The sequence below is a fragment of the Strigops habroptila genome, chromosome 12 (assembly GCF_004027225.2).
Source record: "Strigops habroptila isolate Jane chromosome 12, bStrHab1.2.pri, whole genome shotgun sequence".
NCBI classification, from domain to species: Eukaryota; Metazoa; Chordata; class Aves; order Psittaciformes; family Psittacidae; genus Strigops; species Strigops habroptila.
In genome coordinates, this window is record NC_044288.2 from 4,776,622 (window position 1) to 4,845,213 (window position 68,592).

General features: G+C 46.1%; 6 protein-coding genes and 1 long non-coding RNA gene across 12 annotated transcripts in view; 4 read left to right on the forward strand and 3 right to left on the reverse strand.

Annotated features, from left to right (window-relative positions):
• The window catches only part of LOC115615479, a 2,081-nt gene extending 1,649 nt beyond the window's left edge, over positions 1–432 (reverse strand). The window contains exon 1 of the long non-coding RNA XR_003994067.1: positions 239–432. This is a non-coding gene — a long non-coding RNA (uncharacterized LOC115615479). The remainder of the gene's footprint in view (positions 1–238) is intronic.
• A 1,329-nt stretch (positions 433–1,761) lies between these two features.
• On the forward strand, positions 1,762–13,828 carry UBXN11 (UBX domain protein 11). Its single transcript, XM_030504851.1, has 14 exons — positions 1,762–1,771; positions 2,217–2,243; positions 2,858–2,950; positions 3,207–3,307; positions 4,060–4,114; positions 5,270–5,346; positions 5,828–5,942; positions 7,313–7,530; positions 7,867–7,944; positions 9,270–9,390; positions 10,142–10,245; positions 10,472–10,545; positions 11,213–11,359; positions 12,154–13,828. The coding sequence occupies exons 1-14, from the start codon at positions 1,762–1,764 to the stop codon at positions 12,320–12,322; spliced, it is 1,389 nt and encodes a 462-aa protein (XP_030360711.1). The 3' UTR covers positions 12,323–13,828.
• Positions 13,829–13,854: 26 nt separating this feature from the next.
• SH3BGRL3 (SH3 domain binding glutamate rich protein like 3) lies at positions 13,855–15,800 on the reverse strand. Its single transcript, XM_030503614.1, is given in 4 exon segments — positions 13,855–14,774; positions 15,137–15,304; positions 15,628–15,707; positions 15,710–15,800. Coding segments are annotated over 4 exon segments (405 nt in total). The 3' UTR covers positions 13,855–14,708.
• A 77-nt stretch (positions 15,801–15,877) lies between these two features.
• CEP85 (centrosomal protein 85) lies at positions 15,878–37,291 on the reverse strand. Of its 5 annotated transcripts, none has more exons than XM_030503617.1 (17): positions 37,030–37,291; positions 36,511–36,679; positions 28,637–29,046; positions 28,383–28,449; positions 27,217–27,288; positions 26,466–26,618; positions 23,596–24,323; positions 22,831–22,964; positions 22,117–22,234; positions 21,622–21,807; positions 21,104–21,256; positions 20,692–20,846; positions 20,104–20,224; positions 19,613–19,663; positions 19,419–19,526; positions 18,329–18,557; positions 15,878–18,044 (listed from the first exon to the last, which is right to left on the reverse strand). In XM_030503617.1, the coding sequence occupies exons 5-17, from the start codon at positions 27,269–27,271 to the stop codon at positions 17,881–17,883; spliced, it is 2,355 nt and encodes a 784-aa protein (XP_030359477.1). In that variant the 5' UTR covers positions 27,272–27,288; positions 28,383–28,449; positions 28,637–29,046; positions 36,511–36,679; positions 37,030–37,291; the 3' UTR covers positions 15,878–17,880. The 5 variants fall into 5 exon arrangements, with proteins under 5 accessions (XP_030359477.1, XP_030359476.1, XP_030359478.1 ...); XM_030503616.1 differs by having other exon boundaries at positions 28,383–28,543; XM_030503618.1 differs by lacking the exon at positions 28,383–28,449.
• Positions 31,734–35,972, forward strand: GJA9 (gap junction protein alpha 9). The gene is made up of 2 exons (XM_030503620.1): positions 31,734–31,821; positions 32,601–35,972. The coding sequence occupies exon 2, from the start codon at positions 32,622–32,624 to the stop codon at positions 34,182–34,184; it is 1,563 nt and encodes a 520-aa protein (XP_030359480.1). The 5' UTR covers positions 31,734–31,821; positions 32,601–32,621; the 3' UTR covers positions 34,185–35,972.
• On the forward strand, positions 37,147–43,199 carry MYCBP (MYC binding protein). Of its 2 annotated transcripts, XR_003994068.1 has the most exons (6): positions 37,234–37,337; positions 37,553–37,625; positions 39,201–39,249; positions 40,599–40,728; positions 41,620–41,703; positions 42,913–43,199. XR_003994068.1 is itself a non-coding variant. In XM_030503623.1 (5 exons), the coding sequence occupies exons 1-5, from the start codon at positions 37,323–37,325 to the stop codon at positions 42,955–42,957; spliced, it is 312 nt and encodes a 103-aa protein (XP_030359483.1). In that variant the 5' UTR covers positions 37,147–37,322; the 3' UTR covers positions 42,958–43,009. The 2 variants fall into 2 exon arrangements, 1 of the variants encoding a protein (XP_030359483.1); XM_030503623.1 differs by lacking the exon at positions 41,620–41,703 and having other exon boundaries at positions 37,147–37,337; positions 42,913–43,009.
• A 1,574-nt stretch (positions 43,200–44,773) lies between these two features.
• On the forward strand, positions 44,774–55,575 carry RRAGC (Ras related GTP binding C). The gene is made up of 7 exons (XM_030503621.1): positions 44,774–45,073; positions 47,470–47,673; positions 48,369–48,568; positions 49,429–49,543; positions 51,050–51,192; positions 52,563–52,711; positions 53,513–55,575. The coding sequence occupies exons 1-7, from the start codon at positions 44,807–44,809 to the stop codon at positions 53,662–53,664; spliced, it is 1,230 nt and encodes a 409-aa protein (XP_030359481.1). The 5' UTR covers positions 44,774–44,806; the 3' UTR covers positions 53,665–55,575.
• The last annotated feature ends 13,017 nt before the right edge of the window (positions 55,576–68,592 follow it).

A 68,592-nucleotide genomic window follows, 5' to 3' on the forward strand; every position in this document is an offset into this window, starting at 1 on the left:
CACAGCACAAAGCTTTTGGCAAGACAGCGAGACTTAAATAGAATCACAGAATGGTTTGGGTTGGAAGAGACCTTAAAGATCATCTCGTTCCCACCCCAAATGTTCAGGTTTCCAGCTGAAGGCAGAAATTCCCCCCCCGGTTGAACCCTACAGCCCCCAACTGCCATCGCAGCCCTGGGACAGAGCCAGCTGGACCCTGCAGCCTCCGTGTGGCCCCACACCATAGGGTTTCTCTTACCACGCAGAGGAACAGCAGGGCGAGCAGGAGAGCGCGCTGGAGGGGCTGCATGGTCGGGGCACACAGCTCACCGTGTGCTGACACCTCCTCCTCTGCTCGCAGTGATGGCAGTCGGAAGCTTTAAGCACAGTGGTGGCCCCATCTCACCAATCGCACCTCCTTCCCTGTACCAGCCCCACCACCTCAAAGGGCTGTTTGAAACCAGGGCGAATTGGGAAGTTACATCTGCTGCCAGCGCTGCGAGGAAGAAGGTGCGAGACAGAAGGGGGGATGTCCAGCCAGGAACACCCCTGTACAGCCCTTTCAGCCTCAGTTCTCCATCACCCAGCACCAGAGCAGCTCCTGCTCCACACCATGGCCACACAGCCACCAACTCCAGCACAAGCAGCGAGCCTCTGGCCCTGCCTTTTCCCACATCACAAAATACCACCTGCAGCATGAAACCCTCTGGCTGAGCTCTGCTTCTTCCCAGGGCCTCCCTGTCCTGCGCCCTACACCCATGAAGGACTCATAGTGGATATGGGTTAAACCCCTCCCTGATTCAGTGGGAGGGTTTTGCAAATTGTGGCCAGAGTTTCAACCAAGGAACAAAGCTCTTTCCACGCAACTCTGGCAGGAGCCGGGTCCGAGCTGTCCCTCTGAATTTCAGTTACACACCTGGAGTGGTCTGATCCAGATAACAAATAGGGAAACACTCCATTCCAGCCCCCCCAGCATCCATCTCCTCACGAGCAGATCTTGGAGCTCTCTCACCCACTCAACTGCAGCAGCAGGAATCAGAAGGGATTTGGTTATTTTAAGATGGTTAGAAATAAGCTACTGCAATGTGCCAAGCTCATCCAGCTGCTGTCTGGTTCTGTGTTGGTGAAGCACATCACAGTGCAGAGGGGAAGGCTTCTCTGCTGCAAAGCTTCACCCAATTTAGTTGGGTTTTTGCACTTCATGAACACTTCAAAACGAGTCTCAGGAACAGCCAACATCCCATCAACGTGCTAAAATGAGCCGGTTCCCTCCAACCGGCGCGGCTGAGCGCTCTGGAGCAGCATGGAGGTGGTGGGCAGGATGCGCTGGGCTGGACTCTGGGTGGCGGCAGGCGCTGGATGGAGTTGAGAGCACCAGCGAGGCCAAACCAGCGTGCGGTGAGCACACAGCGCCCGAGGCAGCGGCTGGGGGGACCAGAGCGTGTCCCCCGAGCGGTGCCGCGGGTCGGGCTGTGCCGCACAGCGCGGCTGCGAGCTGAGGGCGTGCGGAGGTGGCTGAGGGAGGGCAGCGCGGCTCCTGCCCCGGCGCTGGGGCACGTTTGGGGCGCTGCGGGACCCGCTTCCCCCTCCCGGCTTATCCCCGCTCCAGGCGCGGGTTCGGCGCTGGCGAAGGGGTCCCCGCAGAGCACCGGGCACGGCCGAGTGGAGACAGAGCGGTGCATGCTGGGATTTGTAGTCCCCGTGCTGCCTCGCCCTCCACGTCCCCAAGGCTGAGCCAATCGCAGCGGCCCTCCGTCGCCGTGGCAACCGCCTGTAAACAAGATGGCGGCGGGTGAGTGCTGCGGCAGCGCGGGGGGACCCCCGAGGTTTGGGGAGCCCCCAGCACACACACACACACGGAGGCACCGCCGGGCGGTACCCGGTTCCCCCCATCCTTTTGAGCCCCTTTGTGCCAACGATCCCTCGAAAAGAGGATCGCTCCCGGCCTTGTGGGACCCGCCGGGCTGCACACAGCGGTGACAGGATCAGAAGCAACACCGGCTCGAACAGAACTCCCCCAATTCCTTACCGGCATCGGTCCCCAGCAGGTACCGGGGATACAGACCAGTCACGTCTCACAGCACGTTTGTGTTTCCTCAGGTTCAAGCAGAGAAAAGCTGCTCTCTGCAGCTGCAACAGCACCTTTTCATCTCCATTTAAAAAGTTACCCCATCGAGCAAATCCTCACGAAGTTCATGAATCTGTGCTTTATTTTTACATGTTATCCCCTCATACAGAGCTGCCCAAGTTCATTGCCTCCACTGGTGAGGCTTTTCTTGCCATCCTACGTGTTTTGCAATGGTTGTAGCTCTTTTCCTCCTACATGTGTCCAAAATCAGATAAGAAACAAAAGGTTTCCATATCTTCAGCAAGACCTAGAGCACATTAAAGCTCTGGTACAAAATAGAAATCATCTATTAGAAAATTAGAATCATCTATTTTTACATCTCCATTTTAGGTCACACCCTTCCTACTGCATCTTACAGCAAAATCTCCCTTTCCACTGCAAGTGAAGCTTCTGTTAATCCCAGGGTGTTGGGCTTTTTGTTCAAATAGCTCAATATTACCACTTTCTGCCTCTCTGTGCAGTGCAGGATGCTCTCTACTGGTGTCACAGTCTCTTTCTGCAAGCCCCATTTCGTGTTCACTCTTCCCAGCTGCTGAGATTGCACCTTCCCTTGAGTCCTGGCTCATAACAAGCTCCCACATACACTCATTAGGCTGGGAGTGCCTATGGGATTGAATGGGCCACCCTCCTTTCTCCTGCCCTCTCCTCCCCTCAGCATAACCCCAGTATTCCTTTACCTGCTTTTGAAGAAGTTGCAGCTAAAACACTGACCTGTTTTCTTTCTTTCATGCTCTTTGTGCCTCTCCTCAGAGGATGCCAGCCTGTCTCCTAGGACGGAGAATCCAGAGCAAGGCAGTCTCCCCTCGTGCTCGAAGGAGACAACACTGGAAAAGAACACGCAGGGTAAAAGTCCCTCAATGATTGGGGGTTTCTGGGCCATCACAGTCTCTCAGTGACAGTCTGGTGGGCTCAATACCCCAGGCCAGGGGTAATTCCCCTCTCACATACACTGTATCAGTAATACAGCCATCTCCCTAAGGAATTCCTACCCAGTACCCTGCAAACGGACCCTTGTCCTACCTGTTCTGGTAGAACAGGAATCATTGCATGGGGTCCCCTGTGGTGCAGAGGATTAAATAACACAGGTTTGTGCTTTCAGACACAGCTCACACTGACACGGAGCTCGAATCCTCCATGATGCAAAAAATCACCCTGTTGGAACAAAAAATAGCAGAACAAGCAGAAGAAATCCAACTGAAGGTAAAAATCCTGCCCTTATCGAACCTGTTCTGTGCCCTGCTTTGATGGTAAAGCCACAGTAGCATTACACGTAGACACCTACACATCAGACCTAGTTTGCATAAACCAAGTTCATCTGCAGCCCGCTCTGTTGCACAAACAAGCCTTTTCAGAGCACCAGAGCAATCGTATTGGTCCTTGGGGTGGGAGAGTGAACAGTCCCTGCTGTAAGTGATGGCTCGGAGCATCCTGTCACTGATATGAGCTGTTTGACTTCAGCCCTGGGTTTTCCTTTTGCTTTCTGAGACAACAACTGCTCACACAGCAGAGTCAGCCTGGAGCTGGCCTCTTTGCATGGCTGCAGCTTGCAATAAATACTCTTTTGTGTTTGGTTTTAAAGAGGTGGCTAGGGAGATGCTGGTTTCATTTCTAGATTAGCTACTTCCTATAAGTCAGAGCATGAGCTGTGCCTGAGCTGGAAGCACAAGGGCAGGAGTCTGGGTGTTCCCCTACAGCTCTTGTGCAAATGAAGGAGGGGGAGACAGGTCAGTGTTCCCTCACCTATTCTTGGAGCAGTGTATTTATATCCCACCCCTCATTTGAGTCTAATTTGTGAGGTGATACAGCCTTTCTGACTTATTCTGCCTCTCTCGGAACGGGGTGAGAGGACGTGCACCACTGACTCACCTAGCCAGGACTAATTGTGAAACTGTGCCTCAAGGTCCTGAAGGCCAAGGAACTAAATAAGGTCATTGTTTGTTCTGGTCCTGAAGGATAGGAGGATTGCTGAGCTTGAAGAGAAGATGAAGACTCTTCAGAAAGAAGAAGGTAAAAATTATTCTACCCTTGGTGCCTTGCTACCTGCAGGAGAGCTACAGAGCTCCTGGTACTGCAGCAGAGCAGGCTTGGAGGCCTCCTCTCTGAGCCATCCTTACCTTAAAAGCCCAAAAGCCTCTTCAGTGAGTATCAGTTACACAGACGTGGAGCCTTCTGCCAAAGCAGATCCACACTTTATACTCACATCAAGGCCAGGTTGGACACAGGGGCTTGGAGCAACCTGCTCTAGTGGAAGGTGTCCCTGCCCATGGCAGGGGTTGGAACTGGATGAGCTTTAAGGTCCCTTCCAACCCAAACCATTCTATTGCTCACCTTTTCCGGTGCAGTGAAAAACATTACTTCCTGACCTATTTTCTGTGGGTTGCTAAGTTTCCATGAGTATAAACCAACTACACAGGAAAACAACCAAAACAAACCAGTAAATACTGCAGAGTTCAAACAAGCTGGAAAACCAGAGCTACTCACAGCTGAGCAAACCCAAAACTCTGCTTGGGATCTCAAAGAAGATTCCAGGCCCAGGCTCACTTGTCCCGGGAGGCAGCCTAACTTTAAATTGAGCCCAACTGTGAGTGACTCACTGAAGGTCTTTTCCCCCATTACGCTCCTTGGAATCCAGCAGCTTCTCCAGCTGAGCCCAAACATGTTTCCTACAATGGCCGAACTGCCTTGTAAGCACAAGGCTGTAGTAAGCTCTCAATTTCCTGAGCAGAGAACACAAATATGCCTGTCAAACCACAGGCATGTGTTTTGTACCTCATTGTGCATTGTCCTAGCCATTCAGCCCAGGTTTCTCAACCCAGCTTTAGTGGACACCTGCTAATTTTTTTAATAGGTCCCTTAAGACTGAGTAAGCTAAGCAATTCTCATCGTTTAATTGCCAACAGCACCACTCAGAGCAGCTTCCTGCAGCAGAAAACTCCACCAGTATCATCCACAACTACCTTTTGGTCTGGCGGCATCTTTATCAAACTGCTGCAGGTTGAATTGTCAGGGACCAGCAAGCAGAGTTCATGTTCAGCTCCTGTGTCTGGTGGACTGGAGCTCACTAGGGCACAGCCAGGTACTGCTGCAGCATCTGTGCTGGGTGACACAGGTTATCTATAGCTCTTAAGGCTGTACAAAGGAAAAACAAGTCTTCCTTTTCAGATGCTCCTGACTCATGCACAACAGAGGAACTGGAAATTAGGTGCCTTCAGCTGCAGCTCCAGGTCTGGGAGATGGAGGTGAGACACCTGCTTCACTTGCCCTAAGCCATCTGCACCTTTGGTTTGAGATCATTGCAGTCCCAGGCTGCTCAGTCTTTTTCAAGCTGCCACTTTGATGATCATAATTCACCACCTCACCCCTCTGAAAACAAAGAACGAGTTCGATGGGAGCTACAGGGCAGCAGGAAAAGATACACAAACATCTGTGCCTCCTGCAAGCCTCTTCATTTTGACATCTAGGACTGTAGAAATATTCTTTGCAGCTACTACAGCCCTGGGAGACTACTGCATCACTACCAATACTTTCATTCTCCCTTTTGCCTACTACTAGTAGAGCAGCTGCTACTACCACCCTGCCAGGGCCAAAGAAGCCCAAGACAAACCTTCTCTTTCACCTCTCCTTCTGCTCCTCATGATCACAGCTGACCACTCTCAGGCTTCTATTTCTAGTTCTCCGAAGCTCTGGTCTACAACACTGACTTGTGCTTTCCTCTCCCAGCGGTTTCTGAACGACTATGGTCTGATTTGGGTTGGAGAGAGACATGAAGAACTGGAAGATGTAGAATTGCTCAAGGATGAAGAAGAGCTGCCTGGAAGGAGCTTCTGGAAGCCAGGTAAAGCACCAGCACTCCTTGCTGAAGCAGCTATCCTAACTCTCATTGCATGCTTAGAGAAGGTGTGATACTCCCCAGAGTAGGTAAGCAGCAAAGACCCAGAATTTGCATCTTCAGAATTTGTGATCCTGTGCTGAGGTCTTCACCTCAGCCCATCTCAGGGACATGAAGCAATTGAACAGGAGCTAAGCCAGGCAGAACGTTGGTATTTTATACATCTATATTTTGTAAGCCCCATTTAGGGGATGAGGAGAGAACCCAATGGCTGAGCCACATGGAAGGAGACCCTCAAAGCAGCTGCTCCCTGCAGAGTTCACATACCCTGAACGTTTGAAGCTTGATTTCTCTAATAACACTGACAAAAGTGGGTGGAAAATGGAATCAGACGCTTTGTGTATATAGTAGCTGTAGTAACTTACCCATATTGTCTGGCTCCTTCAGAGAGTATTGTTTGCCTTTCCTCCCAGCCACCACGTGAGTGGTTTAATTGAGACCTGATTGTGCAGGATGGGGTCCAAGCATATTTGGCAACGGCTTCTTAGGAAGTGGTAACAGAAGGGAGGGAAAAAAAAGGATACTTGGGCTGTAGAGCCAATGATACTTCCTGACTGCTATGCAAATATTAGCGAACTAGTCCTTCCCTCCCTCAGATACAGGAGGGGAGAAAACTGGGGAAGCAGTAGAGACTTTCACTGTTTTCAGCACATCCTTTTTAAGGACTATGTCCTAGCCCTCCTTTATCAACTCATAAAAAAGCAGAACAGAAACCATCAGAGTCTTTACCCTCTCTCATTTCCTCTTCTGATGCTATTCTTCTGTCCCATCACCTCTCACTTCTCCACCCTCCCCAAGCACCCACAGAAACATCCTCAGCAGCGCCCCAGCAAGAGAGAGCAACCTGCTGGTGGCAAGCAGCAGGCACCTGCCCCTCTTTACACCGGCATTTCCTCAGTGAGTCTGCCCTGATCCATTTATCCAACCTACTTCATCCAACTAGTTCTTTTCTTCACTGTGCATTTTACAGCACCACATTAAGGGACAACAAAACACTTCTGAAATTACAACCAAAGACAATGAGCTGAGCGTGGTCTCTAAAGAGCTGGCTGCATCTGGAGTTATATTAGCTGGTAGCAAAGGTCTCTTTCCCTGCTGCCCTGCCCCTGTGGTTTTGCACACACACCCATGTAAACCTGGCACTGTTGCACCACAGCAGCTCAGCGTTGCACCATGCTTTGTGAAAACAGGAAAGGCAAAGCATGGAGAGGCAGCCCCACAGCATCAGGGCTCAAATGCACCTCAAATTCACAGAGAGCTGAAAGCTGCTGAGCTGGTGTCCCCTTCCCCCTGTAACTCTGGTCCCTGTGCCACAGGTGAAGCAGTTGTTCCCCAACACCACATTGATTTTGATTTAATCTTGGAGAAGGTGAAGGATCTGAACTTGCTGGCTGGAGAGGGCATTTCTCACATCGAGCACACGCCTGGGGGGGCTCGGCTGAGACAGCGGGAACCCCTCCCTCTCACACTGTATCAGAATGGGATTGTCATGTTCAACAGAGCCTTCCGGCCCTATGAGGACCCATCCACACAGGTATGGAAAGGTTCGTAGAGGAATTAGGCTTAGAGCCATCCTGCTACAGCATTCACTAAGCCCCAGGAGAGGGAATGGAAAGGAGTAAGGCTTGTGAGCTCATCTCAATCCTAAAAAGGAGCATCTAACAGAGAGCTCCAGCTTCTCACCTGCATCCCTTTAAAGCCTAGTATGTCTTTGTAGGGTAATTTTTAAGAGATGGAGATTCTGGGTCTTTCATGCAGACTTTTCTGCACAGCAATAACACTGCAAATAGGAGCAGCCCGGAGGGAATGGATCAGTCATGAGATAAATAGAAAGTCTGAGGTATGCCCACAAGCTCTTGTTTTGTTTCAGCAATGCCTACAGGATATTATGGATGGCTATTTCCCTTCGGAGTTGCAGATGCATTACCCTGATGGCATCCCATTGCAGGTAAAGCAGCGCAAAGCTTGTTCAGGTTTTTTTCAGCAGTCTGCCAGATGCTCCCCACAACAACTTCAGTTTGAGGTTTCTGAAGGCAGGGTACATCAAGATTAACTCTGTGCATGTGTGTCTCAGGAAAAGGGTGGCTGGGAACACACCTGCTAGAGCCGTTACAGGAAGTGAGTGTTTCTGCATCAAGACTCAATGGTTTCTCTCCCTCAGTGAATCTTGGCTCAGCACAAGACTTCTGAGAGCACAGCAGGCTTTGTAGTAGAGAAGCAGCACATGCAGCATGTGAAGAGCTGTGTAATGAAGAAGAGGAAAAAAGTTCTCAACTCGCATGGAAAAGCTTTTTAAAACAGATTGAACAAGTATCTCTCAAGGAGGATGTTGTGAGAGTTCATTTTGCCACAATTTAAATGGATTTTGCCACCTGATGAGTTCTTCTAGGCTCCACGTTTTGATTTCTCAGAAATGGCAAAAAGCCAAGGCCACCTTTTCAGGCAGGAAGCAGGCAGAGAGCCTCAGAGGACTCTAATCTAGGTCTTCATGTGCATCCAACCAGAGGGGTGCACCTCCCCACTGCCACAAAGAAAGCAGGGCAAGGATGAGGTCAGGACAGCCAGAGTGAGCTGTAGGTGCGGTAGTTAGAAAGTCAGCTGGAGTCAGGATTGTGCAAAGCTCATGGGCCTGTGGTTCCCTATAATCCATGCATAGCTGGCTGCATCTGGAAGCCCCAGGACACTACAGTAATCAGGGATAAATACAGACACAGAGTGCACCCACTGTTTTGGACAGCCAGAATAAGAGGAACATAAGGGGAACCTAGAGAGACAGACAGACATTGCTGGTATTTACACAGCCTGCCCCGCTGCTGGGTGCATCCTGCCTGCCTTGGTTCCTTAGAGCCACCTGACAGTCCCCACTGCAGCCTCTCACTGCCAGATCCCTCTCCAACCCCAACCTGCTGCTTCCACATCACTTTCCACCTGCAGAGCCTTTGCAAGTAGGAAAAGATGAGGTCCAAGCACATTCCTTGTAAGTGCTGTAAGTGCCTGTGGAGATGGACAAACAAACTACCCTGCAGTCTATGTGGGCCATCCCGGGAACTTGAGGGATACGCAAGGATGTGCTTTGTTAGAGAGCCTATACGAGCTGAAAATGCATTTCATTTGGTCAGCTGGAGCAGCTTCCAAGGAAGCAGCTTTCATGGTTTCATCTGGGGTTTACAACCCTTGGTTGTCATTGCTGTGGTTTATTGTGCTTTGACGCAGTGAGAACAAATGTGTCCAACTGTTAAGATTTGCTTATGGCAGCTGCCCTTAATTCAACAGGTCACTGACAGAAGGGACGTGGTGTTTCAGGAGAGACACCTTCCAGGGAGTTTCCCCGGTCATGGCCAAGTGGTTGGCCACTCAAAATCAAGTGAGGTGCAGGAAACCACCGAGATCCCAGGTAAATTCTTAAACCTCTCGTTCTCCCACAAGCTCATCCTGTAAGGGTGGGCATCTTCAAGCCAGACTGATCTTTAACTGCACCAAATATGGGATGATTTCTCTTCAGGCTTTCATAAAAGAATATGGGACATAAGGTTCCTCATTTTGCTTCTAGACTGCAGAAGTCTGAAAGCAATACCTGGCAGGGCTTACGTCAAATGCAGTCAGTTGTATAGACAGAAAATAGTGCGTTTGTGCACGTGTAACTAAATAACTTTGCCCATCAGCAACATCTTCCTGTTTATATGAAACTGTACTACTTGCTTGTTCATCTCAAGGCACTCACAGACAGAAGCTGTGCTAAATGTTTCCTTTATCCAAGTAGTAAAGACAAAATAACTGCCCATTGCCACCACAGAAAAAGGAAGAGACACCAACAAATACACCCTCACAAGATGGAATGATTTCTTAGGCTAAAACCTGACATAGTTTCAGTTTTCCCTGTTCACAGCAGGACTAACCAGGTTTCAACCTGCTGTGCATCCCAGCTGTGTGCTGCACAGTTGCTCACTGCTGAGGTTGACAGTGGAACATTTAATGGGCCAGAAGGCAGGACAAGCTTCAATGGGGGAGACTGAGAGCCAGCCCCAGGCTGGCTAAGGGAGGTCAGAGCTCTCCCTGTCGTGCTCTCTCATCTCAAACCAGCCTATTCTGAGGGCAAATTGTTTGTCAAAAAGGTCACACATGGACACATCTCTCTGCTTCAGCAGGTCCTAAAGTCTCCCTGGAGCAGCTTCTCAATGAGCTTTCCAAACCCTTGAAACATGGAGGAGAAGCAATTGGTGCCCACAACTCAGCCAGAGCAGCACAGCAGGTATGAGTGGACCCCCCAAACACCTAGAGAAGGTGCCAGCAGCGATTCCCTGGGCTCATCACCCCACACAGCGCCAGCACCCCTTCCTTGGGCCTCTGAGCTCTGCATAACCTCCTCCTCCCAGAGAGGCTCCACCAGAGCACACGTGGCACCCTGGCACCTTCTCCTGGCGCTGGCTGCTCTCTGCAGAGCAGGCAGCAGTGACACTCACCTGCTTTGGTTTCAGGGCTCTGACCGGGTGCGGAGCAGCAAAGAGATCCTGGTGGAGACACCCAGGCTGCCTGCCCTGGAGAGGTACAGGCACAGCCCCTGCCCTGTCAGGCTCTCGTCTTCCTCCTATTTCAACACTGTGGGTTTCAGTTAAGGAAGTAAATGGACTTGTCCCTTTTACACCTTAGAAATACAGAAAAAGGCCAAGGTTGGTCTACTTGTTCATGGTAAACTTGCCATCTTTTACAGCTCTAACAAAAAGCTTCTGTCGTTCAAACTGCTACTTATTGCTGTGAACTAGCTTTCCCATCAGCAAGCCAAGGCCTAAGAGTTTGAAACCACCTAAGAAGCTGTTTGTGATCAAGTTAAATGGGAGAATCCCACCAGGAAAGTGATGCCCGAGTAGGAGGTCACACAAACAGCACTTTTCCACTCACTCTTCTGGTGAGACAAGACCCAAATAGCAAATGAAAAAAAAACCCAAGCAGATTATTTTTAATCAAAGAAGTAGGGCAAGGAACTTATCAGACAGCCTGATCTGAAATGAAAAAGCTAAAAAAGGTCAACAACCTTCTTCTCAAGGCACCTTTAGGCAGGAAAGCAAAGCAGTGGTTTGCTCTGTTTTCACACAGTCAGATGGGGCCTTGTTCATCTCAAGGACGTTCCCAGATGTGAAACACCTTCTCGCTGTTCAGGTCACCCAGGCTCTGCCTCCAGCACAGCACTTCCTCAACTGATGAGGTTCTCTCACCCCCAGGGTGAAGGTGGCTGAAGAGGCTGAGGCTCCTGCCCCTGGTGTCTGCGCTCTCCGCATCAAATCAGAGAGCGGGGAGCAGACATACACGGTCAAGATGCTGTTCACAGAGACCATCGGGGACCTGCGCCAGCACCTCGGCCGGGCCAGGTAGGCCTAGGGCTTGCTCCCCTCCTTACCCAGCTCCATAGACCCCGGGGAAGGTTTCCCAGCTGCTGCTGAAGGCCCTGGAGCTCTGCTTCAAAGAGATCAGCCCTAGCTGAGCAGGGCTGAGGCTTACAGCCCCAGGAGCTGCTGGCACCCCTAGAGATGCTCTCTAGGCAGCACTGCCAGGGTCACACTTAACTCAGAGCATTTAACACCCACCTTTGCCAAAAAGCTGACACAGCCACAGATAAGCCTCTTCCGTTCTCTCAGAATTGCCACCCAGCCCAGGTCCATCCCTGCCTTTGCCTGCTTTCAGCCGACTATGCCACCATTCCCAAGGTATTGGTGCTACCTGGAAGCTGAGCTGCAGCCTTCAGCGTGGCCAATGGACCCCTGCTGCTGGATAAACACCCCACTTTGCTCAGCCAGCTCTATATCCTAATGGATTTAAAATGCTGTCCAAGGGCTCTCACACTCCTTTGGGGACAGTTCCAGATGGTTTTTGTTCTCTCCTGCTCCCACTCGTGTTGCAGGCCATAGCCCTGGCCTCAGCCTGAGCCCAGGATGAGCTCACTGCTGTTGGGACACAAGAGCCTCCGTCCCACCGCAGCTGTGCAGCCTGGAACAGCCACCCTCACTCTGGCTGGTTGCATTTGGGCAGGAAGCTCCTTTTTCTGCTCAGCTTGTGCTTGTGAATCAGTCTCTCCTCCCTTCATAACCACAGCTGGATCAGCCAGAGCATCCCTCAAAACCTTTGGGATGGTGCCTGTAGGAAAGACTGTGCTGTTCTTTCCTAGGGGTGGAGACTCCAACTCCTATGAGATCATCAGTACCTTTCCCCAGAGGGTGTACACAGACAACTCACGGAGCCTGCAGGAATGTGGCCTGACCCCCAACGCCTGCTTACTGCTGCAGAGAAGAGACCCTCACCAGCAAGAGGGCTGCAAGCAGCTTAACAACTCCTAGCAAGAGCTGCTCACCCAAATTCTGCAAGAGGAAGGAGCTGCCTTGCACTGTTAGCTCTGTTATAACCTCCCCTAGCTGGGAAAAGAGGAGAGGGGTGACTTTCCAGACTTAGTTTCATTGTGCCATTACCTGGGACAGATTGAAGTGCTCAGAGGCAGCGCGTGGATGCTCTTCTCCAAGGCCACTGGGCTCCTAATGCAGGGGCATTTCTGTCAGCTCAGACCCAAGCCCAGTTTCCTCATCTCTGCTGAAGGTTACACAGGTTGACCCCAGCCCAGGGAAGGCCACCAGCTTTACACACTGGGGTCCTGGCCAGTGGCTTAGCTCAGGGATTCTCTACAGCAGCAGGACAGACAAACAGCCAGGGTCAGTTTGCTTTCCACGCACAGCTGCTCCCCAGCGATTTCACCTGCACTTACACCACGAGATAAACAGGCTCAGTTATACGGTCCCTGGTGAGGCTAAACCAAGAGGCCTTGAGCCGTAGCAAGGTTGGGACTGAGCCAGGCTCGGCTCAGCCAGGAGATCCTGCTGCTGGGTTTCCTGTGCGTGAACAACTCCTTCCCTTGGACAGCCCCCAGCTGCGGCGGGGCCCAGGCTCGCAGCCACAGCGAGCTGCCAGCCCGGCTCCCTCCCTCCCTGCTGCAGCCAGGGGCTGGATGCTGCAACAGGACACCGTGTCATTGGAGAAGAGCATAATCCCTCTGATGCTTCCCTGCTGAAGCCTGAATAAAGCATCTTCCTCCCTCTCCCGTGGGCTGGGGCTGTGCTCTGCAGGCCCCTTTCCAGGCACATTCTTGCCTTTGCAGCTGTGACAAGCTCCCACTTGACTCTCAGCTGACAACACTCCCACTTGTGTGAGGCAGCATCTCCTGGCTGGTTCCCTTTCAGCAGAGACCCAGCTCTCATTCAAAGCTCCCACAAACCCACCGATTTAAGTTGCAGTTTCCAGTTCCATTAGATTTCAAGGGTGCAGTTGCTGCGGGAGGGGGCAGGATACCCAGAGCTCTTCCCAGATCACTCCAACCAGAGCCAGACCCTGCACAACCCAAGCACAGGAAGCTCCACTCCTCCAAACCAGCCACTTCCACAGGCTCCCCATGACTCAATCCCCACAGCTCCAAGCTAGTTTCCTTCCTTTCCCACCTATAGCAGTCATAGGAGCGTATGGGACCCTCCTATAGGGCAGCCTTTTCCACTGCCTCTCTACACCCTGGTCTGTAACCAACCAGGTCATCTTTGTGCCTGGCTGAAGCTGTTCTCCCCTGGGCTGCTGCTCTTACCACATAGAAAAGAACACTTGAGAGAGGTACCTGTCACTACCGAGCTGTAGGATATTCAGACAAGTCCTGTGAGCCTTTGATAAGCAGCAGACATCTAAGGTGTTAAGATGTTTGTGTCAGGCTGCATCAGTGAGTACAACAACTCGGCTTCTCTGAGCTGGAAATGGCTCAGAATCATTATGTAGGGCGATGTTTAACCTGTAGTCAAAATAAAACCAGATTTAAAAGAAACCCGCCGGTACCACCATGAAAGGTACAGTAACATTTAATAGCATCTCGGAAGACAACACTGGTTATAAACTTCCTTTTTGGCAGGAAAACAAAATGCACTTGGTCCGGGTTGCAATAAAAGCCAACTTAAAGAGGAAAGATAAGACAGCCCGAGCATCAGCTGTGCTGGAGCAGCCCTGAGCCATTAACGCTCACCAGGGAGCCCTGGCACCAGAGCAGCACAGGTCCCACCTCTAGGCCCATCCATCCCCCCAGGCAGCCTGCTGAGCACCAGCATTCACCCCCAGCCCTGGGCTTCCCTGGTGGGTGGTCAGGCCCCAGCTCTGTGCAGTATTTTTGCATTAAATTAAGACAAACCAGAAAAAAAAAAAAAGGACTTGGTTGCCGTAATCTGTGCAGTTGAGATGAATTAAACAAAAGTAAAATAAAAAAAGGGAAGTGAGGCAGCAGGGTTTACAATTTTAACAGCAACTGGGAGAAGTGGGAAGTAACATCAACCCTAAGCCCTTCCCTCCTGAAGCAGAAGCTCTCCCTGCAGAGGCGAGGGCTGACAGACGGCTGCACTTCACGCAGCCCCAGAGGCTTTGCTGTGTACGGAGGCACTGGAAGCTGCCGTGAGCCAGGCCCAGCTTTGCTCAAAGGCCATGCGCAGCGAGCGTCAGACTTTCTTTGGATCCCTTTGAGATGATATCAGGGTTAGGCAGGAGGGAATCGTAGGCAGCTGCAATGAGTAGTTTTGGTCATGGGTTTCCCTGTGCTGGGATATAGGTCGTGGTGCCAGGACAGTGCTGACAACCTGGAAGTGAAGGTGGTCGGAGATGAGGGTGCTCAGGAATGCAGGTAGAGTCCAGGACGAAGGGGGAGCCCGGGGCTCAGGCCAACTTCAGGAACTCCTGCAGGGTGTTTTGCTCCACTGCTTCCACAAAGAGCTCATAATCCTGCAGGGAAAAGCCACAAGTCACTCACAAGGCAAGAGCAAGCAGGCTGCTCGCACCAGTCCCCTGAGCATGCAGCACAAACCAGCTCATGGCACAGCTGCCAGTCAGTTGTGTGGAGAATGACAGGGTGACATGAGGATGGCCCCACACAGCACAGCCCCGCTGCCCACCCGTACCCCAAGTCCCCTGCCCGGATCCCCTTTTTCACAAGCCACTGTGCTCCGTCCCCCCTGGCAGCACCTTGTCCGTGTGCCTCACAAGAAATGCTTTTTAAAAGGCATCTTGACACCATTCGTAGCAAAAAGAAGGGGACGGGACTGTGCCCACCACCCAGCCTCCACGGTGCTGAGCACAAGCCTCACCCCGCAGTAGTGGTCTCCGTTGACGATCTGGGGTGGGATGGCTTTGGGGTTACCGGCCTTCGCCCTCATCTCCTCCCGCAGAGCGTTGTCCTGGGAGATATCCACCAGCTCGTACTTGATGTTTTTCCCATCGAGGATTCTGGTTACTTCGCTCTGTTGGGATTTGATCTGGAAGCCGGGCAGGAAAGGCGGGTTATGGGGAGCTGGAGAGGAGCCCGAAGGGCGGGCACGCACCCCAGCGTGCCAGCCACACTCTGCAAGCGCTCCTGGAGCCACTGCTCCGTACGGGCCATGATCCACATCCCACCCGGACACGGGGCTCGGCCCTGCGCGGGGCGGAGGGGGACACCCAGCGCGGAGGGATGGATCCAGCGCAGCGTGAGCAGGGGAGGGGACTCCAGGGATGGGTTAGAGACGCCCACCCCAGGGAAGAGGGGCCCCGGGACACGCAGCCCTGCCCCAGCGGAACCCGGGGCGCCGCCGCCGCTCACCTCCCGGGAGCCGGTCACCGAGGTGCTGTAAACCTTGAGGGTGCTCATGCTGCGATCGCGGCCGCTCCCTGCGCTCAGCCCGGCGGAGGGAGGGACGGAGGAAGGGAACGGGCGGCCCCGCCGCCGCCCGGCATGTGACTGCGGGGACCAATGGGGCCGGCGGGTCCGGGCATGCGGCGTCGGCGGGGCCCGGCCCCGGGGAGCCACCGCCGCACCCCCCCTTCCCCGCAGCGGGAGCGCTTGGCACGGGTGGAGCAGAGCAGCTTTATTTTATACTCAAAACACTCAGTACAAACAAGTGGGTGAGACAAAGGCCGGTAGAAATACACAGCGCCCGACGCGACGGGGGGATACGCAGGAAAACAGGCAAACAGGGTGAGAACGTGGTCCTGCTGCCCCTGTCTGGGGTGCTCTGTAAAGAGGAGGCCCCGAATTACCCCTGCACGGAGAGCAGCAGGCGTGTACAGCAGATAGAATCACTGTCTTAGCCAAATGGGTCCAGTTTTGCAGGAAGAAGAGAGAGGAACACACAAGCCAGGGTCCCCCCAGCTGCTGGGACAGGGCCAGGCGTGAGGCTCTGAGCATCAACTGAGCTGGTTTCAGCCACGACAGAGGGCAAACGTGTCCCTGCACAGCACCTGGGAATTAGATCTTGCACCCTAAAGTGGGGAAAGGGGATGGTGCCAAACAGCACCCTACCGAGAGAGCAACTCAGACTGGTGCTGCTCTGCACCCCAGTGCCTAGAGGGCTCCCAGCAGCCAGGACAAACGACTGCAGGAAATAGCCTTGGCCCACATTTAGCTCAGTACCTGGCAGCAGCAGCCTGGGAACAGACACAGCCTGAAATGTAATACACCAGATGCAGGAAGAACAGGGCAGATGCTGCTGTGCTCTCTCCCTGTGCCATGCAGGGGGTAGCTCAGGACAGCAAACTAACCACTTCTCTGCCACCATCACCCGTGGTGGCCAAACACTAAGAACAAAACAAATTTGGTCTTAAGAAAAAAGGAACAACAAAAACCTTTCTCCCAAACCTCGGGCTTGCAGCCCCAAAGTGAACCAAGAAACATGCAACCAACAGAAGTTTAGCAGTATTTTCTCTCCTGTAGTACAACTGACTGACTATCCTGCTCTTAAGCTGAAAACAAAAAAAATTCCACCCTCAGCACCACAGCATTGAGACAAGCAAGTGCTGTAGAGCTGTCACTAGGTTAAGGAGGGTTGTGATAAAGCAAATCACATCCCATACAGATTTATTTAGAAATCCCATCATTTAGCAGAGGAGCAGGAAGTTCCCAGAGATCAAGGGGCATGGCTACAACAAAGCCCCAGTAGTCACTGCCTTGCAGGCAGCAGGAAGAGCTCTCAGATCCAGCCGTGCCATCCTGCCATGGTAGGACCGGAATGGCTTTGTCCCTAGCAAGCTGAGGGCCAAGCAGAGGTGCATCTCCCCACTGCCCTGGGCAGCTCCCCTGGAGTGCAGAGCCTCTGGATGGTTCTAGAGGCTGCTACAAGGAACAGCAGTTTCTCCCCCTGCCAGCAGATACATTAGCGTGGGGATAGGAGGTTTCTCTAGAACATTAAGGCACTTCAGCATCAATCTGCTTCCTCTGCAGCCTGAATCATACCCACAAACAGAGTGCTATTTTGGGGGATAAAAGGCTTAAGGCTTCAGGGGTAGCAGTGCCCAAGGGGAGCATTTTCAGAGTCTTCTTTTAGTGTTGCTTTATTCCCCAACTCCTCTTGGCTACTGAAAGACTCTAGATGCGTTTACCTGAGGAAAGCAGGTCCTGCTCCACAGATAGTCCCTGAACACTCCAATAATCCTCTGGTCTTACTAGTGACACAGGATCTGCACAGAGAATTTATCAGAAAGACCAGGGCATATGTTTCCTTTCAGTGATGATTTTAACTGTCACATTTGCATGTTCAGCATTTGACATGCCTGGAAGGCAATTCAGAATTCATCTCCCAGCATCAGAGACCACACCAGCTCCAGCAAACACAGCATAAACACATTCCACAAGATCAAAGCTACTGCAAAGCCTGACACCAAAGCCCTGAATGATTCCAGTTCGGCAGCTAAACACTTCTGGCAACAAGCCCCCTGGATTCTCATGGATTGGATAAGTCACACATCTTGTACCCGAGCAAAGGGATGGTAAAGTGCTGAATAGGTTTTGAGTTGTAGGAGCTCTAGACTCCTGAGAGTTTCAAGTCTTCATTTCCTGTCTTACTTTGGGGAGTATTCTTTACTGGGTGATGCAGTTGTCTCCCATGTCCTGAGCATATCTGTCAGATATTGCCATCCTTAAGTCCTCCACCTCTTTGTGAAGCTGTTTTACCTCCACCAGTTTCTTTGCAAGTCCATCAGGGCTCAGTAAGTCATCCTTCTCCTTAGCAGAGTACTGCACAGCTGTGGAGTCAGAGAAGGGAGTCACCTCAACATGTAGTTCTGACCAAGATTCACACATTTGCAAATGAAGCAGAAAAACCCATGCATGTTTGCAAAGGAGGTGCTACTTAACATTTAGTTCTTACAGCACGCACCTTCAGAGCTGGCTAACCACAGAAAGAAGTTTCAGAATCCGAGAAAGATGAGAACTTCTATATTATAGAAGTGCTATATTATACTTGAGTTTCATTCCACCACAGCACAGGAACTGAGGGGTTTGCTCTATCATCACTCCACCTACTTACAGCGAATTCCCAGGAGCAGAGAGAGGTTGGGATCCTTGCCCTGAGCCCTCTGAGTGACAATGCTGTAGACAGACTGCAAATCCTGCAGACAACTGGCCAGCTCGCTGTGCAGGTCCTGGGCCAGGCGGGCTGTCTCAGCTGGCAGTGGCTGGGTTGTTAGCTCTGCCTGACGGAGCCGCTCCTGAAGGGTCAGGTTCTTCTCAATGAGATCCTGGTTCTGCACTGAGAGCTGAACAAATGGGCACAGCAGGTTAGTGGTCACCTGGTTTGGAACTAGCACACTTAGAACAACTTAACACAACTGCTCGGTGATGGCGGGAGGAGCTGGTTTATATCAAGCCCTCCAGACTATTGCCAGATAAGCAAGAGTCAGTTCTACAAGGATTAGGAAAAAATTCTCCACCTAGACGGTGATCAGGCATTGGAACAGGCTTCCTAGGGAAGTGGTGGAATCACCATCCCTGGAAGTGTTAAGAAAACTCCCAACATATAGATGAGGCACTTAGTGACATGGTTCAGTGGTGGCCTTGGCAGTGCTGGGTTAATGGTTGGACTTGATGATCTTAAAGGTCTTTTTCCAACCGAGTTGATTCTATGATTCTGTTCTAAGGTCTGAGAATTTGGCTTCCCTGGCTCAGACAGGAAGCACCCCATGACACTGCACTATCCCTGCTGAGGCACGATGCAACAAAATAAGCTTCCAGGAGGTTGTGCATCAGCTGCTCACTCCAACACCGGCCATGCCTTCCCTCAACGGCTGCCATCGTGCTTGGCTTCCTTCAGGCTGGAGAGTGGGGCTCAGCCCTGCCCTTCAACCAGGGCTGTGAGGCCCGGTTGGAGCCCCGCTCGCTGCCGTGCTGCCCCCAGCTGGCAAACTCAGCGTCCTCCACCACAGCCCCGGCTGAAGTTCCCAAGGCAGGAACTGCCTTTCTCCTCCTGCTTTGGAACACAGAAGAGCTCCTTTCAGAGCAACTGACTAGCAGGAAGCAGGAGAGGTTGTGTTGCTGACTGCAAATTAAGGGCCTAGCTAAAAGACAATTTCTCGTTCATTCAGCTGCTATGCTCAGGCACTCAACACTCCTGCTCTGACCTCTTTCACAGCGGCCCGGAGCTGCTGCAGGGCATTTTCTCTTCTCACCGCCTCCTCTTTCAGAGCTTGGCTTGTCCCCTCTTCCTGGGTCACCTGTTCTTCCAGGTTCTGGAACAGACCATGGGTAAGTAGTCAGTCTGACTCACATCACAGCAGGTTCTCAAGTTCTAGGTCCCTCCACAGTCACCTCTCACCTTTACTTGCAAGGACAACTGCTCTGCCGCCTTCTGCTGTTTGTCCACAATCTGGAATCAAAAGCAGAGGCATCAGAACTGGCCACACAAACAGTAATTCCACCAGGATTTCTCCTTCAGTAGGACAGCACCTCCTCCCTTTTCCTGTCCATTTACTGCTTTTATCACTGCTCCTGTTAGTAGTGGATTCCCTGATGAAAGGCACCTGATAAAAGGTGCCATTAGAAGTATCAGCTAAATAGAGACAGGACAAGTTGCATCCACATGGTTTGCTTCTCCCCTCTTCTGCATTCTGCAACTTCTCTCCAGTGTTAACTGCAGGAAAGCATAGTTATCACACCAAGAACAGCTTCTAAAACCCCTCAGTCTGGAATTCCAGGAACTGCTTCTGCAGTACAACAGTGACTGCAAAAGTCCCTGATTTCATTTTTAGTGCCTGGTGTGACTCAGTGGAAGGAAAAATGTGTGATTCCCAGTTGGGGCACGGTTACCTTCCTGAGGCGGTCACATTCTTTCTTCAGAGAGTCATTTTCTATCTTCTGTCTCTCCCCATCCTGGGCAGGGGCTCCTCTCTCTGCATTCTTCACACACTGCTGCACCTTGTCCTGCAAGCTGCAATTGGCAGAACACCATGGGAAAACCAGCTTTATTTAGGGTGGTTCCCTCACTATGAGGGGGCAAATGATTTTGATCTCAGGTGTCAGTGTTGCCAGGGCTATGACAGAAGTCTCCCTCCTTGGACACAGCCCTACCCATGATATTGGCACATTTGCAGAGACAACAATTGCAGATTAAGTAGGTCCATTTTGCAAGGAGTTATGGTTGATAAGAGCAATAACCTGAGGACACAGACAAACCCAAGTAACAGAACAGGGGCCCCCTTTCTTTCAGCATGTGGTTCTGCTCCCACCCTCCACTGCTGGTGCGTGGTTTTGGCAAGCACTCACACAATCATCACAAATCCATGGTAACCAGGTTCTGACAGGAGGGGCAGTGGCTGTGCTGAATCATCACTGCTCTTGTGCAGCAATTACTTCAGTGCTAAGAGGAAGCTTGTTCTAATCCTCCTGATTTTTTACCTGCGCACAGTGGAAAGAAGCTCCAGCTCCTTGTGTTTTTGGGTTTCTAGCTGCACCTCTTGCTCCCTGAAAGCAGCCCGGACATCTCCAAGCTCAGTTTCCAGTGCCAGCACTGTTTCTTGCATAGCAGTACTCTTCAGTTCAGATTCCTTCAGCTGCAACAAAGACCATCATAACATTCTAGAGACCTCCCAGGGGTTTTACCACACGGAGCATGTTTCAACTACATTTGCAATGTCAATTTTTAGTACCTATGTGATAATTCTCAGCTATAGCTCAGAACATTCCTCCTCCAAAAAAGCCAGACCACAACTTTACTTAAGCAGCTGCACAGGGGATAAACTGCAGCTGTAGAAAAGTCACCTGAGCAAGTATATGAAGAGCTATCATCACAACTCAACAGAAGTTTTACCTTCTGACTCTGTTTCTGGTGGTCCTCAAGGGTTGGTAGATCAGCCAGGTATCGTTCCAGGGTCTCAATTCTCTGTTGTCTCTCTCTGTTTTGTTCAGATTCCTTCTGGCATTTCTTTTTAAGGTTATTAATGTGTTTGTCTCTTCCTTTTACCTGCAGGGACAGTTATAAACAAGTTTAGTTTATATAATGTCTTGTCCATTCTTCAGTCCTGTGTAAGCCTCATTTACCTTTTTGTACAGCACTCAACACCAAAACACAAGATCACCTTAACCCAGCAGCATTTCTGCTCATTTAGCTAAAGATAGGCTTCCTCTCTGGTTAAAAAGAGGAGGTACTGAAATACTTCTAACTGCAGGAGGAAGGGCTTTTGCTTATAATCCAAAGTACTCTACAAGGAGACCAGAAAATACCTCCAATGACACATGGCCACAAAAAGCTTTCATCTCGGCACTACATGGATGTTTAGGTTCTCAAAGCAAAACCACCTTCCCATCTCTAGAGCAATGGGATCATACCCTTTCTTCCTGTTTTTTTAACTCCTCTGCATGTTTCTGCATAGTTTCTTTCAGTGACTCCCGGATCAGCTTTGCATCCACCTCTGCAGCAGCCAGTTTTCTCTCCAATTCAATCTTTTCCTTACTGAGGGATTCAGTCTTCTCTGTGAACTGTGCTCGAAGAAATGTGTTCTCGCGCTGCAGCTCCTGCAAACAGAGACAAGCTGGCACTAAGCAGCTGTGCTGCCTCAGAGCTGTGTTCTCAGCCCCCCTCATACACTGCAGTATCTGAAACAGCATTCATCAGTGCTGTCAGGCGTTCGCCTCACTAGCACAGCTTCTAAACAAACCATAGTACTTCAGGGCTTGAAATCTCAAAAACAGGTAATAGGGATCCCATACAAAGGATCACTTGACTCTGCTTAGCCCTCCTACTCAGGGAGCATCTAATAAGAAGTGATAAGGCCACTGGATTCAATACCTATTTCTTACTGACACCCTGCTGCATGCAATTACCTGCATTCTCAACATGTAGACGTCTCCACAGGTTGCTGGACAGCCAAGCAGGGCACTGTGAACCTGTAGTTCACTTTCCCTGACCTTCTGCTCCAACTGTGATATGTGTTGTCTTTGCCTGTAAAAAAAAACCAACTGATAACACATTGTCCTCAAACGCACAGCAGAGAGCAATACAGCATGAACAGTGCCACCACAACTCTAATGCTCCATACAGGGATGAGCAGACCAGAAAGACAACTCTGCAACTCAGAAGTGACCTGCAGAGAAATTATCTGGAAGATTCCATGATATCCATTTCAAAGTTTTTTAGAATTGGTATTAACTTTTCTTCCCTCCCTTCAAAGCCACCCCCCCAGCAATGATTATAGACAAAACACAGAAGCCTTCCATGCTTTGGAGGATCTGGCTTGGTTCTGGAGCTTGTGTGAGTGACAGAGAACTCCAAATGAGCAACCAGAAACAGTATTTACAGCCCAAATGCTGAAGATCCCTTCAGGATCATCATCCTAATTCCAAAAGGAAGGGGAGGAGAGCTCATGAAAAATATATGTTCTTCTCAAAGGTCATCATATTGCTCTTTGCAACAAAAGAAGCTCAGTTGGGCAAGAGGGAACCTGAGCTATGACCTTTCCTTGGTGCTCTTAAACCCCTCACTTTCCAAAAGGAAATGCACTGGAGCCCTTACACCACCTGTCAGTAGCAAACTCTCACCTATCAATGAGGAGCTCTTTCTCCTTGAGCAGGTTTTCATTGGAGTTCAGGATATTGATCCACTGAGCTGGATCAGGAGTAGGCAGTGAAGGAGAATACATGGAGGGATGGTGGCAGGCGCCTCCATTTTGTAACTGAAAGAGGAGACAAGATGAGGAAGGAGAGGTTTGTGCTCCACAGAGGTAACTGCAACACTGCTAGAGCTATTTTGCACCCTGTGTGCTCATCTGCATGCCAGGACGGAGCTATTTCAGGCTCCGTCGATGTCCAAGAACAAGTAACTTTGCCCAAGCACAACTGGAGATTAACAAATAATTTTAGCTCGCTGGAAACAATTTGTCTCCATTCGGGTACAGCTGGTGGGATAAACAAACTGGTTCCATCTCATAAACTGCTTAGTTTTAGGCAGCTTTTTTAAACAAAATAAGTGTTTCCCAACTCTAGATAAGGAACACAGTTATTGTAGAAGTGAAGAACTTCTCAGCATGCTTTTTCTTCACAGTTCCTAGCAGACAGGATATTTCCCTCTTGATCTGAACCGTTGTGCAGTGCTGTAACATAATACAGAGCTGCTCTCCGTAAGCAGCACGTCAAATGATACCTGTGACACCACATGCTGTAAAAACAGATCATTAACAGACTTTCGGTGTAAGACAGGGAGAAGCAGGAGACATTTTCCCTTCTTGCTTTGTAAGTCTGGAACAACAATTCATGACTAAACACGAAGGGTTCCAAGCTCCTACATTCACACAAGCAGCTCCTTACCTGCATTTGCTCTACTTGCAATCGCACTTTGTCCAGCTGCTGTTTCCAAGCACTGAGCTCACAGACCCTCTCATGTGGGTGCAGTGTGCAGGCTTCCTGCATCCATGCTCGAGATGGAGGGCTTACAGGCTTTGAATAGAAATTGTTGGCCTGGAGTCCTGTTGGCATCAGTCTGTTCCCGCTCGGCCACGTTCCATCCTGGGGCTCACAGACACCGTTAGCCCCCGTCGCCTGCTTACTCTCTGGCAGCACCTTATAATGGTCCTTTCCTGCCTCAGCTGCCCCAGAGTTTGGATTGAACTTCTGGAACCTGTGCAGAGGGTCAGTGCACAAATTATCCAGAAAGAGAGACTGGTTAAGGGTGCGCTCAATGGCAGGGGTGTCAAACTTCCAAGTATCTTCTGTTCTCATGTGATCAGAAACAGGATGCCAGGATTGCTCAAACCCATTTTCCCCTGAAGTCCTGTAGAGGTGCAAGAGATCCCTGGGTGGCACCTGAGAAGACTTCCCAGAATTAAAATCTCCATTTCTCGTGAGCCCTGTGTGTTCAGAACCAGCAGATCCTGGCATAGCAGGTTTTGATGGATTCTGTAAACAGCTCTGGTCTCCTGAAGGACACAGCTTGGAGGGTGAGGCACCCAATGTAGAAGGCATGACATGGGCTGTTGGGATGGCCACTTGGGCTTTGATGGGCTGGAATGAGGAACCGTTACTGGAATTGCCAAAGTCTGGGGAAAGAAGAACGATGCTCTGATTAGAATCCTGAAAATAGTCCAACATGAACAGCCACTCCTCTGCTGAACTTCCCAGAAGAACTTAAAAACCTGACTCTTTTCCCCCTGAACACATCCTCCTAAGCAGCAGCAGCGAGACTAAGGCACACCAATGTTCCCCCTCATTACAAGTTTCAGGAGCCTGCTGACATTTTCCTACCACCGTACTGCAGGGAGAATCCAAGTTTAATTCAGCACACGTTTTTAATCCCCTGTTATTAAGCTACTCTAGTATAACCTTAAGTCAATAAGGTTATCTTTCTATAGGTTTAGAAATCAAGTCCTTTAAATTGAATAAAAAGGCTGGAACTTACTCAGCTGAACACTGAGACCTTGATTCTGTTCTGCCCGTCCCACAGCTCAGCGACTCTGAACCGTAACCAAAGCTAACTGGAGCCTTCACTAAGCCCATGATGAGCTTCAGACATAGCTGAACGCTGGATCACCAGCAGTTGACTTTCAAACTCCTCCAGGACACTGCAGCAAAAGAGCTTTTGCTAGAGCAATGGCTCTGCCTTATTGCCACAGGAAACGAGACCGAGTTCGGCACACGCACCCCAACGTGAGCCCGTCGTGTCAGACGGGCACCAAACCTGGCCACGGGGAAGTGCAGGGTTATTCTTAGCAACTCTCAGATTTCAATACAGCAACAGCAAGAACTGAGAAAGGCAAACAGCAAAGTGCCTGTTCCCACTCCTGGTCCCCAGACGTTGTGTACTGCACTAATTCCAGGCTTCTCCCAGCTACACGAGCTTGTTTTCTTCATGCGTTTGGCTAAAGGCCCACCCCCTATGATGTTTCTTTAATCCAACCTCAAGACTGCAACACCAACCCTCCACCTGTTTGTAACCTCAAAGCACTGCTACAAGGAATAAAAGGTTACGAGTTGAATAGGACTGAAACCAGATTCTGCAAAGACCAAACTGCAGGAAAACTGTCACAGTAAAGGCACAAGATACTCCCCTCATAAAATGAGCAGGAGGGGGGAAATCTCTCAGACATTACTTGGCTGTGTCTAGAACTCCAGAGAACACCCTGCTACCAAGCAGTCACAAGCACATTCACCTCAGCAAACAGAAGGGACAGGACAATTTCCTTTTACAGCCCCTGGATTTGTATCCCAGTATCACTGTCGGGAACTCGAGCCCTCTGAGCAACACATCACATGTGGATGCTGCAATCGGTTCCTTCAGTGTGCTGAGGCTTGTCACAACATTTCCAACACACACACACGGACCTGACAGGCAGAAATTCAACCGCAGCTCTTACAAACAAGGCAACAGCATGACAAACATTCCAAAGGGCAATTTCTGAAAGGGCCATCATTATCTCCCATGCCTTGGATGTTTTATTATCCTGAGAGGCACTAAAGGGGACACTTAAACATGTGCTCTAGTAATATTTCCAGCACTATTTCCACAACCCAGACCTTCTAAAAAACCCTTAACTCACACATTATTGAGATCTACGGCTGCCGAAGCAGCTTGTGAAACACAGGGATGTACAAAGTACATTATTTTAAAGAACACCACAAACTTCCTCACTGCTGGAAGAAGGATCAGTGAATCACTAGTGGTTTATGTCACTTTTGTGGATGAAGATGAAGATACAGGTGGAAAGGATTGCTGGGACAAGCAATTTCACAGAACACACCTCAGCTGAGGGACAGGCTGCAGCCTTCTTCAGTGAGCAGCACACAGCTCTAGCACTGAGGACACAAAGGCACACTGATCTGAAGGCTCTAGAGGCACCTATAAATTATTTCTTAAAAGAAAGAAATCACATCACACTTGCTGATAGATCACTTGGTCAGTATGAACCAGCAAATCAAACAAGGTGGCTCTTTTAGGCAGTTCAAAATGCTTACTACAGTTAGAAGAGAACGAAACCAGCTTAGAGAAACAGCAAGTCCCTTAATCACTTGTTTATATTTCAGTCAGCATATCTGTGTGCTGAGGCCCTGGTTTTGAAATAGTCTCCAAACATCATTGCAGATTCTGCTCTCTCCCAAGTTTTACATTCTAGGATTCAGTAATATCAGGCTATTTAATGCTTGAAACTCTCTCTGTTCCTGTGTGACCCCATGCTGACCATCACCTTCTGTGCTGTCTGAGCAGGAGGTCCCAATGCCCCCATCCCCGCTGTCAGCCACACTTGAGCTGCGGCTGACACGGCTCTGGAACTTCACAGACAACATGGGTGTTTTCCAGTCAGTCTCCAGGAAGTGACTCTTCTGACTGGCACTGGGATCTGGAGAGAAAAAGCAGGAATGTTTAGGTTTTAGCCAACAGACTGAAAAGCCTTTTAATACACCTAATTAAGCCAATTGCCCATTCTACCCAAACCCATCCTTGCTTGACTCGCCGTATTGTTGCTAAAGAAATCTCTTTTGCAAAAGGAAGTGGAAGCAAACACAGGGAAGTCAAATAACATCAACAGGAGACTGAAAAAAGTCAATCTAGTTATGGAAGTCAGTATGCAAAAGCAGTAAATTATATTCCCATTGATGAGTTTGGTGATATTACACCCGGCTGATGCTCTGGTGCTCAGATGAAACAGAGGAGCAGCAGCACTGGCCCACAGCAAAACTGGTTAAAAATACATTTTTACATTAACTGGTAAGAACTCTTCCAGATGTATCACTTATCATTCAAGAGATAGGTTTGTTAACAAACAACTCTCTCCCTGTGCATAGCGATGCAATTGTTTTATTTGGCAGGAATAAGACATTGTTTTCAACCAAAAAGCTGCTTCTGGTAATGAACTCTTCTCAAGGCCATCTGCCTCCTCAGGGAAGCTGAAACAGGATCCGACAGCAGCAGGGCTTTAAAGAAAGGACTGTCCTTACCCGATGGAGTGTCCTGCTGCAGCCTCAGGTCTGGCTGTTTCTCCAGAGCAGCCATCTTATCTGTCCAGTGAACTACAGGACAACACATAAAAATCAGTAAGTCAGTGTAAACCAACCCGTTCCCACTAACCAAAGGGTACATACACATCAGTTACTCTTCAGAGTAACACAGTATTTCATATTTAATGAGCATCTCCTCCCAAGAGTATCTCTGCTTCATCCCCACAGCACAGAGGCCTTAAAAAAGCCCTTGCAGTTACTGTAGGTTTTCTTCATGCCTGAGAAATGAGGAGAGTTCCTGTTCGCAACATTCTCCAGGTCTGCAGCAGTTCAGCAGCTCCTTTCAACTGGGGCATGTGTTATCCCCATCGTGGTTATTTATAGAGCATCAGTCACCATGGTACCTACACGCTGCCTTTATGTCTACAGAGACTAAAAATTTCCTTTCAAAAGTCTTAACTCTAAACCAGTTCATTTCTGCCCTCTGTAGAGGTCACTGAGCAACTACAGGCAGAAATGCAGCCATTCACATCTTGATGTTGCTGCTCCATAAATGGCAGTCATTATCTATCTACAGCTTTGGTTTAATTTATCTGCTTATCCAAGTACTTCAGACAGTGAATTTCCTAACTGATGATGCAAGTTATGATTTGCAGCTCTCAGGCTTATTGTGGACATTCAAGGCCTATCTCCACTACATCAGACTCTCCACTCCATCAGCCTGACTCCATCAGTCAGATACTAAATCCTCGATTGCCAACTCCTACAGATTTGTGCTTAACTGAGTCAGAGAGCTCTCAGAAACCATTAATTCTTAGAAAACAGGCACAGATTTTACAACACAGGATAGGCACTGTGAATACAATAGGTTAACAAAGCAGCATTTCACTCAGCAAAGAAATAAAACACTTCTAGCTAAATGTAGCGCTTATTTTGTTTAATTTAGGTATGTTTCTGAAATTCCTGAGTTTAAATCTCAGTCTCCATCACTACAGACAGTTACAGCAGGGAAAATCAAGCGTGGCTCTTGAAATAAGACAGACAAAGCAAGCAAAGCGTTCCCACCGCACCCAGCACCCACCCCACAGCGCACGCCCTGGGCAGCGGGCACAGGGAGGGGGTAGGAAGGGAGAGGTGGGTCACGAAGAGGGAGAGCAGCACTTTACCCGGTGGAAGGGGAGAGCTTGGAGAGGACGTGATGTGAAGCCAGGCTGCGGGGGGAAACTCTTCACCCTCCAGAAGGAGACGGGGAGAACAGTGATTTGGGTGGAGAGAGGGGAAGGCCGTCCCTGAGGGGTCCGGGGAACGGAACCGGTCCCTTGAGGGGCTGGGGGGGGAAGGCGGGGTGGTTTGACCGAGGGGGCCCCAGACCGAGGCCCGCCCCGCGGTGCCGGCAGCGGGACAGCTCCGGGCCCCTCACCTGCCTCCGCCGCGCTGCCCGCGCCGCCCCGCGACCGTTACAGCCAGGGGGCGGGAAGCGCGGGGAGCACCAGAGGGAAACCGACGGAGCCCCGCCCCTCGCTGCCCCGCAGCCTATCGGGAGTGCCGACCCCGCCCCTGCGGGTCGCTCATTGGCTCGCCAGGACGCTGATCCCCGCCCCTCAGCTCAGCGGAGGAGCAGTGTCCGCAGCCGGCGGTGGCCGTTCTGCCGCGCCTGCGCAGCTCCGACCGCTGGTAGCGCGGTGTCCTCCGCGCTGGGGTGGTGCGGGGCTACTGCGGGTTCCGGCTTGCTCGGGGTGTTTTACACGTTACAGCCGGTTCTCACCGTTCCGCTCGGTCTCCTCGGTGTCGCGGGTTTTGGTTTTGCGCTTCCTGAGAGCATTCCAGTGCCTAAAGGGGCGACAGGAAAGCTGGAGAGGGGCTTTGGACGAGCGCCTGTAGGGACAGGACAAGGGGAATGGCTTTAACCTGACAAAGCAGGGAAAAGGGAAGTCCTAAGTGGAAATGCTTTTATGTAAGCTTAAAAATAGCTATTTAGTGCCCCCAAATCTCTCCACCCTTAAACTTATGGACAAATGCAAGGGCATCTTCCTAAATCTGCACCTACTGGTTTGGATGTGTATCTTTGTAATCAAAAGGGAATCTATAACCAGCACAGAAAACAGATGGACAGGAAGAGTGTGTGCCTCACTCTGCCTCTGGTCTGCCTTCAAACACAGTAGTGCTGGTGGTCCTGAAGACGATATTGGGTATGAAGGTCCAAATTTGTCATTATTGCAGTTTAGCATTTGTGATCCTAATGTCACTACTGAAAGGAAACTATGGCAGTGAGTCCATGTTACCCTGAAAGCCTGTAGGACACATCCCTCATGTTTGTGCCTCTAGTTATCTAGCTGGCCATTGCAGGTCAGACAAATACAGTAGAGTAGAAAAATCAATGGTACACATAAAGTGCGTGTTATTGATGAGTAGGGATGAAAAGGTGTTGATATTCATAGAATATTTCCATGATTGAATGATTTCTGTGGTGTTTGACCCCAAGCTAAGAAAATATAATAGAGTTGTTAAAGTCTGGGGGCTGTTTTGCAGCAAATATCCATCGATGAAAACCCAGTGATGTTGCTTCTAGACCTTGTGGAAAAATGAGTGTTCTCTCCTTATATCACTAAGTATTTTGTTACTAAACACTGAATGTTGGTATGACAGTTTGTGTAGTCACATCTGCAAAATGCTTGGCCTATGATAAAGAGCAGCACTGGCGCTATAAGATTGTCAGTGGTGCTTGAATTCATTTTTCCTCCCAACTTGTCAAGTTGTCACTTGACTGAAATACCATTTTCAATGAGCTAACGCAGCCCAGGACATTATGTGCAGGTCATTAAATGTTTGTCTTGACATCTTTTACAGAACAAGCAGCTCCCCAGCCACCATAGTTCAGTCTCAGCAAACACTTTGGATGTTCAAACAAAGCTGCAGCATCTTTGCAGGAGGTGGGGGGGGCTGTGGACCACTTCAGTGGACTTGGAATATTTTTCAGCAATAGCAGAAACATGTTTAAAAACCTGCTTGAAGTACTCCATAGAAAAGACAGACATTTAGAAACCTGCTGGAAGTACTTAACAGGCTGCTGTAGGTCGCTGGCTTGTCGAAATGATCGAATACTTCCAGGCAAGCTGACATTTAACTATGAAATCGGACGTGACCTATCGACTGATCCTCAGCACCAAAATTAGAAGGTAATGATTAGCTTTGTAGAGTTCTCAGCAGAGGAAGTTTATTTATCCCATGCAGGACACTTGGATCAGGAATATACATTGGCAGGGCACTGAGGAGAATCATCTGAAAGAGCTCTATAGTGCTAGATACACTCAACTCCTATCAGTCCTAGAGGGGGAGTTAGACATTAATAGCAGGCATGCCATTGCACTGCTAATGCTGGCTCCAAACAAAACAAGCATATTTCTTTCCTCAACTTTCCTTTTCTAAAGGAAAAAAGTCTCTTTCCCTCCCCTCTTGCCAACATTTTTGCAGCATTTCCTAAAGTTTATAGTGTTTGAAAGGGTATTCTCCAGCTCACCATTGGTCCACCAGATGCACCAGAGCAGTCCAATGGGCTGAAAAATCAATTCAAGCAGATTTGAAGCTCTCTGAAAGAATTTTTTGTGCATGAGCTCTGCTTATAAACTGGGATCTATCCCCCAGTGCCAGGCGGACTTCTTAAAATGGTATTTACTCTTAGAATCTTTAGGTAAGCAAAGGAATGAGGGTGGTGAGGCACGGGTTGTCAGAGAACTTGTGAATGCTCCATCACTGGAAGTGTTCAAACTCAGGTCGGATGGTGTTTTGAGCAACCTGGTCTAGTGGAAGGTCTGTGGCAGGGATTTGGACTAAGTGGTATTTTAAGGTCCCTTCTAACACAAACACTTAGACTGGAATGATAATGGCTTACTCCTAAAAAGAAATACTGAATTATACGGATGGGGAAAATGGTGTGTTTTAAAGTCATCAGTGTGACAAGTGAGATGGCACAAGGAGAATAAACGAGAGGTGCAGAACTGAAGGATATAAAGAGAGATGCTGTCTATGAAGAGAAAATGAGTTTGTAGGGGATGAAAGTGCTACTATTGGGTTTTTACACGAGGAGTGTGGTGCTGAGCAGCTCCAGGAGAACCGACTGTCTGCAGAGATTTACAGTGATGGTGTTTGGGAGAATTTACCTTCTTCACTCTGCACAGGCAAGCCGAGTGGTTCTGCGACTGAGCTAGGGACACAAAAACTTAGTCAGAAAGTTTTCTTCTGTTTGTCTGAGGTTCAGGTTGTTTTTAAAACTTGGAAGGTGCTGGAGAGGTGAAAGGGAAAATAATCTGAAGGAACTTAGAACTGCAGATTTTTCATTTCGAGCTTTTTTAAAGGAGATTCTTTCATTGGTCATAGTTAAATTAGGCTTGGAGCAGCAGCAGACTGAACACAGATTGATTTTCTCCTCCCTCCATCCCTAGCAAATATAAACTCCATGTGTCAAAGCTTGTGCTCCAGCACTGGCTCCTGCAGCAAAGTAAACTGCTTATAATGTGAAATTTCCTCACAGGGAGGGAAGATGGCAGCGGCTGTAACGGGTCATTGGATGCTGCAGGTCTGTAATTTTACACATTTTTGGAAAGAAAGGTATGTGTTCATTTTAATTTGCCATTTCTTTTTGATTTCTTTATCTTTAAAAGATGTTCAACTTGCTGCCCATTTGTACAGCAATTTGCAAGAGTATGTTCAGGTTTGATAGACTGCCTTAGCATAAAGTTGCCTCTATAGTCATTGGCATTGCAGCTGTAAGACTGCAACTTCCATTTGATTTCTTAACACTCCTGTTCTATAGGGTGAAAATGAATCCCACTTGAACAGAAAACACTGGTTTTAGTGGTGTTAAAACATCTTTATCCTAAAAAACTGTATAATTAAAATAACCAGATTATTCTATTTTTAGTATTATTGAATTCTGTTGAATAAGACGGTTTATTCCCTCTTGAGTTCTTTTGTATAACCAATTTTTGCTGCAGAGAGTCATTGGACATCACTGTACCTTCAGCTGTGATGTGGGGCTTGGAACATCCGAAAAGGAGGACTGAGAAATATTCCTCTACCTTCAGAAGTGTCCTAAATAGGAACACGCTGCTCTGACGCTGCTGTTGGTTCAAACAGACTGCGTAATGCTCTTAAAATCCTACAAGTCAGGCACCCTGAGGTAGACTGAGGGTGCTTAATACTTCATAGTGATGAGCTTATCAGGATGCCTTTTACTGGTACATTAGAAACGGGTGGATGATGCATTTCTCCATCTTGTAGATGGGAGGCAATACCACCCAGATTCTCAGCGAGCAGTGGGTCACGCACTGTGTGAAGGAAGGACTCCAGCTTCACTGTTTGATGCTTTTTTCTCTCCTATGTTTTAGTGTTAAGATGGCAGAATAACCATGGGAGACTGGAATTTCCTTGGTGGCATATTAGAGGAGGTCCACATTCATTCCACGATTATTGGAAAGATTTGGCTAACGATCCTCTTCATATTTCGAATGCTTGTCCTTGGAGTGGCAACTGAGGATGTTTGGAATGATGAACAGTCTGAATTTATATGCAATACTGAGCAACCTGGTTGCAGAAACGTGTGCTATGATGAGGCCTTTCCCATCTCTCTCATAAGATACTGGGTCTTGCAAGTTATATTTGTGTCTTCCCCTTCCTTGGTGTATATGGGACATGCCTTATACAGACTGAGAGCCTTGGAGAAAGAGAGGCAAAAAAAGAAAGCTCAGGTAAGGGTGGAACTCGAAAGCACTGAACTAGAAATGACTGAAAACAGGAAAAGGCTGGAGAGAGAACTCCGGCAGCTGGATCAAAGGAAGCTGAACAAAGCACCCCTGAGAGGCTCTTTGCTCTGCACTTATGTGATACATATTTTCACAAGATCGGCAGTGGAGGTCGGGTTTATGATTGGGCAGTATCTTCTTTATGGCTTTCATCTAGATCCCCTTTATAAATGTCAGAGAGATCCTTGTCCAAACACAGTTGACTGCTTTGTGTCTAGACCAACAGAAAAGACAGTGTTCATTTTATTCATGCAATCAATAGCAACTGTATCATTGCTTCTAAATATCCTAGAAATTGTCCACCTGGGATTCCGAAAGATCAAAATGGGACTTTGTGGGCAGAGTAAAACCAAGGATGACCCTGAAAATTTCAACATAAACAAATCTAAGAAGCACTCTGTGATACCACACTCTTCTTTGGGAATATCCACCACCCCTCAAAAAACTCTTCCTTCTGCACTTAGTGGTTATACCTTTTTAATGGAAAAGCAAACTGGGACCGCTGTCTACCCGCTTCTGAATGCTCCTCCCATGTTTCAGCCTATGCCAAACAACCGTACAGAAAGCAGCAGCAATTACACTCATTGCAATCAGGAAAACAAATCACCAAAGAAGAGGCCAGCTACAAATGCTTTAGGCAATCAGACTCAAAGTGCCAGCACCAATAATAATGAAGGCTTGCTTGGAGAGCTTGGGAAAGAAGCACATGATGTGCAAAAAGAAGCTGAAAAGAAACATTTCCTTGTTGCTACTCAGAATGCAGATCTAGCTTCAAGCATGTGCTTGGGAAGCTGTGCTGAAATGCCATCTCCAACTTCGCTACAACCCCACACGACTTTTCCTATTACTGGTTTCAGAAGACAACATGGAATCAGTTCATCTTGGAACTGCTCAGCAGTGCTTGAGAGTGCAGAAGCTTCTACAAATTCTCTTCCAAAGAACAGCAACAGAAGACAAAGCAGTTTCAGTGCAGACAAAGCCCAAGCTCCTTGCAATGCTGATGTAAAGAAGTGTAGCCGACCAGACACTCCTGACTCTACAGGGGAGGTGAGCTCAGGATCTAAACAAAGTAGAACCTGTGACAGCCCTAAGCCTTTCTCCCTGTCTAGACAAGTGTCGATGTCAAGCAGCGCCAGCAGCAGGCGAGCACCCACTGATCTGCAGATATAGCACCAGTTAACCCGCAGTCACACTGGTCAGTGCTGGGTGATTACTGACCATTGAGACGCAAGCAAGACCCGTGTATAAGAGTAGCTAAATTATTGAGCTTGTAACAGTTGTTCCATCTAGCTAGAGAAGTTGTGTAGCCCTTTGAATCTTAGCTGAGTAACTTTTAAACAGGCTCTTTACTTCCTTTGTAATGAAAACAGTGGCTTAGACCTCAGCATATAAACTTCTGCACTACCCTTCCAGCTCCAAAGGGAAACACACATCATGTAGTCCACATGTTAGGAAAAGTCAGACATAAAATCACAGCTAATACTATTTAAACTGAATAAAACTAGAAGACAAAATTTACAGTCTAACAGTGTACTTTACAAAGACCAATAAATGAAATGAGGCTGAAGACAGCACTGGTGCTCTCAGGAGAAATTCATTATCAGTAAATATAGTTCTGCTTAATCTCCCTGAGAATTCACACAGGCATTTGATTGCTGTCTGAAAGCAGAAGGTCAAACATACTCCTGTTTGAACTGTGTTAAATACAAAAAGAACAAAACATTTGATACATGTATCACTAATTCTTGGACACCTCAGTACACTCTTTTCAGTGTATCACTATCGACTTCCTCAGCAGAAAAATCAGAGTGAATCTCTGTTAACATTGAATACACTATTACAGTTTTCAAGCACCATAAATTCCAGATGAGTTGTGAGCGTTAATTGTGAGATTTTGCATAAGACTAAGAAGTTATCTTTTTCTTTTCTTTTTAATCAGCAAACAAGTTACTGAAATTTATTAATGAGGAACTTTGGATTTCACAAACCAGACTTACTATGGGGAAGAAAATGGTAATACCTTCCTATTTTCAGTTACTATGTCAAAAAACATATAAAAGGTTTATCAAACTGTAGAATTACTCCTTTTCTGTCTGTCTGTTCCCTAAATTCTGACAAGCTTTTAAATTGAAGAATGCTTATAATTGTTTAGAAGGAGCTGTTTATGCTTTTTATGGAGGTAACAGAACAAATAAAGGACATTCATCCACTTGCTGCTCCAGGCAAGTTCCATGGAATGCATGGAAAGACAAACAAAATACTGTGTTACCTTTGTAATCGATACATCTATGAATGAAATACATTTACTCGAGTGCCTCAGCACTGACAGGCTGCAAGTCCTTGGCGAGGTGGCACATCTGGGATGCAGCAGTGTGTGCCGTGTGGCTTTTGACTTACTGTACGTGTGCTGGAAAGATAATATGTGAGGTGTAGCATCATGATATTATGGCATCATGAAATTCTTAATGTGCGTTATCATTATGTGATATAAATATGTGTTATCATTAAGCTTATGAGCCAGCCATGGTTTAGATTGGCCAAAGGCTGTACAGTATTAGGGAAAAAAAGGAGCCAGAAAACCTAAAAGTCTCTCTTGCTTGCAGCAGCATTAATTTGGCTCTGTCCACATAAGAAATACACATTAATACTACTAAAACTTTGCTGTTTTTCCCCGGCAGCTATTCTTCTCACCTCTAGTGTTGCTCTACATGTAAACATACAGCCTAGGTAATTCTGCTTACATGGTAAAATTTAACATTGTATAATACACAGCAATTTATTATACAGTGTATATGTATATATGTATAGTGTGATTTAGCTGAGTTAATTCTACTACTGTGGCTTTAATTCTTGCACTTCTCAATGTGTAAGTTTCTGCAGGTGATAACTGTGCTAATAATGCATGTTTGGCATTTAATGTCTCTGTAATAAAAAACCTTGTATTAAATGCACTCTGCTCCTGCTGTCTAAATAATAGAGAAGTAGCATTTAGATGTTCACCTATGGGATATGACATTTGCATTTCTGATGGTTCAAGATGAGATACAAAACAATTTGGTTTTCAAATCAGAGGATTTTTATTCACTGTTTTTGTGGACATAGGTCAAACAATCTATTTCATCACAGCACCTTCCCAACAGAAAAGCGTGACTTAATTCCACTGAAAACTGCAGACACTGCAGGAACAGTGTGCAGAAAACGTCTGAAAGGACCCTAACATTGCAAGATTATTCCATTGGTTCTTTTACTTTCTATTTTTATAACAAACAGATTTGACCAGTCAGTAAATACCACAGCGTTCCACAAAAACAAACCGGTATAACCGCTTCCATTTTTTGTAACAGGCAGAGGTTAAAGACTTTCTTTTTGATGCAAAATGTTGCGACATAAAACTTTCAGGAGCCCCTTGGGAAGGCAACTCTGCAGCTGCAGCAACTTTCTACTCTGGACAGTTTTAGTGAGGTCCAGGTACTACCCAAGCCCCGAGTTAACTGACCTGAAAGCCGAAAGCTGCGATTCCAGGTGGTACTTCACTGCTCGGGGATATGGTGAATGCTCGGACATCCCATCTCCCCGTGGTCTGGATGACTGCTGCTCTGGTGATGTACATCACAAATGGACTTTGCCATGGTGATAACGGTGTCTGGCTTGATTAACACCATCACCTGGAGAAAGAAGACTTTGTATAAGCCATACAGTCCTTATCGACTTACCTTAACCTTGGAAGAAGGCTAAAGGACTGATAAAAGGAGGACATCAGCAGCAGAAGATGCTGAAAACAAAACAAGGACTAGAAAAGCAGGCAGTCAACAAGCAGTGGTGGTGATTGGGTTAAAGGGTGACCACTGACTCAACTCAGGACCAAAAAAGCTTAACCCCCTGCACCTTCACATGCTAATTTACATGGCAAGCAAGCACAATTTACCCAGTGGAAGACAGAGTATTAATTAATGATATATTTGATAACTTCCGACCAGTGAAAAGCATTTTTTTTATCCTCTGAAACATTCATAACCTGATGTATGCAAGGCTCAGACGTGCCAGCTTTGCGGAGCTGCCCCTGGCAGGTGATGAACCGCCTCGGCGCCGTGCCTATCGGCGTGTAACGATCCCTCTTTGGGGACGACACCGGCACCGCGCCCTCACGCCCGGACCCGCCGGGTGCGGCCTGTGCCGGCCCGGAGGAGGTGCCGCGGGGCCGGGCCGCGGGCGTTGCGGCCGTTCGGTCGCTATGGTAACCGCGGGGAAGCGCCCGGCGCCGTGAAAAGCGCAGGCGCGCAGGGCGCGCGCAGGCGCGCTGAGGGGTCGATGGCGCATTACAAGGTAGGAGCGGAGCGAGCCTGCGGGGATGGCGCGGCCCGGTCCCGCCGCTCAGCGCGGGGTAAAGGGACCGGCCGCGGGATGGCACTGGCCCGGCCCTCCGCGTCCCCTTCCGCCGCGGTGAGGGGGGAGCCGGGCCGGCCACAACGAGCCGCCTCCGTTAGCTGAGGTGCGGGGGGAAACGCCGCCGCTCTGACCGTGTGGGCGTCCTCCCTCAGGCCGAGGACTCCAAGCGGGAGCAGTTCCGCCGGTACCTGGAGAAGGCGGGGGTGCTGGACGCGCTCACCAAGGGTAAGTCTCTGCGGCCCGCGCCGGCCAGTTCCGCTCCCCGCCGCGGTGAGGGCCGCCCTCGGGCTCTCCCCCCGCTCCCGTCGCGGTTTCCCCTCGCTGGGTCCGGCCCTGGGGAGCGAGGCCCTTGTTGGGTGCGGAGGTTCGTGGTGTGCGGGTCGGTCCGTTGATAGGAGCCGCATGTGGAACGGGAGAGGTGTGAGGAAGGGGAAGGCGGCTCCTTACCTCTTACGGGGTGTGTTGGAGACCTCTTGTCCAGCCGAAGTGCTCTTCTCTGCTCGCTTTTGGGCACAGCTGTGTTGTTTGGAGGCTGTTATTCAGCCAGACAACTCCAGACAAAGTAAATTCTTGAGGTGAAATAACAGCAAATGTGCTCTTAAAACCACTTTGTTTAACAAGATCCATCCCTGACTAGAGCTTAGTGCTTCTCCTGAAACTACTGAACCTGTGAGAGTGACCCTACAGCACAATGGGGAAATGATGGTGCCAAACTTGATGCCTATTTTGGCTTTCTCTATGGCTTAGTGTCTTTTAAATCCTTCTGAAGCCTTTTTGAGAGCCTTCCAATAGTATGCGGAGAAAAGTCTGTTAATATTCTTTGCTTGGAAAGCATGCTATTTAAAGAGGGAGCAGCAGATTTAGGATGTTAAGTGAATAAGTGCCATACTAAGACTCTTGATCTGGCCTGTGGGTACCATTTGATTTCTCTTATCACAATACCGAGCATCCTGTGGGATGGCAAAATGAGGTCTGCCAAGCAGCAGGGCATCCTAATCTTGTTTTTCACAGAAGTGGTTGGCTTAAAACCAATTTGGCTGAGCAGTTTGGACATCTGAAACTGGGAGAAGGGCATCTAAGTATTGATGAAAGCAGATGTTTTCTATAGCCACACATGTGCCCCTGTGGGGAGGAGGGAGTGGTTAAGCGTGGGGACTTTGAGTATTTGGAAATACTCAGAAGATTCAAAGATACATAAAAGTTCAGAACTTGGACTGAGTTTTCCAGATGTGGAGTTGCTGTCTGGCTCTGTCGGTTTTAGTCAAGCTGTTAGGGTTCTACTGCTTGTGTCTGACCCCCATCCGTAAAGATTCAATGTCACAAGCATCAAGAGCAGCCAGTTAGTTTTGTAACTGTAGGTGTTCAATGGAGGTTTGCTTTTATGCTGGAAGATGTGGAAGTGCTGACGATGTCCCGTGGTTCAAAGCTGAAGTGGAAGTAATGGTTTATGAAGGGAGAGTCCCAAAACATTTAAAGACTTAAAACTGCTGATGAAAGCCAACACTATGGTTGTGTGGACTATATAAACATTGTCCAGGCTGTTTTATGCTAGAATAGCCAAAGACTGGGGTCAGGGGATCAATACATCTTCTGTCCTGCTGTCACTGGGTGGGATGCTCTGTTCCCTCCTATACAGCAGATCTATTTATATCAAAGTATATAGGTGAAAATCTTGCTACTTAGGACAACGTGCTGTGAATGTGGCATTGCAGCTCGTGTGCCTTCTGACTGCTGGGACGTGGCTTAAAAACTTAGAATTGCATGGAGTTGTTGCAATTGTTGAATATTTTCTATTTGCAGTGTTGGTAGCCTTATATGAAGAGCCAGAGAAACCAAATAGTGCACTGGAGTATCCTTTTTCTCTTCTGCTAACTGTTCATAGAGACTTCAGACCGAACAGCGGTACCGCTTCTGACCCATAGGTGAGCTGGAGAGGCTCCTTCAGAGACTTACATGGGGAACGTGGCTTTTCTGGCTGCATTTTGGCTGCTAACTGCATTCTTCCAAGCGAACAGGAAGCCTGACAGGATGCGAGAGAAGTGTGTCTATCAGTGTGCCAGCAACTATAAAGATAAGTTAGAGACCTGTTGTGGTTTAAACCCAGCCAGTAACTCGGAACCACGCAGCCGCTTGCTCATTCCCCCCACTTCTCCCCCCCCAGCTCCCGGAGGGATGGGGAGGAGAATCGACAGAATGTAACTCCCATGGGTTGAGATAAGAGCAGTCCAGTAAATAAGGTATAATACAAAACCCCTAATGCTACCACCAATGATAATAACGATAAGGGAAATAACAAGGGGAGAGAATATAAAACTAAAAGGGGAAAAGGAAAAGAAAACAATGAACACAAGTGATGCACAATACAATTGCTCAGCACCCACTGGCTGATACCCAGCCTGACCCGAGCAGTGATCTGGGCCTTCTGGGTAACTCCCCCCAGTTTCTATCCTGGGCATGACGTGCCATGGTATGGAATACCCCTTTGGCTAGTTTGGGTCAGATGTCCTGTCTCTGCTTCCTGTGCTCCTCCTCACTGGCAGAGCATGAGACTGAAAAGTCCTTGATTGGAGTAAACATCACTTAGGAACAACTAAAACCATCGGTGTGTTATCAGCGTTGTTCTCAGACTAAAGTCAAAACCACAGCACTGCACCAGCTACTAAGAAGGAGAAAAATAACAGCTACAGCTGAACCCAGGACAAGACCATTACAGGATGCCTTAGACCTGCAGCATTAGATTTGAGTAATCACAGGGCCTGTGGTTTCTGAAGTTGGCTGCTGCTTTGTTTTTTAATTAATGCAAGAGGGGGGAAAAAATAACATCTTTGGTTTCTTGCTGGTTTTAAGCAGCTGCCCTGTTTGGCTATTGCTTCTGGTTTTTGGTATCCCTTTTAACTCTTCAAAACGTCTCCATTTCAGAGAGGAAAAGAAGAGGCCGGTGCAGTAAAACATGAGAATTTGTCCTGTGTATGCTGATGTCTTGTTTTCTTTTTCTTTTCTTTAAGGAATAACACTAATGAACTTGACAAACTTTCTTATTTTTGCAACTTCATCCTGGAGGATGAAAACCACTGGAGTAACTTTCAGCGTTTTAATGCAATTTTGCTCATGGGTATTGCAGCACTAACTTCATAAGTATGAAAATTAAAATGTGGTTATGTTATTTAACTGAAGAAATACTTAACGTCTAAATATCAGCTTTCTGAAGCATCATCTGGGAGCTTTAGCTCCTGAGAATCCAGAAATAGAGGCACTTCGCTTGGAAGTGGCAGAGATGAAAGAGAAATACGAAGCTGTGTTGGAAGAAAATAAAAACCTGAAAGCCAAGGTACAAATCTACTTGGTGTCCCTCAGTAGTTCCACATCCCACCACAAGAAGAGTACTTTAATACTTCTACTGTCCTGCTTCTATTAGAGTAACTGATGAGTGTTGTTGCATTGTGTAGGCTGAGGAATGTTGATAAATTCATTGTAGTAAAGATTATTTTTTTATGGGATACTTCTTGTATTCTCTAACATGGAACAGTATTGCAAAACCAGGGATTTTATTACTTGGTGGAAGTGTGTATTAAGGCTAATCCCATGTGTTTGTTCAGTCCTTTGTGGATGTGTTTAAGTCGTGGAAGCATGAGCTACATAATATCAGACAAGTGTTTTGAGAAAGAACCTAATTTATCTATCATAAAGGCTTTCAAAAGGCAAACCGAAGGAGGAATATTCCATGATGGTTTGTGTGGCCTGGCACAGACTTGCACGTGGCAGGATGTCACCGGTGGAGGCACTTGTATCCACGTGGAACACTCACTTCCACCTTTCAGCTGAACCAACCTGCTGTTCCTCTGGCTGCAACTACGCTGGCTCTCAAGTGTTAACTAAGGCAGAGCCCTCCTGTAATGGGTCTCCAGGCTGGCTGGAAAGGCTCTGAGGTGTGAACAGCTTCCCCTTAGGAGAGGGCACTGCCTGTAAACCCAACAACACTGAAGGAGAACCTTAAGCTAGTAGCTTATGTGCTGCAACAGGTTTCCATGCGTTTGTTGGCAGAGGATGGCTCTTACATGTAAACAGCCCTATGTTTAGGGACCTTAGCTGTGGGAGAAGGGAATGTTGGGCATTACCTCTTTGTATTTCTCATCTGGAGTGCCCTCTTGCCGTCTCTGTGTAATTCTCCTCCTCTTACCCACTGTGAGTCCTTACAGCCACATTTGTTGTTTCTTGCTAGGAAATATGGCAAAGAGCAGAGTTTTAGGGGGAGTAGCAATAGACCAGCAGTTCACTTGGTGTAGCTGACTTAAAGCAACCCATAGTAAGTAGTCACATGAAAGCAGAGTAACCTGGGTGGTTGTTTAAAGAAATCTTTTAACAAAGTCAAAACTTGCTCCAGGAAAGTCTCTTTCCATAACCATGGGTTTACTTGTGCTTTCACCTTCTTCAGCCTTCAAATGATAACTCTTATTGCATGTGTTCTCCAGTATTTGTGTTTGGTTTTCCCTTTCTTTCCCCTACCATCTTCTGCCTGCCATTGTGACATACTGTAGAAGTTCCCAGGGACAGAACACGGGGAGAACACTACTGCTTAGCAGTCCTCTAGCACAAAATGTGTGCCTTTAACTGTGCATTTAGAGGTAATTTGAATTGTGTCCAAATAGGTGGTGGTGGTCTGTGCAGATCTGTGCTTTTCCTTACATTTATTGGTCAGAATGTCAGGTATTCAGATGGGGTGGGGGCAGGAAGTCAATAGTTAGGCCCTTTGTGGAAAGGAAAACTGACTTTGGATTGTGCACTGGCCATCTTCTGTGGTTAAATCTACAAGAATGCTGTGTTATCAGTTCTTGTTGGGGGCAGAGGCATTGCTGTAAGAGTTGCCATGAGGAACATGGGGGTATTTGAATTTTTATGTACTCTGTTTAATTTTACCTACTCCACAATTTGCAGGAGAGGGGAAGAATCTCCATTGAGGAAACTGGACTGAGATTCAGTCCTAATGCTTGAACTGGTTAATCTTTAGTGTAACTGAGGTCAAGTAAACACCTTCATCTATTTCTTTGGGAATAACTTCACAAGTAAAGGTGATAGTTCCCTGGGCATAGTCTCCAGAGAGCACAGTGAAAGCTGGAATGATGACAGGAAATGTTAGTTTGGTTCTGCTGCTATAAGTGAGTGTTTCAGTGAAATCAAAGCTTATAGGGCACTGATCATCATCAGCTGCTATTTGAGATGAAAAGTACTTAATGAGACCTAGAATGAGGAAGGGAGAGGAATGAAGAACAAGACCTAAATGCTTGAAAGTGTATTTAAACCCCCCTTGCTACAACTTCATGGCTATACAATGTGGCAGGCTGATGTTTTGAGGGACGGGATACTGTGTTGCCTGACTTGTATAAATGTCAGAGGTGGATTAAAATGTCCCAAGTAAATGGAGCGCTTCCAGAGCAGATGTATTCCTACCTTTCTGAATGTGGAAAGTGTCTCTGAAATGTTGCAGCTAACTAAACTCCTCTCTTTAAATCCACAGCTGGCTCAGTATGAACCACCTGAAGAAGAGATGCCTGGTGAATAGCAGTAGTTCCTCCTTTAATACCTTGACTTAATAAAGGGCTTCCTGAGAACTGTAGTCTTTTTTTTGTGTGTGTGTGTGTGTGTGTGAACTCTGCATGTCTACTTTGTTACCTCATCATCTTAAAGAAAAGGTGCACTATTGTGAGTGTGCAGCTGCAGCAGCAGATGAGTTGAAGCAAACTGGCCAACTTTCTTGCTTCTGTGCTTCAGGAAGGGTGAGAGTTGTGATGAATGTGTAGGTAACTGAGCCTGCCAGCTTTGTGTAAACTCTGCTTCGTGGTCAATGGCTCTGCTAAAGTGCTGATCTCTCTCTTTGGTTTTCTTTTAACTGGAGGGGATGACATGACACAGATGGACCAGCTGTGAACTAAAGCAGGACCTCCAAGGTACGTTCCAAGTTGGTGCTCAGCACTGAGGGTGGGCTTCTGCTGAAGCTGATAGAGTGACTAACTACTCAGAGGGGCATGAAAGGAGTGAGTGGAGTTGTGCTAAGTGGTGGATATAGCACAGCGTTGGAGGTGCAGTACCTGCTGAACTTGCACTTGAATTTGCATGAGGTGTACGTGTCTCCATGCAGTTCATGTCTCTAACCCTGGGGATTTGATCCAGATCCACCTGGACGGTTCTGAACAGAATAAAACCTTGTTACTCGTAATGGATGTCCTGTGTAATTAGTGGCACATGTTAAATACAACGTGGGGAGTTCTGTTTTCAGATTCATCTAATGTGGAAAAGAAAATCAAAATGTACCTTTTGAAGAGCTGCATTTGTCTCCTATCCTAAAACTAGACTTTAAAGGCAACTGATGGCAGGAAAAATCCAGGGGAGGGGGAAGTGCAGTAGCTGTCTTGTGTATCAGATCTACTGGCTGTTAGCTTTAACTTCTTTGTTTCTAGGATGGGTTTTGCAGCTTGTCCTCCAGGTGTGTGTGATGGATCAGAACTCTTGCTGAAGGCAATGTAGGAACTGAAATCAAGGGCTAACAAATGTAATAGGTGTTTACCTTCCTACTGCAGCTATTATTGATTTAGAGACCGGAAGAGAGCTAAAGGAGGGGAAAATACTGTATGAAATCTGTAAGACAACACCCAAACCCCTGCCCTGAACAAACAGGAAAAAACAACCCCCCCTTCTGCAGCAAATGAGAGAAGAAAGCTCAGTGTAAGTTAGGACATACAATAAGTTGTAGCTTGTGGAAAGAGGGAGAGGATGATGCTGTCAAATGCTTTGTGCAGCTGCATGGGTGCTGTGGGTAACACGACTGGAGGAAGACAAACACTGCATGGGGCAAGTCCTGCCAAAGCAGCAGGCAGGTAAGGTGTGGAGGTGAGGCTGCCCTGGGGTGGCAGAGCCTCCTTTGAGGGCTGTGGTGCATGTTTACCCTGTCCATAACTGCATTTGCCTCCCCCTGGAAGCAGCTGGGTGTCTTGTGAGCCTTAAAGCAGGACTGGAATGACTTAACAAATACTTGTTACAGCCTCAGTCCCGCTGCCTGCTCGTGCAGATGGTGCCTCTGGAGAGTTAATGACTGTTTAATGACCATGGAGCCCCTTGTTCCAGGGAGGGGGGTGCCCCTGCAGCAGCCCCTCAGCCCGCCCCCTGGGAGGAGCCCTCCCGCCCCGCAGGGGGCGCCAGGGCCCGCCCTCCCCGCTCGAGCCCCGCCCCTGCCGCTCACGTGCGGCCGCGCCGTCAGGTGACTCGGGTCGTCTGACCGGAGCCATCCTAACCTTGCTGCTTCGTCGAACCAATCAGCGGCGCGGACGGTCGGGGCCAGCCAATCCGCGGTGAGCTGTGCGGTGCCGGGGTGGGTTGGCGGCGCAGAGGCGGCGCTGGGCCGGGCGCTGGCGGACATGGCGCTGCAGTTCGGCGGGGCGGGCGCGGCGGGAGCGGCGGAGGAGCCGCCGTTGGTGGGGGGGAGCTTCGGGGCTGCGGACTCCTTCCCCAAGGACTTCGGCTACGGGGAGGAGGAGGAGGAGGCGGAGCTGGAGGGAGGCCCGGGGCCCGGCGGGCCCGGTGGCGGCGCGGGCGGGCCCGGCGGCGGCGCGGGCGGGGCGGACTCGAAGCCGCGGATCCTGCTGATGGGGCTGCGGCGCAGCGGGAAGTCCTCCATCCAGAAGGTGAGGGGCACCGGCGGCTCCCCGCCCCGCCTGCCGCGCTGCCTCTCCGGCGCCGAGCTCTTTCTGCGTTGCCGTTGAGGCGATTTCTGCTTTTTAACGTGGGCGAATGTGGCCAAGTCGGAGCGAAGGGAGGCTCCGGCTTAAAGACGCGTGTTGCCCAGGACGGACTCCGATCGGCAGCTCTAGAGAGAAGGGTTGTGTAGCATAGGTCGTAGCCTTTGTAGTTCTTCGCTTCAGACATACAAGCGCCGTGCGCGGTTCAGGTGCGCGTTTAGCGCTTCAGAAGACTTTGAGCTGTTGTTCTGCCTTTTGGTCCTTCGAAAGAGACTTCTGCTTTCGCATCAGCAGAGAGGCAGCTTCTGGTTTCCTTCAGTACGGTAGACTGAGCAGAGAGTCACTGGTAGAGGAGGAAATAAAACAGTTTCAGTGCCTTAGATTCGTTGGTAGCTTTGTGAAGTTGTGTTTCTTAATAAAAAGAAGACAAAACTGACTATTTTTACTCGTGATGTAGCTCAAGGCAAGTGTGGTGCTGAGAATGAGCCTTCCTCTTAGAATGAGCCTTCCTCCTCAGTGCACGCTTTGGATTTGCAGTCCCTATTATGAAGGTTTAAGGTGACCCATTTTTTAGGGAAGGGGTTACTAGTGCATTGAGGCGGTTCTCAAGCTCCAGTCTTGGGGGCCTCAGGCTTTCTTCAAATGCAAGTGTGGAATCCTTCAGATTTCTGCACAGGTTTTAAGCAGAGGCGCCTGTTTTGGACGTTGCAGTGTAGCAGGTATGAATGTGCTGCTTTTAGCAGTCTCATGCAGGCGACTCCATAGACTGTACTAGACTGATGGGTTCTAAACTGTGATCTGCAGACTCGGCTCTTCTGCTGTGGGCTTGGCTGTCTTTAGATGCAGTTTACGTAAAGTACCACTTCTGTTAGCGAGTATTTTCTCAGGGGCAGACTGGGCTGTTGGTGCTTTTCAGTCTTTCCAGTTATTCCCCGGAATTTAGGCCTAATGCTCCCACTGTATGTGCAAATGCAGTGGTTGCACTGACAGTGTTTTTCTAAGTGGTTAGTTATGTGAACAGCACTAACTGTAGACTCAGTAGAGATCTTCCTGTATTATTCACAGTTGAATAAAGTGAACCCTAAAAGAGAGAGAGAGAGGGGAGATTGAGATGAGCTTTAGGCAGAAGCTCTTCCCTATGAGGGTGCTGAGGCGCTGGCACAGGGTGCCCAGAGAAGCTGTGGCTGCCCCATCCCTGGCAGTGTTCAAGGCCAGGTTGGACACAGGGGCTTGGAGCAACCTGCTCTAGTGGAAGGTGTCCCTGCCCGTGGCAGGGGGTTGGGACTGGATGAGCTTTAAGATCCCTTCCAACACAAACCAGTCGGGGATTCTATGAAACATTTGCCTTGAGGAACTGAATATTTTTCCCCTGACCTTAAAATCTAGGCTGACGTCCTACTTTGAATCTCACCAAGCAATCCATTCGCTGTGTTGGGGGTGGAGTGGTTTGTCTTGCAGTTTTTTGACAGAAGTTGTTGCACTAGAGCTCTTTAATGAGTGACTTTAACTGTGGGAAACATTAAAAATAAGTAAGTTACCAAGCACTATATAGGAAACATCTTTCTTTTTACAGCCCTGGCGTTTGACCACCTTACACTTGTAACTTTTGTAATATACAGTTGCTTGAGCACAAGGATTGCTGTTGACCCTGCAGCAGGCTGGGAGGGTTATGTACTAGTTGTGTTTGTTCAGGGAAGGGCTAAAATCACAGCGGGGCTTTTTGAGTAGTAGCAGTGAGTATGTTTTTCAGCAGTGCAGCTGTAGTGTTTATCAACTAGAGTGAAAGCTTTCATCCTTTCTTTAGGGTGCTTGAAAGGAGAGGGTCAGCAAATGTAACTCGGTTGTTAATAGACCCAGCTATTTGGGTCTCTAAAACTGAGATGTTACTTTTGTACACTTTTATTGTAGTTTAGGGTCAGGCTGATTATATTGTGTCCTAACGCTTGACACCAGACTAAAAGCCAAGGTTCCTTTAGGAATTACCGTTCCTTTCCAGTCTTAAAGCTCACAGTTGCTTCATTACCATGGGGGCTTTGTACCAGATCTGAATTTGGCTGATACTGCCGAATGGGAAAATCCCGTGTTAGACCTGCAAGGATGAAAGAGTAACTGGGATGTGTGTATCTTTGGGCAGCAGTGTTATTTAGACTTGGTTTAACTCTGGTTGCTTGGTTCTGGTCCAGGGGAAGTTATTGCCTCAGCTGATGTAGGAAACTCTTTCCCAAAAGGCAAATGTACACTTTAGAATGAATAAACCTATTTGTAAGATTCAAGTCACAGGACTTTCGCCAGTCTCTTCTAACATGATAAAGTCGAGACTATTATTTGTGTTCTTTTACCAGGTGGTGTTTCACAAAATGTCTCCAAATGAGACTCTGTTCTTGGAAAGCACCAACAAGATCTACAAAGACGATATTTCCAACAGTTCATTTGTGAATTTCCAAATATGGGATTTTCCTGGACAGATGGACTTTTTTGATCCCACATTTGATTATGAGATGATCTTCAGAGGAACTGGTGCTCTAATATATGTTATTGATGCCCAGGTAAATGCAAATCACTGAGAATCACAAGGGAGTTTCCTTTTTGCTTTGTGAGTGAGAGGAATCGAGAAGCCAAAAATTTGTATTTTTAGTTAAGTTTAAGACATCTGTTGTGTATGAAAGGATGCATTGGGAATCTGACTTTGGGTGCGTGGTTTTCTCTCTGTGAAGTGACTGGAACATATGCTCTGGTAGAGTGGGAAGGGGCGAGGGCTCTGAGCTTACCTTTCTACAGTAATAAAGAGAACCTGCTGTGCTAGATGGTCTGACTTAGCCCTTCTCTCTGCTGTTGACTGCTGTGGAGTTCATTTAATAACAACACACTTCAGGCCTCAGTTTCAAGTCCTGGTACTATTTGGTATCTGGTAGCTTCTAATGAACTTAGGAATGTCCCGTGGGAGATTACCTGGTTGTTAGGACCATCTCAGGGATCGCCTTTTGTTGGAGTTGAAGTGTAACCTGCCTTTTGCTCTGAAGCCTATTTGTGTAGCTAAGCCTTGTATAGCTAATGCCACTTAATGTACAGAACAAAACCTAAGCTACTCGGATTTCTGACACTCCAAAATATTCTCCTCTCCCATGCTTCTGTTTAGTTCCAGAAGGGAAGTTCTTGCACTGAAATACTTTGTCCTTGTGCAGAATGGAATAGTTATTGGAGATAAGCTTTGTCATTCATTCCTGCCAAAACTGATTTACAGGACGACTACATGGAAGCTTTAACAAGACTCCACATTACAGTTTCAAAAGCCTACAAGGTCAACCCGGAAATGAACTTTGAAGTTTTTATTCATAAAGTTGATGGTTTATCGGATGACCATAAAATAGAAACTCAGAGGGATATTCATCAGAGGGCAAATGATGACCTTACGGATGCTGGGCTTGAAAAGCTTCACCTTAGGTGAGTTAAAGTCTGGCATGTGTGATTCTGCTGCTGCTGATGTGCATACAGATGAAGGTCTTTTAGACGTACCAGTGGATGGGCTGGAGCAAGGCCTGTTAGTTTCTTAATATTGCACAAACTCTTGTTAGAAAATACACTGCTGAATTTATGGTCAAGCCTCAGCTGTTGGGCTGACTGAAATAAGGCAGATTACTGGATCACATTCCAATCAATGGATTTATTCATCAACTCGCCAATAATTCAAGGGCCTTTTGCACACTTTTAATTCAGCAGAACAGACTGAATTTGTCCATGTGGCCTGGAGGGGGCAGGGGAAAGAGGGGAGAAGCTGCCTGCCTTCTGGTTGTGGCTAGCACTGACTTTTCAGCATGTTTGGGTTTAAAAGCTTAGTCCCTTACTTGATGTTTGGCTCACTTTTAAGGTCTTCTACCAGCACCTTTTAAAAGGAGCTATCTGTTCTCTAGTTTTACTGCTATTTTGATTCTCTTGGGGCCTTTAAGCACTGCCAGTATCTCTTGGTTAACAAAGTGGAAGACCAGGAATGGGACTTGAAGAAATCTAGTCAATCATTAAATGCCTTTGTGATAAGCATTCTGTAGGGTAAGCCTGTTGTGAAGCATATTCAAATCTTTCTCTGTGTTCCCCCATCTCCCAGGGACAGGGGAAATCTGTTTCATGTTTACTCCAGTTGCTCAGCAATGAGGTTCTTGGTGCAGTGGCCAGTTATATTCGTGATAAAGGCATTCCAGCTAAATCAATCAGGCCCGAATGTTAGAAAACACAGCTTTAACATTTCTATTGCAATTCTGGAATACTCTTGGGTCTTTGTTCTTTTTTAATCCTTTTCCCTCCCTCAGCTTTTATTTGACCAGTATCTATGACCATTCAATATTTGAAGCCTTCAGTAAAGTGGTACAGAAGCTTATTCCGCAACTGCCAACGCTGGAAAATCTACTAAATATCTTTATATCAGTAAGTGTTAATCTAACAGAACTTGGAGGGAAGTATGTGGAATGGTAAAGGGAGTCCCTCTGCTAAGGCACGCTGGCTGCATCTGCGCCTGGGAGATCTGGGTGGCTTCATACCCGTGTGCTCTGCTGGCCCAGTTACCTGTATTAGAAGCTCCTTACCACAGTTAAATTGTACTGGAGTGTGTGTTGTGTGGGTTTCTCTAAATACTGCCACAGCACAGCCTGGCTGGTTAGAACTGTTGTGCTAGCAGAAAACTTCCAGATCATGACTGGCAGTATATCTCATTAGTCTGCTAAGGCACTTAATCTAATGTAGGTAAAGTCTAAAGTCTCTTGGCAAGAGACTTTTGTCATAATATGAACTTGGCCTTGAACTAAACTATTTCATATGGCCTATGAGACTTTTGCCCCTTTTAACGTTTGCGTTTCATATAGAATTTGTGACATAGAAATTTGCTGCTGTATGCTTTAAATCAAACAAAATACCCTAGAGACAAGGCTGCAGTAGCCTGTCTCATGTAAATTATGTCTGTGAGGCTATTGCAAGCATGTAGACAACATGATAAAAACCACTTGCGATAAAGGGCAGCTGTGTGGGTCAGATGTGCTGCTCCACACTACTGTATAATGCTTGTTTCCTGTGTTGGCTGAGGACTGTCTGTAATAACCTGGCCCAGTGGATAATGGGCACATTAATGCTCAATGCCACGAGGGTATGGAGCATAGCCCTGATGCCAAAATGATGGCGTCAGGATCTAGGAGTATTCAGACTAGCAAGGAAGCAGCGATAAGGAATGCTTCTGGTGCATAAATAGAAATCAGGTTTTGCCAGAAATCCATGGTGTCTGTGTTGTAACTTCCTTAACAGCAGAAGGCTTCTGAACTTAGTATGAGCACGTGCACTTTGCCAGAGTGCTCAGTTACAGATGGATGGTACAATTGCCTCAGTGCTTCCCCATACCCCTCGCTGCCATAATGTGATACTCTTAATGGAGTCACAAGTTTAGAAGCTGACTTTATTTGCTCTGCATGTTAAACTACACAGCAACTGCCTTACACAGAAACTGAACTGCCAAGGTACAAGTGCTAGCATACTACTGTGGGTAACTTATCTCTGAGCCTGGTCTGTCAGGTGGATGTGAATGTGTGCCTCTTCTGGAATTAATAGAACCACAGAAGAGGAAAACTGCTGAATTTGGGTTCTGGAAGCATAATACAATGTAATTTTAATGATGATCTGGTAAATAATAAACTAAAAAGAATTCTAACAGAGTCCCCAGTTTTACTTTTGTCAACTAGAAGGTGATGTTGATATGTGCTATGTTGATATGTGTTTATTAACTATACGCTCTAAATCTTGATTCTGTCTTAAGCCTCTCAGTTATGTTTAAACCATGTCCTGCTATTAAGAATGTGAAAGTGTTTGAATTCTACTTGATTCTAATTGATACTACTTAATAATGTAGTTATTTTTAAAAATTCATCCAAATTCTTTCTCTTTCTGAAGAATTCAGGCATTGAAAAGGCTTTTCTCTTCGATGTAGTCAGCAAAATCTACATCGCAACAGACAGTTCCCCCGTGGACATGCAGTCGTATGAGTTGTGCTGTGACATGATTGATGTAGTGATAGATGTTTCCTGTATATATGGGTAAGTGATGAACGCTCCTTGGAAAAAAAGTCCTTAAAAGTTGGAGAATAGGCTGCACACTGCACAAGTGGTGCTGGCTTTGTCATCCAGCAAGATGCTCTTGAGTGCACCGTAGAGTACATTGGTTCTGTAACTAACTAGAATAAAGCCAAATGATTTGGCAGCTGGGTTGAGCATTTGTACTCTTTCCCTCTACTCCTGATTTTAGACAGCTGTCTGATACTTGTAAGTCAAGTGTTTCATGTAAAATGTGAATACTGCTGTGTCTCATTTACCACAGTGGGTGCAAGGCTGTTAATACCTGCACATAACTGGGGCCAGTAGCATGCTGTAGCTCCAAAGTGTAACTTAGAGTCAGTGTTGCTTTGAGACTGGCTGCTGTTTTGTGAGGTCAACTCTTCTCTTGCTGCCTGTCTCTGAGGGGTGCATAAAGCTTGTTTCTCACAGTTTACCCCTGAATTCTGCTTCACAGTGGATTTTTGAAGTGGTTCTGGAGAAGCAGTAGCTAATTTTAGAACTGTGGTTGTAGCCTGGCAAATACAGTGCTGCCAAGAAATACCACAACACTTAATGGGCTGTCTCCTGATGGGTCAGCCCAGGGTTGTGTGACTGTTTGGTTTGGGTTATTTTCTTTTTCAGGAGTGAGTGCTTAGAAGTAGCTTGTGATACATCATTTTTCTTCTACAGTATTTAACTAACACTAATAACTTACAGATAGAAAGCAGCATCCTAATCTTTTCTAGTAAATGCAGGTTGCTTTAGCTTAAGACCAAAAAATGTCCTGCTCCTTGTTACACCCCTGCCTCAGCCTCACAAAAGAAACCTGTGTAGTAATTTACCAAAAGTAGTTTTGCTGAGATGTCTCTCTGTTGACATTTCCGCATAGAAGTCCTGCATTAGAATCTTCAAACTAATTGCTTGATGCCTTTACTGTGGCACTGTAAAGTTGGTGAGGCAATGAGTGAGTAGCAGTGACTCTGGTTTGAAGGTAAACTATGCCGTAGTTTGTTGTATATAATGTACTATATACTACCTCCATTAAGAATGCTCAGCTGTAAGCTCAGTATCCCCTAAATGTCCATAGCTCTTAGTTTGATAGCAAAATAAATGCTGATAGCTTGCTTTTAACTGCTCACCTAATATAGTGTCTGGTGAAGGCCTCTACTCTGTTTGGGTCTAGCTTTCCAGAGAGACTTAAGGTGTGATAATGGTCTTACTTACAGTAGTATTAAGACCTGCACTGCAAGTTCTTCACTTGCTTACCATTCAGTATGAGCAATATTCTTTTAACTCCATTTAACAGGTACTAACATACTAGATATTATATTAACATACCAGATTATGTATTGGGTTAACTTACTCTTTCTTAGGTTAAAGGAAGATGGCACTGGAAGTGCTTATGATAAAGAGTCAATGGCAATTATCAAGCTCAATAACACAACGGTCCTGTACTTAAAGGAAGTAACAAAGTTTTTGGCATTAGTTTGCATTCTTAGAGAAGAGAGTTTTGAGCGCAAAGGTAAGGACTTTCCCCCATTCCATGGCTTTTACCTAATGTTTTTTATCAACTATAAAATACATTAATATGACATTGCAAGTCGTCTTGATTTTTGTGTTAACTAAATACGTTTAATTTCTTCTGGGAGGAATTTACTCCTTTCCTAGAGATAGGTATAGAGAGACCTTATTTTTATTCTCATGAATCATTGTCGTCCTGCTGAAATGACTTGTGTAGCTAACAGGGCCTGTATCACTACCATCTGCTATGGTAACCAACTATATAGTTACTTGTACCTGTAGGAGATAATGGTACAAATGGTGTTGCATATGTTAGGGGGTAGAAATGACAGTGTAATTTCAAAGTATTTGACTTGAGTCATGCCAGTCCTTCCCTTGGCATTTTAAAAAGAGAAAAAGCAGATATGTTCAATAACTGTACTGTATTTGATCTCAAAGTTTTCCTCGCTGCAGTTAAGATGTATATCAATGACGTAAAGTGCAAGAAAACATTCAAGTGATGGCTGTGCTGTCCTAGTGTGTTTTTTGGGGGTAGTCTTGTGTTGTGCCCTCACCTGCTGTTTAATTATGAATATACACTTTGCATCCCAAATGACTACCTTTTTCTAAAAACTGAAGCAGTTTAAATAGATACTGGCATCAGTCAAACTTTGTTAAATCTGCTGAATCCAAGTTCATACTAAAATAAGTAGCAAGATAGCTGTTGGTTAAATGAAACATATTGACTCTGAAGCTCTGTTGAGTACGTAAATGTGCCAAGCTGAGCACAGCTTTTCCTCTCCCCTTCCTTCCTCCTTGACAGGTCTGATAGACTACAATTTTCATTGCTTCCGCAAAGCCATTCATGAAGTCTTTGAGGTAGGTGTTGCCTCCCACAGAATCTGCAACCATCAGTCAAGCGCCTCAACTATGAAAGCAGTGACTCACAATGGCACACCCAGGAACGCTGTCTAGAGGAGAGCGAAAGGCCCTGGATAGACTTGTCAGCTCTTCACTCCAAATTTTTGTGGAACAAGAGAAGAGTAGTCTGAAAGCCTGAAGTAATGTTTCACAGGAGAAGAGTGGTGCGAACTGTGGAGCAGCAGCTTGTAACTCATGTTGGACAACTGAAACTACTGTAAAAATACTTTGCGGCCAGTGGAGTGAGAAATGCCGGTTTGAAACCAGCTTTATTGCAAGGGCAGTGGGGTTTCAGTTGAGAGTCCTGTTTTTTAACAGTCTGACTGGTTGCCAGGTCAAAACTTACAAATGAATGAATTTTGGGTGAAACACTGAATGGTCACTTGCTCAACTCTTTGGGTTTTTTTCCTTTTTTTTTTTTTTTTTTTTTAAGGATTAATCTGTAAAACATCCACTTTTGCTTAAGTTTACCCTTTTGTCATGAACAACAAAAGTGGTGGTATTATTTAGGCTTGTGAAACTCAAGCTTTTTGTTTGGTGGGGCTGGTCTCACAAATCATTCCATAAAATAATTCTTGTTCTCACCGGTGTGCTCAGAGTATCCTCATGGATTCTGTACTTGTTCAGTGGATGCAAGGTAGAGCTCTGTTCTAGTGATTCTGTGGTGGTTTGGAGAGCTGACCTGGAGCTTCGTTTTAAGAGATCGTGATACTTTGCTTTCAGACCACGCTTCTTGGTATGTCCCCTTTGAAGGAAGGGAAGTATTAAAAGCAGAAACAAACTACCTGCTCTCTTTTGCAAAAACATAGATGTTATAAATCTGTGTGATTAATCCTATTCACAAAACAACTGCATGGCTAACTAAACTGGAATGTCTGCCATCCGTTGGAGTAAAGCAACCACTTTCAGCTATTCCCAAGTGGAGAAACGATAAAGTTACTGGCTTCTGATGGTGGATCTCTCTCTACCCTCACTGATAACCAAGACAATTCCTAGGAAAATGTCTCAGGGCATTATCCTTGCATGGCAATTAAATATCAGTGCGCCACAACCTACTAATAATACTGGACCTTGAAAGTGTGTTGATTCTGTACTGTGGCAAACACCTTGTTTGTTGCCATGCAATCCGAATAGAATAGTGTTTGGGGTTTTTTTTTTTTCCTGATTTTGTGAATGCTGGCTTTCATACTATGGGAAGTATATCTGAATTCTTTTAATCTAATTTATTGGTATTGGTATTATTACTGCAGATGTCATACTGTACATCAGCCTTGCTATGCAGTAAGCTCAGCTACTGGCCCGTAAAGATCTTGCCTCTTTTTACCTGTCCCTGTGTGTGTATCGGTGTTGCGAAGCCACTGGACCAACTGACTATATAAAAGTGCCACTATAAAAGTTTCTGCAAGAAGATCTGTACTTGTAAGCAGTCTCTGCAACTGATGTATTTATGTGGTCACAAATAACCACAGGATTGCTTCTGTGCTTAGAGAATGGATTTTCATCGAACTATGTAAAAAAAGAATATACATGCATTAACATTAGGTTGTATGCACATGCTGTGTAAATGTTTTTCCTTTGTTTTAAAGATGTTGTACGATACTAAATACATAAAGGATCTGCTCCCAAAGTTACCAAGAGACTTGGGAATTCAAGTGCTCTACTTCAAGTCTCTGAGTAGCAGTTGTGGTTCTGAACTGAGGCTGAGCCCCTTTTTGGTAACGGAACAGCAGGGTTTTTTTAAGGAAGTGCTGTGGGCTTGTAAGATCAGGTTTTGTGGCTTGCAAGCTCCATCCCAGTGTTCTGGTACTCAAGGTGAGAGAGGAAGTAACTGGCAAGATGACAGGAAGGAAGAAATCATTCCCATTTGTGCAGTGAGTTTTCCATGTTCCAAGTACATGTGTATGTTCCTTTCTTTGTCTTCACTCTCTACCTGATTTTGTGCTAATAAAATGAAAAAAGGTCAAACTGTAGCATTTGTTTCTGTTAGAGGGTGAGACACTTCAGCAGCAGTCTATAGGGGCCTATATGCTTAAGCAAATTTTAAAAAGCCATGTTATGTTCACAGTATTTTTAAATACCACCTTCCCATATGAGGCTTTAGTCAACCTGAGCTTTCCTCTCAGTGAGAGCTGAGCTCAAACTCAATACTCAGTTTTTAGAGGATGACTTTAAAGGCATATATTATTTTCACTATTGTCAGCACAATACTAGCTCCGAAAGTTAAATTTGTTTCTACTAAATAGCACAGTATTTCTTTAGTTTACTAGAACTAGTTGTAAGGTCCTTCCTAACACTAATCCATTTATGTCAGGTGCTGCTATTCAAGCAGAGTGTTACTTAACCTGTTGCTGCTTTAGTGACAAAAGCAGTTTTTGGTTTCTGCTGAAACCTTTCTGCTGCTGGGAAGGGAGAGGAAGGATGGGAACTGTGCTTTATTTTCTCCCTTGTGCAGGGACCTGTTTTCCCTTCCTGTGCTGAGACAAGGTAAGACACCATCACAGTCTTGCCAATGAAAGGAGTGAAATTGTAAAGGAAAACAATCAATTAGCGCTTCACCTTCCTGCCTTTTTTTTTTCCTTCTCTGAACCTGTAATGGCACAGATGCTCTGCTGTCTTCTGTGGCAACCAAATGAGAACTTATGCTGCTACGGAGAAAAAAGGTGCAGAAAGAGGGAAAAGGAATAAAATCCTTTAAGCAATAAGGGATAAATAAGATTGTCAAGGAATAAATAAGATCTTGAAGGGGTAAATAAGATCTTCAATGGATAATTAAGATCTTGAAGGGGTATGTAAGATCCTGAAGGAATAAAGATCTCTTTCTGTTGAAGACTGAGGCTCTCCCTTGTGCGGTACCTCTCAAAGCACCAGCGCTTGATTATCTCACGCTGGGTTTCCAGTTTCATGTGATAGTGGGGAGGAAAGGAGGGAAAAGCCAAGCCTGGGATGAGGGGGCAGAGCAGTACAAGATGGTGTCTGTCTGCTGTCCTCAGTCACAGAATCAACCAGGTTGGAAAACACCTTTAAGCTCTTCAACCCCAGCACTGCCAAGGCCACCACTAACCCATAGCACTGAGGGCCTCGGCTACACGGTGTGTGAACACTTGCAGGGACGGTGACTCCAGCACTGCCCTGGGCAGCCTGTTCCAATGCCCGAGGACCCTTTCGGTGGCGGTTTAAACCCGCCACTCGAGGAGCGAGCGCTTTTCCCGCCCTTCCCCTCAGCCCTCCCTCCCCTCAGCCCTCCCCAGAGACCGCGCGTGACCGGATCACTCGCTCCGCACCTGACGGGCAGCCGCGGTCGCCCGCACGCAGCGGGGTCTTGCCTTCATGCAGCAGAAGAGGGGACCGAGGGGAGTGTTCTCCCTCCCTTTCTTGGCGCCTCGTCCCGGAGCTGATGGCGGCCGCTGTCCGAGCCCCGGGGTCGAGCCCAGCCCGCATGACGCGCCCAGGCAGCAGGGGGCGCCCCATGGCGCTGAAGGCACCTGTCGCTCGGGTTGCGGGCGGTTTCCCGCCCGCTGCCGTTCTCCACAGGCGGCGCGCGGGCGATGGCGGCCGAGCTTTACCTCAGCTTACCTGAGGGGAAACTGGCTCCTGTGTCACCGTCCGTGTGTCAGCGCGTTCCTCCAGTCAGGGTAGGTACCTCCTGGCACCGTTGTGAGCCCTTTCTCATGTAGATCTCTCAGACATTTTGCGTTCCTTCAAGCGTGGAGTAGACTCTTGTTAGCTCCCAGTACCTGCTCGCGGTAGATGGCACTCTGGTAACACGCCTGCGAGAAGGTTTTTTACGATGTTTCTCGAAGTCGTCTTACTCGCTGTCTGTCTTAGGGCTTACCTGGGACTAGAGCACATCCGCTCCGTGCTGTGACGAGTCCGGAGGGGTGTGCAGTTCGTCCTTGAAAATTGAGAAGACTTTTAGCGCAGAGCAGCTGAGGAAAAGCTGCTTTAAATCTCTTGTTTTGTCGATGCTGTGGCTGTATCCCAGGTAAAGTGTTTTCTTTTTTCTTACTTTACATTTCCACTCAATTCTGCTACTGTGTGTGTCACAGAAGTGGTGACATATCACAGAATGTTTTAGTTTTGAAGGGACCTTAAAACTCATCTAGTTCCAACCGCTTGCCTTGGGCCGTGAGGCCATCTTCTTCCTTCCTTTCCTATCCCCACTATGTTTTGACTTTCCAGCACTGGTTTCTACCCTGACCATTGGAAATGGGTAGCACGGGAGAAGTATCCTTTGAAAAGGACTTCTAGACGTGTTTTTCTTAATGCTGGAGTTCTTTTTGAGTAAATTTGGTAAAATTATCTTATATTGCCTGGATAAATAGCATTTTGTCCTCCAGTCAGTCCATTCAAGTGCAAGGTAAATATGCAGAGTAAAAGTGCAAAGTTTTTCACTCAAGATCGATCATGTTAGGATTTTTTTCCTTTGTGTTACGAACAGTATTTTTCCATGGCTAGAACTGTTACTATATTTCCTTATTTTCAATATGACCATTCATCTTGGTTTTGCAACTGTATTGATACCTTTTTAATGTCAAAGAGGAGGTACAGAGATGATGGAGAAAGCTCTTCTTGATGGTGGCTGATGGTATGATGAGGGAGAGTGACGTCAAGTTGCAGCGTGGGCACTCCACATGACATGCTAAGAAAGAAAAGTCTTCTCCAAGAAGATGATGCAGTACATGGAGCAGGTTACCCAGAGAATTATGGATCTCCATCCTCGTGTTTTCAAGCTTCAGGTAGGACAAGCTGGGGCTGATCTCATCTAGCTTTGAGAGGGCGCTTGGATGTGATGACATTCAGGGGCTTCTTATGTCAAACAGGTCTGTGAATGCTGCAAGATATTTCTAACTCTGCTAGACGAAGAGTATAAGCAACCAATAAAAAGTATTCTATTTTGCAGTATATACACTGTTCAAAATAAAGTATCACTGAAGAGAGATGGATGGTAGGACCACCTGGCATAGATGTGTGGTCTGTAGTGTGCAATGTGCTTAAAAATAGTAAGAAAGATGCTTTTCTCTTTGTAAGTGGTTTGTTATTATTCCCCAAGGGAATGTGAGGTAAGTAAGCAAATGCTTGATTACTACTAGGAGTAGAGCTTCATATTGATGTAAACATTGCATGAGACCAAGCAGTAAAGGCAAAATAAAGTGTATGTAATGTTTTTAAATTAAAGGCAAAATAAAGCGTGTATCTCTGTTTTAATTAACTTCGTAATTTTAAAAGATAGATTGCCTAAGTTTTCTGGGATCCAAGCAAATCTGCCATGCTTTTCTTAACATATGGCTATACTAGCTGCACTTTTGTGTGGATTTAAGAATTCCTTGTCATTCTTCAGTGCTCCTGAGCTTCAAAGCTGTGTGCTGCTGCTGCCCAGTTTGGTCTTGATGTGTGAACAGGTATCCCTTAAGCATGAAAAGGAAAGAAATACCAACTTCTTCAGTTTTAATTAACTCAAAATTAACTTTAGTGTGTTTCTTGGGTATGCTCTGAAATCCAGGTGAAGATTGGGCTGGTGGGTGTTTGTCTATCTTCAGGTGCACAGCTTTAGTACCATTACATAAATGCAGACCTTGTGAAATTTGAAGGGAGAGCCATATCACAGAGAAGAGTGCATGGTTGTGGTGTCATGTTATTTAAATTTGTAAATTCTTCCCAGTTTTAGTCAGGAGGTATTTTTTTATATATATTTTATATTTTTGCCTGTACGAGCTTGTTTTAAATACAAGCACTTTTGTAGTTCTAAATAGAAGTCGAAGCTGCTAATTTGCAATTTGGATGTTTTCCACCTTTGCACTCTGCTCTTTGTTTTGAAAGCTTTTACTTTTCTGGGCATAAGCAGCCACTGTTTTGTTGTTCTGATTCACCTTCTAGATGGTTGTGTTTAGGGTGAAATATTAGTTAAAGAATTTATAACAATATAATATATTCAGCATGAAAAGAAATGTCATTGAAACAGCAAATAGCTTAAGAGGTGCTTTTTAAAAATTCAAGTTTCATTATTTCATGGAGGTGTAGATCAATATTCCATCCTTTAAAAGTTGGGTTTAAAAACCTGCTGTGAAGTGAAGCAATAGATCTTATATTGGATGTAAGCTCCTTTGATGTTAATTCCCTGGTTTTGTGTCACTTAGGGGCAAATAAGCCTTCCAGCTCCAGTCATGACTCATTATGTCATTATGTCAGGCACTTACTGTACCTCTTCAGCTGTGCAATTCATACACAACAAAAAGCATGACAGCATTTTTAGCTACTTTGTTCTACTACTAATTTCTTGGCTTCTTAAACAAAATATCTTTTATATCTTCAAGCAGAGTGGCATAGTTTGAGTCTATAACATTGATTGTGCCTGCCTGGGAATGGTTTTAATGGTATTTTAGGAATGTAAATAAAGGTATTACTGTTTTATTTTTCATTGCTGCTGTGGCAGCATTGATCCCAGAAAGAAAATGTGAGCTGTATCAAATAAAAAAACCCCCAACCAAACCCCTAAATATTTAGTGGTAATATAAATTGCAAAGCATCTCCTTCACTTTAATGAACAAACATCCACAACACCTTAGTCTTTTGTATGGTATGAATATTGTTTACTGGGATAAAAATTTCCCTCAGAGTGTTCTTGAACTCTACCATCATGAAGGGTTTGTAGGTATAAGTGTTAGGGGAGGACTTCCAGGTTACTGTCTTAGAGTTATTAATTGTATATTATTTCTTCACATCTAAGAAGTATCCTGAAAACATGTTCATATGGACTCTAGGATCCTAGACAAATCTGATTTGAGTAAATAGGAAGCAGACAGTTTAAGACAAACCTTTGTTCTGTGTTGTAGGTGAAAATACAACAAAATGCATGCAACAACAGCAACAAACCCCACCCAAATACAATAAAATACAAACTGCAGCACTGTGTACATAACATACCCAGTAGTAAGTCAGTAAAGGCCCTTACTTCCTTGTCTGCTCACCTGGGCTTAAATTTGATCCCAAGCACAACAGGTACAGCTTGTTACCCACCTCTTGAGGGGAGTGATTGACACTACTTTCTGAGTGAGCCGTTTGTCTTTCTACTAGCACAACTGAGGCAGGTTTTCTTTCCTCCTGCTGTTTTAAGAGATGAGTTGTCTTCAAAGTTCTAGCTTGGATTATAATAGAACCTCCTGTATGGGAATATATTTTCTGTCTTTATTTCTTGTTGCCATTTAATCACCTAAGAGATTTTTACAGCATAACCACTGTGTTATGCTGTAACATATACTGTATGTTACAGAATTCTGTAGAAGTATATTCGCAGCTAGTGTTTGTAAACCGGGCCAAGCTAAGTCAGACCAAATCTCTGAAGGTTTTTGTAGTTCGTTACAGAGAAAACAGGTTCAGGGCTGATGAAACCTCCTAAATGTTGGTTTGCTGCTTTCTGTCTTTTACTGATGGTGAAAATACGATAGTGGGTCATATTCTTCATATCACTGAGGCTGCAATCAGTAAGTGCTACTAGGTATTTAAGTTTTCCAACATAAGACTTGCTAATTACGTTTGTGAGCAACTGATTTGTCTTTGGTAGCAAGGAGTATGACCACATTTGCTTAACTTCATGGACTTGATGGAGGACAAAAGTGTCTTCTGACCGCCCTCCTCCTTTCTCTGTTCCATTAGAAGATCCCATTTACCTTCCTGCTTTTTTACCTTGAGATAATGTCACTTTTTTCAGCCATCAGCTGAGTAATTCAGAACTAATTATCCTGATTTACCTCTTAGACACCTGGTGAGGCAAGTGAGAAAAGCAGCTGGGGACCATTCTGAAGGAAAAGGACCAATTAAAATAAATCTGTGTTTAAACGGGAGGGTGGAAAAATGCTGGAGGCTATGGCTGAGGCATTTGAAGAGGAGAGTGTTTGCACGATCCAGACTGAAGAATCTGAATTGTGACTTTTCTGGAAGCTGTTTTTCTTTTCAGGGCAAAATAGCTAATACTTCAAATTCAGGTAAGAGGGCTCAGACTCAGGAGAGAAACTTTTTTTTTTTCTCTACCTAGACCTAGAACTCATGTGGCCTTTTCAATAGGATTTGCATAGTTGTTTCTAACAACTACAAATATCTAAAGTTACACATTTTGCTTTCATAATGGAATCGTCTGCAGGTGAATCATTTCTTCTCTCAAGTCTGTTCCTTCCTAAGGTAGGACTTGCTTTGACTAAAAAGTGGTAAATGTGTAAGTTAGGTAACCGTTGATTATTTAATGTTATGTTTTTCTTTCCTACTTTGTGAGAAGCTGTTCCATTCTGGCTGCATCTTACTTTTCACTTGGATTTTTCACAATGGCTTTTATTGTTAATACTGTGCCTATCCCCTTCTCTCCTCTCCCCCAAATATCTTTCAGGCTGCAAACTGCTTACTCTTTAGCAGAAATCTGTAAGAGAAAAGCAAAGGGGAAATACTTGCATTTATAAGCCTATGTAGTTGTTTTGAGAGTCAGATAATTTTGATTACCATTGAAAGCAAGAAAAACATCTCACTTCCCCAGATTCACTCTTCAAAAATTCTGTGAGCCTGCATTCTTCCCACTTGCAGTCCCCAGTGTCCCGAGGCTGTTAGCTGGAACTCACTGGGTTAAAAACATGCTTCAGGTGATAGTACTCAATGGTCAGAACCATCTTCTGAGGCTGTTGCAGTCACTCCTCAGGTTTGAAATCTCATTTGAAGATCGACCACGTGCTGGGCCAGACAGTTTTTGGCCTGGAAGGTGATCTAATGTGCAGTTTTCCCTCCACCCCTTGCCTGTTTGTTGTTTGGAGGTTTGGTTGTGGTGTTTTTCTTAATTACTGTTTCTTAATAACCTGGATGATATTTGTTACAAATCCTGGTGTTAATGGCTTTTGGAAAATGACACTGTGTAGAGCAGGGGTTGTGTTACAATTTTAAATTACAGTGTAATGAACAGGAATGTTATCTTTGCAGGATGATCTAAATGTTAAACAGACAATTATCTTAAGACAGTGTCTTCGGCTGAGCTTGTAATTTCTGTTGATGGTACAGGATTTTTTTTAAATACTCTTTAAAGATTGCTAAGAGATTAAGAAAAAAAACCCCAAATCCCAAACCGTTAAAAATCAAACAGAACAACCCCTAAAATGGTTGTGTTTAAAATGAAAGAATTTATTTTTAAAAAACAGTAACAGGAAACATCTGTCTTGTCCAGGTACAAGGTATCCCCTTTACCAGACTGTCTGCTGAGGGCATGACTCTGCAGCAACCTTCCATTAGCTGATAGATCAAAAAACTCCCTTTAATGGTTCCTGAGGGAGTTTAACTTCTTCCCATTAAAAGTGAATAATAAAATTGAAGCTTTCATCATAATGGGGTTAGCAGGAGGTGTTTTACTTTTTATAGCTTTAACAGTGATCGAAAAGCCAGTTGAAACCATCTCAAAATTAGGGAAGAGGTCATCATTAGAAGAATAGTGTAAAACATCTTTAAAGAACATATTTGGATTTAATTCAAAGATTACTACTTGCTGGTGCCAGTAAGTGGCCCACCCGCACGTCAGGTTGGATATGAAGCAAAAGGAGCATGTGAAATGTCTCAGGCTCAGCCAGAAGTCTTGGGGATGAGGTGCTTCAGTGTGAAGTCTTCTGTAGACTTCTTCCTAAATTGGTATACAGAAGAATTAAGTGTTCCTCCACATTCCATACGCACCCCCAATTCCTGACCTTCCCCAACTCAAGAGCTTTACTCCATGGTGTGGAAATGGCAAGAGATATGAGAGAATTTTCTATGCATTTGTCCCTGTACAGTGAGAGACCTGTCACGTACCCCAATAACTTGAGAGCTGGCCTGCAGTGGTCACAGTGGGCTTACTAAGTTAGGAACGATGAGATCTCTGATGGGGTAGAAACTGAGACCAACAAAAAGGAAACTGGTCCAGACAGAGAAGAGCATTGCTGATTAATCATTTGTTTCACCCCTCAATCTTCCCTCTGCCCAATCTGGATCAAAACTATAGCAAGATTTTTCTTTGTACTTTCTTCAAATGATAATTTGGTGGTTCTTCACATTTTTATTCTTTTCTTCATGTATAACATCTGTTCCAAACCAGCTATGCTAATAAAAGTGCATTAAGCTTTCCCACTGCCAGGAATTGATCTGAGTAAGCAGTAAGAATTATTCAGAATCCTTTCCCACTGGGCTGTAATCCTCAAATCTATCCAATTCTCTGATGTACCAAGAAATAACTGCTTATAATGATGCTCTACTTGGAACTCTGACTTCTGTTGACTTACTGTGAAAGTTTACAACTTACCAGTTATGAACTACTGTGGCCATAAATGCTCTTTTATGATACTGTAGTAAGGAAGCTTATTGCTAGTTTAGTTGCCTTTTTGTACTGTGTTTAGTTCTACACCAGACCCAGTCAGTACAGGAGAAGGAAATGATGAGTACAGTCATGTAGTTAAGAAGCTGGACAGAACTGACATCTTTATCCCTAATTATGGATCAGTGCTTTTTATTTCTTAGACTTCTGTGCCATATAGTGAAAATCATTTTGCTTTCTATATAAAAATATGTGCTTTCCGTATAAGTTATCCTCCTAAAAGGAGGAAACTGTCACTTTTGGGGTTCCGGGTTTGCAATTAAGTGAGTTATGTTGAAATACAAAGTGAAAATAACCCCCCCTGCTGCGTACAGTAATGTAGATTCTTTTCACTTAGATTCACATCTCTTTGGACTGTGTTTTTGCTGGCTTACAGTGTGTGGATTGGCCATTCAGTGTTCCCTAGTTATCTAAAAAGAGTTTATGTTTCTTCCCCTCTAGATGGCTGTCTTGTTCTCCTGTAAAGAAACTGGTACACAAAGAGAGTCCAGTAGAGCTGTAAGGGAGAAAGTTTCTATAAATAGTCACAGTTTTTACATGTTTGCATATTTGCAATGCACTTAAGCATTCATGAGCAAAAATGTTGATATGTGACTATATCATCGAAAATCTGCTGTGAACAACTGGGAGCTGATGTTTTCTGCTACTGGGCAGGAGGGGAATAAGTACTAACTTGTTTCAGAGAATTGAAAATATTTCCTAATACGTTTTTCATTTTATCAAAAACCTGCTTATTTATCGTGGGAAGAAAAATTCTCTCATGGTTCTGACAGGTATTTTTCCATCTACTTAATTCTGTAGGAATTTTGCTTAATTTATCTTAAAAACTTGTTTAAGTCTTTTGACTGTGTAAATCATACAGTAATTGTCAAACAACAGCTTCATAAAATCCAATCTTCAGGAATTGTCCATCAGCAGTGTGGAGTGAAAACTTCCTGAGGTTTTCAGCTCTTCATTAGTAATAAAACTAAAATGGTTGTTTCTTGAAGTCCTTCGTTTATTAGATAGAGCTGCTCAGTGCAGGGAGGAGCAGCTCCAATGTTTGCTATTCAGTTGGCGTTTATCTTTGCAAGTGAATCAACCTAGAACATAACCTTAACATTTGTTGTGTTACAAGTACAGAGAGGCAGAAGGATCTGTTTTAGTTTTCTGAATTGTGATGAAGGCATTTAATTTTTACAGAATTTCCTTTGTTTCTAAATGTCTTTACATACATATTTTTTCCTGCTTCTGAACTACTGGAAATGGAGTTTTCTCATTAACTGGCACCCTGAACAAGCGGTGCCGTCCTTTTGTCTGCAGCAGCGATCTTGGGGTGTTTAGAAGCAACTGTCCAGTTAATTGCTTTTAAAGCTATTTGTTAAGGGATGATAACTTCTGTGCTTTAGCATTGATTGAAATAATTGCTTTCTGGAAAAGACTCTCATCTAATAAGCTAATGCTTCTGAAGGGCTGATGTTAAGATTATTAAACATCCTTCTACTGTCATGAAGAAAGATGGCAGCTTCCTTAAGTGACAATTAGCACAGCCTGATAGGAATTTTGGTTAGGAGGTGACTAGCTTAATCTGCCTCTCCTGCATACAACAGGTCATAATGTGATAGATATGCAGTTATGCTTACTCCACGATTAAGGATGAATCACGTTTGAAAAGCATGATGTAAAGCATTGAGTGATCTTATCAGTCATTCCTAACAACTCCTGTGTCATGCAGACTTCTTATGAAAAAGAGCAAAGTAATTGGTATCCGTCACATGCACTTGTGTTAAGATCACAATGTCCATGACAGTACTGTGCTTTAATAGAGTCTGTCAACTTGGCTTAGCCTGGAATGGCTCAGAGCACATCACTCTTAAAGAATACATGAATCTATTACTGAAGAAGTTAAGTGTAATTTTGCATGGAATTGTACCACAGACCTCTCATAGGAGTAAAAAGTTAAATACAGAGGAAGTCCCGTGCAATTAGGTCACACTACTGCTCAAGTAGTAGGATGAGGATAAATGGTCAGTTCACTTGAAGAAAATCAAAAGCCAAATAAGAGTATTTTGAGGTTATGAAAAACCCATCATGAGGTTTACATTTGACTTTGTTTTTATAGACTTTTCAAAGCTACCTAATTTAAGTGTATTTCCAACCAAGTAAATGCCTTGGTAACGTTCATAATAAGCTTCAAAACCTGCATTTGTTTAGAGTTTCAGAAGTGCACAGTCACCTGAACTATTTGTTAGTGGAAAAAAATGGGAAAACTCAAGGAGCAGGAGAAAGGTTTAGTCATTGTGCAGCAGTGTTTGTATGGGAATGATGTGTCAGCAGGAGTAGTGACAGTGACAGCGGTCATGTTTGAAGAGAGAGGAGGATCCTGCTTAATTCCTTTAGCCCACACCATGTGCTGCTAGTGTGAAAATATGCTTGATACCTAAGGGAAGCAAAAATGGAAATGTCATGAGTACAGGTGTACCCACAGTTTAATGGCTTCTTTGATGGGCTGCATCCCCAGCAGCATGAACAGCAGGTCAAGAGACTGGATTCTCCCCTTCTACTGTGCTCGTGTGAGACCCCTCCTGCAGTCCTGCGTCCAGCTCTGGGGCCCCCAACACAACACAAGAGGGATATGGAGCTGTTGGAACAAGTCCAGAGGAGGCCCCAGGGATGCTCCGAGGGCTGGAGCAGCTCTGCTCTGGAGCCAGGCTGAGAGAGCTGGGCTGGATCAGCCTGGAGAAGAGAAGGCTCCTTAAGGGAGACCTTAGAGCAGCTCCAGTGCCTAAAGGGGCTCCAGGAAACCTGGAGAGGGGCTTTGGGCAAAGGGCTGTAGGGACAGGACAAGGGGAATGGCTTTAACCTGCCAGAGGGGAGATTGAGATGAGCTCTGAGGCAGAAGTTGTTCCCTGTGAGGGTGCTGAGGCGCTGGCACAGACTTTTCCCAGAGAAGCTGTGGCTGCCCCATCCCTGGCAGTGTTCAAGGCCAGGTTGGACACAGGGGCTTGGAGCAACCTGCTCTAGTGGAAGGTGTCCCTGCCCGTGGCAGGGGTTGGGACTGGATGAGCTTTAAGGTCCCTTCAGCCCAATCCCAACTCCAGATTCTGTGACTGCAGCTTGCGTAGATATACCTGAGCTTTCTATAAACTAGTTAGCTTGGGTGCTGCTGACATTGTGACAGTGGGGTGGAGTTGCAGTTAGAAGAGTTTAGAAAATACAGATGTATTGGGAAAATGCTAATATCCATCCGAACTATGCAGTTGGAAGTCATCTTAAGTAAGCTTGATTGATTTGAAGGTAGCTGTGTGCCAAGGAAAGATGCATGATTGAAACACCTGAGGTTTCCAATCATGTAAAATTAGGGAAGATGTGAGGTTGTGCTGTCATGTTGAGTGTTTCTGTAGTGCTGCTGTTCTCTGATGACACAGGAATACTACTTGAGATCATTGCTAACTTTTTTTTATTAATCCTAGATGCTAAGTTGGAGCTAAACAAGTGAGTCACCACTTTGGTTTTATTTTTAATTCCACATAATACCATTAATGAACGGGAAGCATATAAAATATTTTACCTCTCTTGCTTGAAGGAGGATGTCTATTTATGAGGATGTAATAGAAGACTGTAGCTAATCTTACTCTTCTGCATAATACTTTGCCTTATCTTAAGTTTTATGACTACCTCACACCAGAAGGTTATACACATGAGCATATGGCTTCTGTCCTGGTGGTAGCACTAACTACTCTCACCAAGCATTTGGAGGAAGGAAAAGGAATACAAAAGAACGAATAAAAACAGCAAAAAAGCTGTAAAATGATAATGAGGGAGCACGCAGCCCCTCTCAGCAAGCAGCTCACCAGAGCAGAAGTGTGGCCTCAGTCACGGCACTGTGACTCATTATTAGAATCCTTTGCCTAAAGGCTTGGAGCAGTGATGCAGGAGAACTTCACGCTGCGAAGCTGATAGCTCCTTGGAGTGACTGGGAGACTAATCAGGGAGCCGCGGCTGCTGAGGGCTCGCGCTTGTTTCCTGACAGACGTATTCAGAATCAAACATTAAGACTCTGAGTTTCGTGCATTTCTGTGAGGGCACAAAGCATCCCCAGCTTATTTGGTGTGAAATGTTGTTGTTGTTGTTAACGATAAAAAACTGATTATCATTATTACCAGCATCAATTCTCTGGGGAGTAAGAAAATGTCCTTCTGGAACTGCTGCAACTCTGACATTCAGTTCTGTAAAATATTTGTCTGACTTGGACAGGGCAGGATGTTCATTTTCAACATTAGAATAGTATTTGCCTATTACCCTAGGAAAAGCATTACTAGGATGAATATTCTTCTGGTGCTGCTCTCCATCATTACAGTGACAGTATGGGAATTACATTATTAGCTTAATCCTAAAAATTTTGTACCTTGTGCTCATTTTCTGTTCTTGACTGGTTCAGCACCTTTGTGTAAAATGTCTGTCACACAACTCTTCTGGAATGATCCAGGTGTTCTTCCTTGGTCCCCTCATAACACTGAAGATTCTTTATTGTAATCTCTAAAAGCCTGTTGAAGTTTGAATAGCATTCCGATTTCTTTGTGTTCTTAATTGTATTGTGGGTTCATAGCTGTATATCTGTATGTGTAACTGCTCAT

Bases quoted from the DNA above. Each gene is read 5' to 3' on its own strand.
- RRAGC (XM_030503621.1), top strand. From the start codon at position 44,807: ATGGCGCTGCAGTTCGGCGGGGCGGGCGCGGCGGGAGCGGCGGAGGAG. The intron at 49,544-51,049 runs GTAAGTGTTAAT...CTCTTTCTGAAG, and splicing joins TACTAAATATCTTTATATCA to AATTCAGGCATTGAAAAGGC. The intron at 52,712-53,512 runs GTAAGGACTTTC...CCTCCTTGACAG, and splicing joins AGAGAGTTTTGAGCGCAAAG to GTCTGATAGACTACAATTTT.
- UBXN11 (XM_030504851.1), top strand. The intron at 3,308-4,059 runs GTAAAAATCCTG...CTGGTCCTGAAG, and splicing joins CAGAAGAAATCCAACTGAAG to GATAGGAGGATTGCTGAGCT. The intron at 9,391-10,141 runs GTAAATTCTTAA...CTGCTTCAGCAG, and splicing joins GGAAACCACCGAGATCCCAG to GTCCTAAAGTCTCCCTGGAG.
- CEP85 (XM_030503615.1), bottom strand. From the start codon at position 27,364: ATGTGTATGTACCCTTTGGTTAGTGGGAACGGGTTGGTTTACACTGAC. The intron at 21,257-21,621 runs GTATGATCCCAT...CTGTCCCTGCAG, and splicing joins TAAAAAAACAGGAAGAAAGG to GTAAAAGGAAGAGACAAACA. The intron at 18,045-18,328 runs GTAAGTAGGTGG...CTGACTCCACAG, and splicing joins TCTGCTCCTGGGAATTCGCT to CTGTGCAGTACTCTGCTAAG.
- GJA9 (XM_030503620.1), top strand. From the start codon at position 32,622: ATGGGAGACTGGAATTTCCTTGGTGGCATATTAGAGGAGGTCCACATT.
- MYCBP (XM_030503623.1), top strand. The intron at 37,626-39,200 runs GTAAGTCTCTGC...TTCTATTTGCAG, and splicing joins GCTGGACGCGCTCACCAAGG to TGTTGGTAGCCTTATATGAA. The intron at 40,729-42,912 runs GTACAAATCTAC...TTAAATCCACAG, and splicing joins ATAAAAACCTGAAAGCCAAG to CTGGCTCAGTATGAACCACC.